Source organism: Apus apus, chromosome 1, assembly GCF_020740795.1.
Source record: "Apus apus isolate bApuApu2 chromosome 1, bApuApu2.pri.cur, whole genome shotgun sequence".
Taxonomy (NCBI): domain Eukaryota; kingdom Metazoa; phylum Chordata; class Aves; order Apodiformes; family Apodidae; genus Apus; species Apus apus.
The window spans coordinates 144,362,070-144,417,088 of NC_067282.1; the positions used below are offsets into that span (position 1 = coordinate 144,362,070).

Below are 55,019 nucleotides of genomic sequence, written 5' to 3' on the forward strand. Positions count from 1 at the left end.
AAAATGAGATTAGCCATTATACTAAATGTGTCTTGGTTCAGCCCTAGTAGGCAACTAAGCACCACACAGCTGCTCACTCAGTCCCCCCTGGTGGGATGGGAGAGAGAATCAGAAGAGCAAAAGTGAGAAAGCTCATGGGTGAGATAAAGACAGCTTAGTGAGCAGAGCAAAAATTGTGCATGCAAGCAAAGCTAAACAGAGAATTCATTCACCACTTTCTGTGGCCATCCCCAGGAGAGCAGGTCTCCATCACACATAGCAGTTACGTGGGAGGACAGACACCATTACTCCAAATGTTCCCCATTCCTTCTTCCTCCCCAGTTTTATATACTGAGCACTATGTCACATGGTGTGGAACACCCATTTGGTCGGTTGGGGTCAGCTTGTTGCACACCCCAGCCTCTGCTGGTGGGGTGAGGAGCAGAAAAGTCCTTGACTCTGTGTAAGCACTGCTCAGCAATAATTAAACTCTCTGCATTATTGATACTGTTTTCAGCACAAATACAAAACATAGCCCCATACTAGCTACTATGAACAAAATTAACACTGTTCCAGCCAATAAAAGCACAATATCCAACCCTTTCTATCATCAAGACCAGCACCTCAGAAAGGCATCTGTAGTCTATTGGATTTTACTAGCAATTGAAGCTCAATCCTCCTTGGGCTCCTTTAAAACACTTGCCCCAAACCCTAAAGCCAGGACAAGGCTTGAGATGCTGTGGGGCTTTAATACCCCAGTAGCAGGAGGTTACCAGGTGCAGCAGGCAGAGTCAGGGCTGCCAAAGAGAATTCATAAAAGGTATGCTTCCCAGATTTAGTTGAATGGGTTGTCTTGTTCAGTAAGGGAAACTTGGGAAGTGTCAACCCAAACTTTCATGGTAACTTAGGAACTGGAAGCATTTGAACTCAGATGGCATGCCAGTAAGTATTACAGTCATCAAAGACAGATGGAAAGAAAGTGAATATCAAATAAGTGTGACCAAGTAAACGAGGTTTCTTAATTCTGTGTGATGTGTGTGGGTTTTTCATTTCCACCAAAGACTAAAAAAATAAATAAACAGGGCTTGGCAGAAAGCATCACCATTGATCTTTCTGCATCAGAAATTAATTGAATATTTAGAGCCAGAGCCCTGCCGAGCCATGACTTCTCCAACTTGTCCCAGAAATCACCCAAAATTCTTCCAGTACAAACCTGGAAGTCTTTCCAATACAAAAGTTTTTGATTGACTGTGAGAGCACTTTTTAAAAATTGTTTCTTTTTGACATTCCTTCTGCAAGAACAGGTAGTAAAATATTCTGATCCTGCAGTCAATCTGGTCATTCATTCAGATTATTTTAATAAACTGAAGAAATTATGTCTAACACCACATAGTATGAGTTTTTTTTTACTTGGGGATTGGTTTTGCTTTGGGCTTTAGTTGTTTTGGGTTGTTTTGGTGTTTTGTTTTTTCATGAAAAGCAGAACAAACAACCTTATGCTAGAAAGAGGACAGCTAATTAAGATATGGACAGATAATCTCATTGTTTTTGAAGGGCTGCTTGGTAAAGTGCAACACCATAATTTGATTATTCCACCAAGTTTAATGAAGTGGGTCAATTAAACCAGTGTCTCTCTGTTTATTATGAAATGTAGTGAAAATCTGGAGTGACTTTGGAAAGCAAAAAAGTGTTGAAAGTTAATTTTAAATAAATATTATCTAACTGTGCGCTAAAAACATTGAAAGAAGATGATGATATTTTTGATAATTTTATTTCTTAAATTCTTACTTGGGAAAAGAGCACCATCTACTGATCATTGCTCTAAAATTCCAGTATGATGATTCATTTACATGGGTTTTACTTATATCCAGTATAATTATCTTAATTCCAGAAGTTCTGGATGACTCTGGAACATGAAAGAAGGCTTATGGATCTTCAGCTGCCAGCTAAGTTAAGATAAACCAGCTAAGATAAACCAGTGAAGTTTTATTGTTTTAGTGACACCTTAGCAGCAGAAAGCATGCTTAAGATCTTCAGAACATATGGTGATGTTAAATAACCTACATTATCACTACAAGGATGGTACATGCTTTCCCAGTATAGTTGCTTGTTACAGAAGACTGCTTCTTGCTGGCACTTTTTAGTGATGTGAAGAACTAATCTAAGCAGGGGAGAGATTGTTTTGTTGTGTTTGTGGGTTTTTTTGTTGTTTTTTTTTTTTAAGTAGGACCTGTTTTTCAGCTGCTCCTATGGGGGAGGGGGGGTGGGATGGGGAGGGAGAGGATAAGGACTGCCTTCCCCAGTCCCAGTAAAGCTTTATGCCAAGTTACAGTATTGTATAACAATACCTTAAAAACCATGCAGCTCTTCTGCACTAAAGAGAATAGTGAGTCCTTCAGTTCAGCTCCAAAAACATTTTTTGAGCTTGCTTTTCTGATAGAGAACCCGCTGTGAGAAAGAACGTCACACCAGGGAGTATTCTCTGGAGAGAGCAACACTCATCCAATGCCATGAACAGTGTCCCCACTTACACCTAGAGGATGCAGCCATACTTAAATCTCAGGTCATTATTGAGGCGTTCTGCCAGACACATTCTAATTATATTCTTTTAACGATATCACATATTTCTTCTTTTTATATCTTTTCTGAAGGCACTGACTTTTCTTCCCAAAAGGTTGCTCAGCCAAGTTCCTTTATTTTCTTTCTCTCATGGGAATAAGTGATTGCGCCCTGGCTAGTAAGAGCTGAATAGTGTTCCAGGAGCAGTGGGGTGGGCTGTGCAGCGGGTGTGGGGAGGATGCCGAGCACCAAGGATGGTCGTCCAGTAGGCCCTAGTGTGGCAGAGACCTGACTGACCAGGCAGCTTGGTTGTGACAGTGACTACGACAGCTGCAGCTTTGCTTTAGACAGAATTAAGGACTGGAGTGCCCGTGCAGCCTCAGACCCAAGGCATGGAGGTCCCCAGTGAGGTTTTTCCCAGCTCTGCCTCACAGCCCCAGGGGTGGCCATAGAGACTGCAGAACCTGCCAGTGCACTCAGGGCCCTAACAGCAGCAAGCATACTTAGCTATAAAGAACAGTTTTTTCTTTGTTCATTTTCCCGCACATTTGATAGGACTTGAATTCTTGAAAAGCTCTAATGCAGTTCTGAAAAGTGATTTCAGAAAATTGGTGTGCTGCTGATTGCTGTCATCTTGTGAGCGACAAGACTATTTTCCCAGTGTCTCACATCTGATGTGATTGTGACAATTGTCTCTAAACCTGAACGTGCAGAGCTGAGGCAGGAACTCCCACAGCTGCATGCACAGCTACAGCTTGAAACTGCAGCTAAATCTCCATGACTGGCACTCACGGCCTCTTCAGGTTTGGCACAGAGAGGAAATCGTTACACATCTATTTCCTGCTCGTAAAATGTGAACTAAGGTCCTTCTCATAATACTACCCTTGTCAGGCCACAACCCAACAGCTAGACATGTCATTGTTCTGTAATTTCTTGCTTAACTCTGCCTTCAGCTTCTTCAATTCCTTATCCCAGGGGCATGTGATTACGGGAATATCTCCAGTTGGCTGGAGGAAGAGTTGTTCAGAGACTATTTCTAGATTTTTGTACCTTCAGGGTGAAAATTTAAAACTATGACTCATTTGTATTCAAGATACTCCATTACTCTGCCTAAGTATAAAACTATCAGTCTTTTGAGTTGAGGTTTTTCTTTCTTTATACACTGGAGCTTTTACTGGACAGGTTTCCACTTTGCCTGGCAGGGTAGACAGTTGTTTCATGATTTTTGGATGCAAGGTTTGATAAGACTGAAAAATCTGTTTCTTCCACTAAGAGAAAGAAGTAGTAAATTGCTGGATATAAACATAAAGCACAGGAAAATCATGGGTTAGGATAATTCAAGTGGGAAATGACCTCAATAGTTCTCTGTTCCAACTTCCACTTCCAAGCAGCAGCTCTGACCTTAGATCAGGTTGCTCAGGGCTTTATGCATTGAGTCTTGAAAACATCTAAGGATAGAGATGGCATAGCCTCTCTGGCTAACTTGCTTCACTGTCTGTCTGACCTCGGGGTGAAACAGTTCAAAGCTTAGAGAGTCCAAGTTAAAATACATTGCCCATATATATATATGCATTGAAGAAATTGAGATAAAAGGATAAAGTAGAGCCATTTACACAGAGAAACGAAAGCCACTGAGGTGTGCAGTCAGATATTAAGCAGGTAAGTTGGGACCGTGTGTAGGCAATGTATATCACTGGGTAATGTAATTGCAAGGTATACAATACATTCATAGATAGAGCTTTTAGATGTCCCTTTGTGGAAATGCAGAATTAAATTGCAATGCTAGGGTAGAATGAATGGCTGAACTGGTCAGAAAATGCACTTTCATGCATCTACAAGAAAAAGAAAAAGGTTGAATTACCTCTCTCATTTTAATCTATTTTCCCATTCAAAGTATTTCTTTGAAATTCACACGGTTGGTTTGGTTTAGGAGAACCATTATTATCACTTTGCACATAAAGAAAATTCAGCTGGTATTCTGGGTTTTCTAGCTATTTCTCAAGTCCCTCTGACTGTCTCCCTTTCTGTAAAGCAATTTGTGGAGTACATCTGATTCCAAGTTATATGTCAAATTCATAGATAGAGCTTGCAGATGTCCTTTTGTAGAAATGCAGAATTAAGTTGCAACACTGGGATGGAATGCTCCTCTAAAGAGGAGTAAGTCTTAGATTTTTAGGTTCTTAGATTGAATTAGGACATCCAACATTTGCCCATGCCATGAGAATAAGGATCAGTTCCTCATTTTACTGGAAAATTAACAAAAAATCTTAATGAATCCAGGCCAGTCTCCTGTGTTGCTGTGGTACCACAGGACTGTGACAGATCCCTCAACTCCAACTTGTAAGTCACACTGCCCTTCAGCCCTGTAGTTCAGAGACCTCCTGTAGGGTGTCTCTTCTGTTTCTCCTGGTGCTCATGTTCCTTCATGCTCTGAAGTTTTCTTATTTCTGGAAAATAGAACTTTTAGGACAAGGGAGAGCTCTGGAGATCACTTTGGGGACCCTTGGGCAGGGTGACATCTGACAGTCTCCCTGTTCTAGCTGTGAGGCTCTGGTAAGGGCCCATTGCTACAAGGGCATCAGAGAGGAGCAAACTTTTGCAGGTTGTCTGAGGGCTGATAGGAAGGGCTAAGCTGCTCTCTCTGCCCCTGATGAATTGTTCTCACAGGGTTGGGCAGAGTCAAGTGTACAGCTAACATAAAGACCTAGAAGACTTTAACACATTCACATGCACTATGAGAAAAAAGAATTGTAAATAAATAAATAAATAGAGTAAATGGATTGACTTTTTTTTTTTTTTTAATGTATTGAACTACACCAACTCTTTCTATTTTTTGGTTTCAGGGATTATCTTCAAATCTCATCATGCTCTGTGTAAAAATTAGACTTTAAAAGGGTCAATATAAATAACGATACAACAACTATCTCTTCTAGTCAGTAACTGCATTTGCAAACTTGGCCTTCAACAGCTATTGAGACTGGGCTATTGACTGCAGAACTCCAGAGGATCTCTGGGAGACAGCACCTAAGCAGAGAGAGAAGGGAGTAGAAGTTACTATTAAAAATATGTATTCAGAAGTTTAAATTAAATTAACAATAAAATGCACCTCCACCAGAAAAGATTTGAGGAGATGCAAACTGAAAAGATATTTCATTTTTGTCAGGCTAGAAATTATAATTGGTATACTTAAGAGGTAGCAAGTTCTGTTAAGTTTTTTATAAGCTGATTGCCCTGCAATTCTGATTTCTCATTTCAGATTGTTCTATACACATTAGGTGTAGAATACATGATGTATCTATTGTGTACTAAAATGGTGCACATTTCCATGGCAAGACAAAAAAAAGTCCTTCATAAGTACAGCTCCTCAAGTATCTATTCAACCAAGCCACAGGTTATATAAAAGACACTTTACTAAGGCAAAGAAGCAAAAAGAAATGGGCAGAACAGCACTCAAAATCTAAGGATTAAACAGAATAAAATGTAAACAGAAATTTTAATACAATAGTCTTCTAGCTCCATCTGGTGTTTATTTCACAGAATTTCTAGCTCAAGGAAAACTGATTTCCACTCCCTTTTTCAGTTATACATGAAGTACTGGTATTAAAAGGACACTTAAATTTATGCATCCTGAGGGATTATATTAAAAAATGTATATTAGCTACTGTGAAGGTAAGAGAATAATATTATTTTTTAATCAGTGTTTATATCTTGTGACTTAAATCATATTCAGATCTGAGAAAGGGCTTCTATGGCAAACATCATTTTCCCTCATGATATCAGTTAGGCTGCTAAAATAGTATTCTTCCCTACCAGTCTTGCTTTGCTTACATCTTCATAATGGCTAAATCATAAGTATTCACATAAAATATTTTATTTTTGTTGCTTTCAGGCCAGATAACATATTTACTGATCATACAGAAAAAGCAACTTGGAAGGAAGACTGTGATCCCTGCATGACTGCTCACTGGGTAAAATATTCATGGAGAAAGTACTCACATAGTCTGGGACATAAGTCACATTTAGTAGCATAGAACCATAGAACAGCCCAGGTTGGAAGGGATCTCAAAAGACCATCTGGTCCTTTTGTGAAAAAGGGAGCCTAGATGAGATTACCTAATTCCTTTTCCAGTCACATCTTGAAGTCTTCTGGTGTTGGGGACTAGCTATCACCTCCCTAGGAAGGTTGTTCAAGTGACTGGTCTCACTGTAAAAAAATTCTTTCTTCTATCAAGATGAAACTTCTCCCAGTGCAACTTTCACCCTCGTCCCTTGCCTTTTGCATGTGGCTCCATGGGAACAGAGAACCTTCGTCCTCTTTGTAGCTACCTATTAAGTGCTGAATATGGTGATGAGGTACCCTTGGAGTCTTCTCTTCTCCAGGGAAAACAGACCTAACTGCCTAGGTCTTTCCTGCTAAAACCACCGAACCCCACCCTCTAACTGCAGCTTGTGAGCCAATTTCCAACTCATCTCACAAACCACTGATCCAGTCTGTATTTTGCCAGCTTGTTCAGGAAGAGGGTGTGGGAAACAGTGTCAAAAGCTTTGCAGAGGTCCAAGTAAACAACATCTATGGCTCTCCCCATGTCAACAGTAAATGTTATTTTGTTGTAGTAGGTGGTCAGGTTTATCAGCCATTAGTTGCCTTTGGTAAATCTGTGCTGCCTTTTCCCAAAGACCAGTTTCATTTGGTTTGTAATAGTTTTTGGGACAACTTGTTCAATTCATTCCCTGAAGTAAGACTAATGGGCCTGTAGTTTCCTAGGGCCTCTTTTGGGTCCTTCTTGCAGGTGGGTATGACATTTGGCCTCTTCCAATCATTAGGGAACTACCCTGACCTTTATGACTTTTCAAATATTATAGGCAGTGGCCTTGCAATAGTGACAGGCACTTTCTCTTTACACCCTGAGGTGGATTCTGTCTGGGCACATAGATTTATGTGGGTATAAAAGTATAAGCTCTTCTGTTAGCATTTCTTATGATATAATGGCATAACATGCTTCTTTTCCTAGAGGGCCAAACATACAGAACTCTCTTGTCCTAATATGTTCATACACCCTTAAACTTATTGTAAAAAACAGGGTAAATTAAATATTATCCTTTGAGAAAGGGATTCTCACGTTCCATAGAGTGTGTATAGACCTGCACATGCATGTCGAAAACAATATTAAATCAACATGAATGCATTTTCAGATATGATTTGACAATCAAAATTAATGTAGAATATCCAGCACTTCCTGACAAACAAGCTTTCTGCATACCTTATGGGCTTGACTATACTTGTAGAGCATCTGAGTTAAAGTAGATAACATTGAGAAAGTCTTCTCAAGCATCAAATGTATTTTTAAAAAAATGTTTCTGTTTCTGAAAGATGAATTCTTCAACGTTACTTATTTTAAGTAGCTTATTCTTCAAGATTCTTTGTTACAAGGGAGAATCTGTTTTCAAAGACATTGTTCATTATACATATGGGTATTACTATTGCTTTTACCACTTGCCTGCACATAATTAGTGTTCAAAATTATCAGACTCGTCTGCAGGTGAGTGAGGAACTCACTGTACTTGCTATTCAGCATTTCATCTTTGGTTTCGATTGAATGCAAGCAGTAGCTCCTGGGATCTCACTGGTGCTCCATGACTTCTATATTCTTTTTTACACTGCAGATATTTCACTTCTGGATTCAGATCTGTATTTTTCCCACAAAAAAAAACCCAAAACAAACAAACAAACAAAACACAAAACAAACAACAAAAAAAACCCCAACACCAAAACCAAACAACCAAACAAAAAAACCCAAACAAACAAACAAAAAACCCCACACCTGCAATTCCTAAAACGTGTTTGTGATTGCAAGGTGGAAGGAGGTAAAGCAGAGCTACTGTCAATCAGCTGTCAGTCTCACAGAGCCCTGGTTTTCCTGGAGCAGTCATCCTAGATCAGTATCACACAAGCTCATTGTACTCCCATTTGGGCTGCTGCTCCTCCCCCTATCCTTATTCTCCACATGCTGTTACCAATCTCTGTGGCAACAGCTGGTAGAATCAAGAGAAGCTACAAAAGGTACCTTAAAGAAGACCCAGACAGCTTTGAGCCCTGGATCTGAGAAGGATTATAACTTGTATCATTCTCTGGCACTACAAGCAGGGAAAGAAAAAAGCAAAGGAAATTAAAACAGGCCACATAACAGGCCATCCCCAATTAGGCAAAACAAAACTAGTGCCATGTAGCACAATGGACTCCTTACATCCCCTGAACATTGCCCAGAAGAGCCTCAGTGATGTTGGAGATGGAGTCTTGTGTGCCTCTTCCTGATTCCTTCTCTTCTTCAACATCGAATATATGCACTCTAACCAAGTTACAGCCAATGCCCAGGCTGGAGTAAGTGCTGCCTGACTATGAGACTCTCCAGTCTGAGGCAAAGGCATACCTGGGGGAGCTAAAAGAAATAAGGGTTTTTCTTATTTTTTCCCCCTCCCAGTTATAAAAGCACAGTAGTTGCATTTACAGTTGTCAGACTGAGTTCTTCCAATAACATATGCCATCCACCCCTTGCAGTCTTTAATTCAAAATGATTCAGTAAATGGAATAGATTTACTTTAAAGGAAAAAATGAATTGGCTGCTCATTAAATGTCACAGACAAAATTCATGGCATGAGGGAAAACAACCATGTACAGTACTGTTGGGTCAAGACTGTCTAAAGAGATGTTGTACTCATTATATTCTAATCATAATAACAACATTTTTAATGCACAGAATAAAAGGAAAAGTGTTACCTCCCTGTGGTGATCCTGTAGAGGCATTATTGTTACTAAGAGCCTTGCTTTCTCTTTCCAATTTCTGATGTGCTCAGGCTGGAGTCTGTAACACTATCTCAATGATCTGAGCCTCCACACATGTAGAAGGCCTCAGCATTAGGAAAATATATTTGCCAGGTGATTTGTTCCTGTTTCCAGAACTAAGCTCACTTCCTAGACTCCTGAGAGCACCATCCCAGAAGCCAAGGAATCCCAAGACTGACTCTTGTGCCACACCCATCCATAACTCTGTGTGCCATTTCCAGATGTCAGCTCTGGCCCAGAGAAGGAAGAAAAAGCAGCTTTGGGGTAGCCTGAAACTCAGGAGAAAGTTATCTCAACTCCAGGTCTTCACTACAGTATCACCAGGACCAAAAAAGAAGTTACTTAGTATCTTTCTGTGCTTCCCTTCTTAAAGTGCACAGAAGATACTTCTGTACCTCACTAAGGCACCTTCCACAGAAAGGCTGAAAGCTACATGTTTTCTATTAGATGGAGCATTTGCGCTTTCTGGGAAAGGAGGCTTAGTTTGAGTTAGCTTGATTTAAGGGCAGAGATGCCTAATAGTTCCACAATAGCCACGGGAGTTTTTCTATTTCTGTTTGCTTGTTTTGTTGTTTTGTTTGGGGTTTGTGTTGCCTTTTTTTTTTTTTTTTTAATCTGAAATGGCATGTGAAAAAGATTTGTAATACATTGCAATAAAGTCTCCAGTCTTACTGACTTTCAGCAGAAGAAATCTCCCCGACTGATATTTACTGCTCAAATCTCGATTAATTAAATGTAGCATTTGTAATAAACTGAATCCAGACACCCAGTGTTTCACAAAGGAAAACTATTCTTCATCTTCTAATTATGCTAAGGGGAAAAAAGAGAGAAAAAAAAAAAAAAAAAGAAAAAAAAAAAAGAGGAACATAGGTTCTTTGAAAGCTCTTGTGGGATCACAGGATGATCCAGGTCAGCTCTGAGGCCAGAGTGGGTTGCTCAGGGTTTTGCTCAGTGTTTAACCCACCTGGGTCTTGAAAACTTCCAAAGGTGGAGACAGAACAACCTCACTGGCTAATCTGGGCCTACTGCGTGCCTGCCTCCCGTAAGCGACAAAACAGTCTGTCCGTAAATCAAACCATCCCCTGATTTAATCTTGCACCTGCTGCGCCCCGTCCTCCCACGGCACACAGCTGTGAACAGCCTGAGCAACACCCCTCACGGGCCCTGGAGGGTGCTGCCGGGTCCCCCACTGAGCAAGCCCTGCTCCCCCAGCCCTGACCGGCTCCAGGACCCTCTGCTGAGCTTTACCCAAGTCTTTTCTACACTGGGGCCCCGAACCCGGTCATGGGTACCCTAGATGGTCTATACAGAGCACTGACTAGGAAAGGAAAAAATGAAGTAAGGAGAACCTTTCAGCCTCTTCCACCACGGGAGGCGGAGATTTTCCAAGCACTGAGGCAGGGGACACCCAATCACACGGGACTTGGTCTGCATCTGAGTGTCTAGTTCCCCTGATCCTTCCTGGAAAACCCCAGCTTTAAAGGACCCGTTCTGCGAACACCCCGGCTCCCGTCTCGCAGCCCGGCACCCCCCCGTGCAGTCCCGGGGCAGCGGCAGGCTCGGTGGCGGGAACCAGACACCTCCCCGTGCAGCGGCAGGGAGACCTTACGACATGGCCCACCGCGCCCTTTGCGCGGTTCCTCATCCCTGCCAGCAGCGCGGAGCAGCCTGCCCGGGCACCTCTCTCCGGGCGGGCGCCAGAGCCGCGGCCGGCCCAGCCCAGGGCGCGGGGCCGCCCAAGGGGCGCGGGCGGGCGGTGCTGGGCGCAGCCTCCCCGCGGCGGGGAGGGCGGGCCGCCCGGCTCCCGGAAGAGGCGCCGCCGCCGCCCGCTTGACTTCCCCGGCAGGCAGGCGGGCAGGCAGGCAGGGGAGCGCCATGCTGCAGTTCTTGGTAAGGTTCCACGGGGCGGCGGCGCCGCCATTTCGCGGCGGGGCGGGGCGGAGCGAGGCGGGCGGCGGCGGCGGGGCCCGTCCCGTCCCGTCCTGTCCTGTCCGCGGCGGCGGGAGGAAACGCGCTGGGTGCGGTCACCGCCCGCGCTCGGGGAGGCCCGAGGGGCTGGCGCGGCGGCCTCTCCCCGCAGCCCCGCGCTGCGCTCCTGGGCTGCTCGGCGGGACTCGCCCCTGCGGCTGAGGAGCTGCTCGGACGGGGCGGCTGCGCCCGGTGTTGGGCTCCTGAGCGGCGCAGCCGCTTCGTGGGGCGTGCGCCTTCGGGCGGTCCCCGCTCTCCGGCAGCTGCAGACCCGCCCTGCCATCCCCTCAGCCGCCTCCCCCTGCTTCACGGCGCGGCAGCCTCCTGTGCTGCCTTAAACCCGCTCTGAAAATAGCGTTCCTGCCTTGGTTTGGCTCCCAAGTCGTGCCCCTGATTTGCCGTGGAGATTCACCGAGGTTTTTTTATGTCCTCCCGATGCTCGAATTTATTTGTATTCGTATATGTGCCTCCCTCCTTTCCTGTCTTTCCAGTCTGCCATTTTGCTCGCCTTTAAAAATTTATCACAGGAAATGGGGATTTTTATATATAGAAGTTAAGGCGAGGGGTCATGTTTCGCTGCCGACTTTCATTAAATCCCCTTAGCAGCAGCAGAATGAGTAGACTAAAAGTTTTTGTACTTTTCTCATTCTAACACGCTTTTCTGTATGTTCCCTTCAACTCTTCTGGGTGTCTGAAGTTAGATGCCTGGCTAATCTTCACCAAATGCTTAATCGATGCTGATATTTTTACTGCCGAGTGTGGCAATAAATTTCCTGACCAAAAAAACCATGCCGGTTTCTGCTGTGGCACAGCATGGAAATGGCCTCGTGTTTTTCATTCTAATGGCGTGAGGGATACGACAGGGTTTGAGTTGTGTTTACACAGGTCCCAGTAAATACAGACATCAAGTGATAGCCTTTCATCTTTTATTGAGGAAGAATAATGTAGCTGGTTAATAAGTTTCATACGAAGTGTGTTGATACAGAGCAAGAAGAGATGGCCTGTTGTAAGTTGGGAGTCTTGTCTTTTTCTATGAAATGAATAAATAAGGCCTATTTCCTATCTCAACTTCAGAATAAAATGTAATAACAAGTATGAAAGCCTCAGTAACTTCTGTTGCTCTCTCTTGTAGTCTCAACACACAGTTACAGTAAATATGCCTAGCCACTCTCAAAGTTTCTGTGGTTATCAACTCCACTGCTTGCTGCTAATGTTTTTTTTGTTACAGTTGTGAAATGAAAACCTCTTACTAATTATGACTTCTTGATTAGTGCCTGAAGGTTGGAAAAAAGCTATGCTTTTTCTGGGTTTCTTCCTTCTTTGGGTATTGATTGGGTATTTACCTCTTGCTCTCCCTTGTTAGGGCTGTAACAGGGAGATAAAGGGATAATCTTGAAAAACATGTATTTTTGCTGTCCAGAGTTAAGCAGAAAATAAACATTTGTTTAAAATGCAACTTGAAACGCTGGGTAGAAATTGGAAGACCCTGAACTCTCATCAGCCCTGTCCTCCTTAGTTAACATGTATTTTTTAATTGGCTGTATATTTTGCTGTCCACATGGTTGAAGTCTAAATAGTGAAATGTTTCCCTCTGCTTGAATTGTAAACTATAAAAAGTAAATGTAACTGGGTGGATTGCTCTTGAATGTGGTGCTAGACTTTTCAATAAAGGAGTACACTTAAAGGGAGTGCTGATGTCAGTACTATCTGTACAGAAATAAGCCTTATCACACAGCAGAATATGATAGTTGGCCCATCTTTGAAAATATTTTAGGGTAAAAGCCTAGAAAACGGCTCATAATCAAGGACTGGGTTTGTGTTTTCAAGTGAGTTCCCAGACAGTGCTATAGACAGGAAATTCTCGTCTGCTGGAATGGTGCTCTGCATTAAGAGGGATCACAAGTCTGATTTACATCAGTGCAATATTTGTTAGTATCTCCCAGAGTACTTATTTTACTGATAATTAAAACTGCAAGAGCAAATTATAACCGGTGCAGTACACAAAAAAAGAATCCTACTTTTTCTTAAATTGTTATAGCTAAGCTCCTAAAAAGTAATAATAAGCAAAGAGTAAGACCAAAAGTCTGTTTAAGAAAATACTGAAGTGGCTTGCAGTCATGGTTCATTTGGCAGTTTTCAACCAATTTTAGTTTTCTGTATCTGGCTTTATTTCACCAGCTATGCTTACAGTGTCTGAATCACTGAAAAGATGAGCTGTACTGTATCCTGCTTTGGGCATGGAAAAGATGTAAAGTCAGTATGTGATGGCAAAGTTGTTACCATGAACAGTGTTTTTGTTAAAATATTTTTACAGCAGCGACCATCAGGAAAACCAATGTTCTTAAATAGAACTGGCCTCAGCTGCTGTATAGAGTGATTTTGTCTACTGACAGTGAATGAAGGCACAGTATTAGTAGTGTCCTCTTCCCAAATAGTCAAATGAGCTTTCATGATATAGAATATACTTACTATGAAATGTAACAATTGAAATAAAACCTGGAATCTTGAGGAGTTGATCAATGAAAATCTCGTCACCTGTTTTTGCAGAGAGGAATTTCTTTCACTTTAGAAATGTCATTATGCTCGACTGGTAGACAGGGCCTGGGCCAGGAACTGTGCTTCTATTTTGCTCTCACTGTCTTTCCAGGGTGCATTTTCACAGACATCCTTCAGAAACCATGAGTTTGCACAACTGCCAAATGAGATTGTGCCCTGCTTCCTACCAGCAGTGCTTTCCTGCATTGGAGAAGCCCCTAGGTCAGAGTGGATTTGGCTGAAAACTAATCTCTTGAGGTCGAAGGGGTCTGGAACGTGCAGTTATTAGTTGTACCAGAAGTAGTTTTACATCAGTTTAAGTTGATGGAGGAGCTCTAGTCTTAAAGCTTTTAAGGTGGGAATGGGATCTTTTGGCAGTCAGAGCCTCTGTTCTGACTCTCAAGCTTGCAAACCTTTTTCTCTACTGTATATTACTGTGTCATGTCTTTGTATATGTGTGTCCTTCTTAAGCACTGAGCATTGTTTTACTGGAGTGTTGCTTTAGGTTCTGCAGGTTTGGGCAAAGAGCTTTGTGATATTAAGTCCCTGCTGCTATCTCCCCCATTTTTGGAGGAGTTACAGTTACTGCCTTTGTGGGTGTGAAAAGAATTTTACAATGATGATCACAGTCTGATCCAAATAGTCTTAGAGATGTGCACTTAAAACACAACTGTGCTGTATTTTGATGAGGTTTTTCTGATGAGGAAGAGGAGTAAAATTGCACATCTCTGGAAGAAAGGTGATAAATTAAGTAGGAGCAGAATTGAAACTATTCAGTCTTCACATGACTTGGAATATTACATTATTATTATTTTTTTTTTTAACCAATATGTTTTAATTGAAAAGATGTTAACTATTCTTTTTCCTCTTTCTTCCTTTTTAGCTTGGTTTTACTCTTGGCAATGTGGTTGGGATGTATCTGGCTCAGAACTATGATGTGAGTATCCTTATATTCTCAGAATAAAAATTATTTTGAAAATATAAGGCTATTTTTCCTCAATCAGTATTTATTTTAAAGGTTTATTTTATTTAAACAGAATGCAGATCATACTGACTTTAGTTACAGAGGAACTGGAATGTAAATGGGATGAAATAATCTCCCTCTGACAACCTCTCTGTTGTAGAGCAATGCTTAGAGCCTTGGGGGTGGGGATCTAGAGCACACTTAAGGTAAACTGGTATCTACATAGAGACAGAAGAAACAGAAGAGGTTTAGCAGCTGCTTATGGATTGTACTGGCACAAAAATACTAGTTTCTGTCTGCTTACAGTGTTCTACACTCAGTACACCTGTTCGTTACTTAAAAATATTTCAGAGCATCTGAAATGTCAGTCTTCTGTACCAATAAAGAAAATAAGCTTTGCCAGCTTTTTTGAAAATTCAGCACCTGCACTTACTTTAATCAGTATATCAACCTGCAGTCTTTCTTTCCTTCTTTACTCACAGTGAGAAAAGAAAGTCAACTTTCCTTCCTTGGTTCTCGGAGTGAGCAGAGGTGTTTTCACTGTGAGAGTTAGAGTAGAAGAAGATTTAGAGCTGACCCTTCAATACAAGCTTTTAATTTCTGCAGAATCAGCAGAATCCCATGTAAGAGCAGTGTCACTTAGCTGTTTACAGGCCAGAAGAGTTAATGAAATGTAATACCATTTCTTTTCCCTTTCTTACGCAATATATATTAGCCTAGTTTTGAAAAAAAGCTGTTGAGGCTCAGATCTCTGATGACATTTACGTTTTGAATTCCTCTCATCTTCAGTATTGAAGTTATCTTGCTTGCAGAATTCTTATGTTTTGCTCCTTGCTTGTTGTCAATCTTTTGTGATTCTTCTTGTTCAGTCACTTCAACAAGAGTACGGAAAAAAGGCTGTTTTTTCTTTCCAATTTGTGTTTTATAGCATTATGAAAATGTAGTCATAAGAGCATATTTGGGTGTATCAATATGTATCGTAAATGTAGTATAGTGTTTTTTTGGGACTAATTGTTATATTATTATTTATAGTATATACTGTTATAAGTATTACCACAAGAGGGGGACTTAAGCTTTTGATTTGCAGGAAATAGTTCCCTGGGAATTTAACACTGACTTGCAGGATGACTAGTAATTTTATTTCTGGTATCAAAGATGATTGGTTTTAAATGACACCTAAGATAGACTTGTCATAATGAGGTCCTAATCCTGCAGCTGTACATACATGTTCTTACTTAAAAGCACATGGAGGATTGTGCTGACAACAGTGGTTTAGCTTAAATGTCAGGAGTGTTACAGTCTGGCCTGGATGATCTATTCCCTGCTATTAAAAGTGGCGCTTTTTAAAATTTTATTATTTTTTTTAACATTGTCATAGTTTACTGTTGGATTGCTTTATCAAAATGTTTCTATTTGCAAGAGAAAGGTGAAGATTTGAAGCTCACAAGCGGTAAATTGAATTTTCATTCAAATATGAAACTGCAAAATGTGGCCAATTTGCAATGCAATAGAATACCCCAGTGGGGAATTCTGGTTTCCTCAAAATGGTCCAGCAGAATATTTATTCATAAATTTCTTGAGAACATATTTGCTGCTCTTGAATATCTTTTTTTCTGTTTGTGACCAGTACAGTACAATCTAACTCCCTCTCCAAAAGTCATTATTAAAGTCTGCGCATCACTGCTTAAATCGGCTTATCCTTGGCAGTTTGTCCTCTTTCAGTGAGGAAGCCAGACTGGTCTTACTAAATGTCCTGTGAAATTATCTTTTTTCTTCCCTCCTGTTCCAGTCGCCACTGGCTGACTTTTAGTTTTTACAATCTAAATATTTCCCAAAACCTTGTGTGAGGTGCTTTCATCTGCTTTGTTTCTAACCTCTGCAACATAGCAGGTGCTGGAAGCAAGTATTTTACAGAAACCAGTTTAAACTTAATGGGATTTCTTGCTGCATTTATGGTATTGTCTTTCCTGCTGAGGCTCATGAAGCTCAGGATTTTTTGTTAATTTGTGTGTTGTTTGGTTTTTTTGTTTGTTTTGTTTTTATCTTGGAAGATTCCTAACATAGCAAAGAAGCTTGAAGAGTTCAAGAAGGATGTGGAAGCTAAGAAGAAACCTCCCAGTGACAAGTCCTAACAGAGCAATGTTACCCAGGTCAACTTGGTGCATACATCAAGGATGCAGTTTACAAAGATCAAGTAGAGGGTTGGCATGGGAGATTCTTCCACTTTTAGTCTCCTAGAAATGGAATGTCCTTCTTTTGAAAGAGCAGCCGTGAACTTTTCCTGGGACTGATTTTCAAGGGTTTCAGAATTTGGATTTGCAGCTGATACGTGACTGGATGAGATTGTTTGTATTTTTTGTTATTGCTTTTCCTAATATTTTATAACCCATTTTTACCTCATCCAACTGGAGTCCTGTTAGTCCTGTTACAATGTGTACCTTACACTTTGTGATACCCTAGTTCTTAGAATATAGCAAAATAAATTAAATGCATCAAGAAGTAATCTTCAGGATTTCTTGTCATTTGTTGTGAGCAGTGGTGTCTGCTTAAGATGCACATCCTTAAGATGCACATCCATTATCAGAGATGGCAAAGTTCATTTGTCAAACTGTGGACTTGGGGGAAAACGGGGAGCTCTTGCTTTTCCTGTTCTGTTTAATGACCACTTTCAGCAGTGTAGAGTTGGCACAAACATGGCTGATTTCAAGAAGTGTAAAAGGTCATTAACTTTAACCTACATTTCAAACTCGGTGTTCCTTCTTTTATTGCCTCTTCTTCTTTTCCTTCTGCTTAGTTGCTTGAGGATGTCTCTAAAGGGATAGGGAGGATGGGAGAGAGAAGAGTTGTCTTCCACCGGACTAATTGGGGTATGCAGAGGTCTGCATTTGTATTATGAATGAAAACTACTCTATGTACTTAGTGGTCCAGTTTGTGTAATCATTCTAAGTATGCTTTTTTACTGCCTCTTGGCGTGGAGCAAGGGCTAGAGCTCAGTATTTCCATCAAATATATCTGGTATACCCATTACTTCTTCATTCCTGTGCATGATCTTCAGACTATTGCCTTTGCATTTGGTTCAGAAGTTAAACATGCATTTTCTTAGGATTAGAACCATTTCTCTTCTGTGCTTCTTATTGTCTGGTGTACTTATCCCATTGCTTCCACTGAAAACCCTGATGTGTGAGAAAAAGCACGACATATTGCAGCACTGTCCTCTTCTGTTTGAATCTAAAGCTAAAGCTGCATTTGAAAGCCATAGTTTTGCAGAAAGTCTTGTAAATTCTGAAGAAAATATTGCAGTAATTTGAATAGATTTCAGTTATTTAATAGATTTTTAAATTAATTTACTTAATTACGGTTTTCCTGTAAGATAGGAGAGTCCTATCAACTCTGTAAGGTGACTTAAATTACTGAGTTCCCTTGACAATCTTTTGTCAAGGACAGATTTTCTCTTTGCTACTAAATACACAGTCACAGTAAATGTACTATGGACTCTCTGCTTTGATCTGCTCTTCTGAAATTGGATTATTCTCCTCCTTTTCATTGCTAATTTTGAGGATAGGTACCAGAAAGATATTCTGCTTGCTTTTGGTAACAATGCTTGGTGATGAACCATTAACAGACAAGTAGAAGGAACAAGCACAAGAGAACTATCTGCTGCACTTCGTCAGGCTCTTTATTAAAGCATGCCTAGAGTGCTTCTCCATCGCTGTTTTAGTTAGCATAAGGAGCAAGGCTTCAAAGTGACTTGTCCTTTTACCATGTTTTCATTCTCATTTTAGGAAAACGGTAGAACAGAGTGGATTCCTTTCAGAAAAGACTAAACCAGAAGATGTCCTTTGATCTCTAATGGGTATTTAGTCTGTGAAGCAGGCCTAGAGACATTCAGAAGGAAAATATCCCAAGCTTTGGTCACTACCTGTTTTGCTCTGTAGACCCAGTGAACTACACAGTGAGATAAACATAGCCTGAAAGATCTTAAGTACAAGGACTCCCCATGTACCTACTGTAATTTTCATCTTCTACCCCAAAGCCTGAATCAGCAAAGATGCATTTACAGATTACCTTACTACTAGCTTCCACTTCCTTTTGCATAGTGTGGTGATGGCAGAGTTCTTCCACAAGGCAGGGCAGTGGAGAAGGGGAAGCAGGAAGGGTTCACGTGTTGCTGCATGGAGAGGCTGAATGAACCATGAGGTTCTCGTGGGAAGATGGTGGCAGTATATTGTCCTAGACCCCTTCCTATAGTAAATACTCAACAAACTCAAACTGGCAGAAATTGTTTTGACCACCTACAGTTAGTTTTCAGAAACATGATGGTAGCAGTATGTATTGAAGGTTCCAGGAATGTGCTCGGTGAAGTGAGTTCACAGCTACAGTACAGCCATGTGTAGCTAGTACTGAAGTACCAGTGTACACTCTGATCTTTGAAAGGATTTTCCATTGCCTTTCGCAGATTGCAGACCAGAATGAAGGAACTTCCACACACAAAAACTTCTCCACAGAGTGAAACAGCACTGCACAGCTGTTCTAATACTTTAATAAATGTGATGAACTTCGTTTCCCCCAGTTTCCCTTTTTTTTTTTCCACCCCATTCCTTCTTTCCTGTTCCTGAGCAGAGTATTGAAAAATACTTGCTCTATCCCAGTCGTGTTTCTTTGCTTGCCATATAAAATTATGTTTAAAATTGGTTTCTTTCTTTCCTCAAACATGCTTTATGTTCTTCCCCTTTCTTTACACAGAGATGCGAGGGGAAATAATATTCAATATCTCTATATTAGTTGTCAAACAGGACTACATCACACTAAAAGTGTAATTTGGAGCTGAAACATTCAACTAAGTGTCCCAACAGATGTTGGATTTTTTTTTCCAATCAGATTATGATGTGAGCCAGCTACAGCTGTAGTGCTGTAGAAACTGTATACCGTCATTAATATTAAAGACAAGACATCTAAAGTGTTTCATACTGTTTGCAACACTTGCTGTGTTTTTTGTGACACATAGTAAGCTGGAGAGCTGTGTAACAATGTAACACACTTCTTGTCAACTTTCCAACTGCTGTTTAACACGTTACCTAACTGATTCAGTCTGAGGCTATTTTAGGTGATACTAAATCTTAACCTTATATTTCAGAGGGTAGAGATTACACATGGATAATGACTGCTTGATGGAGATCTTGCATCTGAGGGCTCAGAGTGACTATGGATGTAGTGGTGTCATAGTAGGTTTCACAGGATGGATGGACCTTCAGGATATCTAGGGGCAATTTTCCCACTTAATGTGGGTACTGTGAATTTCTGCACATTAAAAATGCCTATGTGGATAGCTGGAATCACCAGTCTTTCTTCCTTTGCGAAAAGCTCTTAGGATTATTGCAGTTGTGTCCATTTTCAGGTATTGATTCTTTTGAGATGTCCTAGGAGCTGAAGGCTTGAGGCAAAAGAGGAGGAAAAGAATATGTGAGCTACTAACAGACTTCTAAAATATTTGCTGTGGTTGAAACTGTTAATTTTGTGATGTAAAATGCTACCCTAGGGCTCTTTTAGACCATCTCCCATTTAATACAGTAGAGTTAATACTGAAAATGTACAAAATGCTAGATAGCAAAGCAAATTAGCTTAGTAGGCATCAGAGCTGAAAGGCAGACTGAATTTACCTCACAGAACTTCACTTAACATGAATGCTTAGTGATGTGATTTTATGTTGCAGAACCCTGCCCTTTGTTTAATGATGTGTGCTTCATCCTTTGATCTTCATGTTCCTTGTGTAGGACTTCCTCCAGTATTCTCATGTGACTGAGTAGTCCAGAACTGAACATAGCACTTCAGAAGTATTTCACCATGGCTAATAAGAGGGAAAGAATCACCTCCTCCCTCAACCTGTGGAGGATGCTCTGCCTAATGCAGCTCAGGGTGCTGTTGGCCATCTCTATCTCAAGGGCACATTGCTGACTCAGGTTCAGCTTGTCTACCAGGAACCCCAGCTGCTTTTCTACAAAGTTGTTTTCCAGCTTGTACTGGTGTATGGGATTATTCCTCCAACTTTTCATTTCCCTTTGTTGAACTTCTTAAAATTTGTGTTGGCCCATTTCTCTGGCCTGTCAAGGTCCTTCTGAATGACAGCACAGCCATCTTGTGCATCAACCGCTTCTCCCAGTTTTTTGTTGTCTACAAACTTACCAAAGATGCTGTCTGACCATCAATAAATATTCCAGTTTTCAGTAATTCAATGTTATTCCTGGTATTTTCTCTTGGGATACACCACTAGAGACTAGCCTCCAGGTGGACCTTGTGGTGCTCACCATAACCATTTAAATCTAGCATTTCAGCCAGTTTTCTGTCCACCGTACCATTCACTTCACTAGGCCATGCTTCCTCAGTTTGTGAGGTCGTTGTGGAATGCCACATCAAAAGCTTTGCCAAACAACATACATTGCTCTCCCCTCATCTACCAAGCTAGTAATTTTGTTGTACAAGTGCCAGGCTGGTCAGGCATCATTTCCCATTGATAAATTCTTGCTGATTACTCCCAGTTTTTTGTCCGTCATATGTCTGGAAATAGCTTCCAGGAATATTTGCTCTATCACCTTCCCAAGGATTAACATGTGACTGAGCAGCCTGTAGTTCCCCAAATCCTTTTCTTGAAGCTGAGAGTGACATTTGATTTTGTTCAGTCCTCAGGGGCCTTCCTGGATCACCATAACCTTTCAAAGATAATAGAGAGTGGCCTCCAAATTACATAATCCAGCTCCCTGAGCATTTTCTTAGATTTCCTTTTGCAGCTGGTGTGCCTATGAAGACCATTCTTATCACAAAATTGGGAGCCAAGGGTGATCCCAGTGCAGTCGGTATCCTCACAAGTGGGGCACAGCCCCACAAGTCTGCACACAGCAAGCAGCACCAGTGCCTGGTAGCGGAGCCTTTTGTCAGCCCCAGGCACAGCAAGGGGGTGAACCAAGCCTCGGGTCCATCCCAGGAAGTCTGTTAAGCAAGAGGAGATAGCACCAGAGAGTTTACTGGAGACAAGGCTACAGCGTGGGCTCATCATCCATCCAAGAGACAAGGTCAAAGGCAGACAGAAGTCTGGAGCTCCAGATTTGTGCTGAAGTGGGGCTCATGGGCCCAAGGGAAGAAGGTATGGGTGGGAGTCCCAGTTGAGGCTGACCAAGGTGACTGCATTGGCTTTCCTAACTCCATCTGACTCAGTTAAATCCCTAGTACTTACAGCCACCTTCTGTGAAACAGGAGTTATACTGCAAAGGATTTACTCAAGAACAGGCATAAGTTTAACAAAGCCAGCTCTTTCTCTTTTCATATCATCTACATCAGAAGCTTGTCTTATGAATTAATGTAAAGATACTTGACTCCTGTTAATGTAGAGTATGTATCTTCCCAGTGATTTCTGATGAATACAGTGGTGATATTGCAGGGAGTTGTGATGTCATTCAAAAAACGTATCACTTTTGTGAAGACAGAATTTTTCCACTGTGGTTCTCCTTTGTGGCTTTCTTTTGTCCAGTGGTGCTGGCAGCTGTGTGCACCAACAGCTGTTATGACTCCTCTGTGTGTGTTATCTTGAAGAGATTTGTTATACATGTCAAGCATCTGGAAATGTGTTTTAAAGGGCCCAGACTACTGTTGGCCCAGATTACAGATGGCCCTTAGATTACTGGGGAAATTTAAATGTTGCAAAGGAAGAAATTGAAATTTTAAAAATTAATAAATTTATTTCATAAGCCTAGATTGTATTTGTGTTTGCAAAAGCATGATTGTGAATTGACATTTGTGTGTAAAAATCAATACTCAATGTATGTGATGCAGAATTATTTTGAATATTAGGAAGTGTCGGTGGAAGAGGAGTCTCTGGGGAAACCTTATAGCCGCCTTCCAGCACCTGAAGAGGCTACGGGAAAGCTAAGTAGGGACTTTTGAAAAGGGCATGTAGGGATGGGATGAGGGGAAATGGTTTCAAACTGAAGAGTAGACTTAGATTAGGTTTTAGGAAGGAGTTCTTTACTCGGAGGGTGGTGGGACGCTGGGACAGGTTGCACAGAGAAGTTGTGGATGCCCCCTCCCTTGAAGTGTTCAAAGCCAGGCTGGATAGGACTTCAAACAACCTGGTCTAGTGGGAGATGTCGCTGCCGATGGCAGAGGGTTGGAACTAGATAATCTTTAAGGTCCCTTCCAAAACAAACCATTCTATGATTCTATGATATTAGAGTGCATATGTCATTGGGAAGCTCCACAGAGAAATCTTCTGTACAGCTCTTTTTATTTTTGTCTCAGAGGGACAAGAAAGAGGCACTTAGTTCATTTGTTGCACTTCTCAGTGGTATATGTTAGCCTTTACATATTCCCAAGACAAGGTTATTTTACTCATTTTGTACTGAGATAAAATAGCTCTGGAGGTTATTTTCTTTTTTACCTGAAACATACATTAATCACCATCAAATTTACTTTCTTGAAAAATAAAAATCATGAATTGCCTTAAGAATATATGTTTCCACCAAAGTCGATTCTGGCTTTATTCTTTAATGCATATGGAAAATATCCAAATACCCCATTCCTGTAAATCACTCACTCAGACCATAACTACACAAGTAACTCTCCCACACTTGGAGCCCCGATACTGGAGTGGAACTTACTGTTGGGTTTTGGTATGAAAACAGGGATTCTGCAACTTTTCATCCCACTGATCAGATGCCTTCTCTGTCAACTGCACCTTCAGGTTCAAAGATGCAACCCAAATAGTGAAATACTGATCAATGTATTAAAAATAAATCTAAGGGCCTGTTGTTAATTCTGATAGTAACATTTTCTGCAAATCAGAGAGAGCTGAACAAGTGCAAGTATTAAGCACAGATACCGTGCTTTGATTTTTTCCTGAGAAATATTGCATTACTCTATCAGAATGAAGAATTACTCAGTATAAATCACCTCAGTTTACTTCAGTGAAATTGTTCAAGTTTTATAACACTGTGGAAAAAAAAAATATAAAATATATATATATATGTAGCCTTAATAGAATTCTGATAAAGGTAATATAAAACTGTAAGATAAAATATTATACTGCTGCTAGTTAATGTGATTATACTTTTTGATAGGAATCTTAAATTCTGGGCTGAAAGATAAACTTTTGTTAGTAGGACTTGATGTATGTGCTGAATGTTTAAAGCATCTGGAAATCACTTCCTTTAAAAGCAGGCTTATCTCCCCTCTGAAGAAAAGGCTTTGGCTTTGATTATTGGTAGAGACAAATCTGAAGCTGAGTGACAGTGTAAGATACCAGTGGAAATTTCCCACTTCTTTGTCCAGTTGCCATTTATTTTAATTTAATAACAAGAAGAAGAACAATAATAATAATAATAAGCAGCAGCAGCAGCAGTCAGCACCTATTACTCTGACACTATGAGCCATGGATCTTCCCAGTCCTAAGCTTGTGGTTCATCTGCTGCTATTTTCCTTTCTGATACTCAGATGCTGTCACTAAATGCTTTCTCATGTACTGTTATGTCTTCAGTGAAAAGAAGGCAATAATGCATGTATGTCTAGAGGAAGAATCTGTCTGTGGGGCATGCACTGACTGATCTAATATGGAAAAATGGCTGGTACAGCACACTGCCTTCTTGCAAATGCCTGGTGGGACATGGCAGTAACAAGTGGCAGCAGCTATGAACACCAAAGTATCCTGAGAGCACAGAAACAGAAGGGAAGGCCATGGGGGAAACTCCTTGCCTAAGTCCCCTCCAATTTCTCTGCACTGATCTCATGAGACTCAAACTATGGCAGAAACTCATGGAAATATTTCTGAAGAAATTGCTTGAGAAATGCAGCACAACATCAAGCAATTCCCATTTACCTAGTGCTATTGCTGGACACCTTATTTGATTTGTGAGTAATCCTAGATCTCCCTGAAGCTGGTTGACATGCCAGCTGCTCATCTCTCTTGCAAATTAGAGTATCCAGTATTCATATTCTCTGAGAAAGGTGTGGGATAGCAAGGCCTGATGGGAGCTGGGCTGAGCAATAAGTATTAGGAGGGTGAAGGGTGATTTATTGCTGAGCAGCTAGGCAATTTGAAGATGATGGTGGATGAAGCGTGAAGTGAAAAGGATGAAAAGTATTAGAAGAGGAGTGCACATTAAAAGGTGCAGAGAGGCTGAAGCCTTAGGAAGAGAACAAGCCAGAAAGAGTTTCTTGGCAGGGGGAGAATGGTTGAAAGTAACTTTGGGGACTGTGAGCAAAGAGATGTCCTGCTTGTGCATGGGGACAGGACTCTTGGTGCTGCAGACTCCCACCCACTGAAGTGTTTTTTTTTTTGAGAAAGCTGCTTATGTTTGTGGACAGGCATGGCAGCTTCTCTGTCCTGCTTCACTGGCTGTGGTGCTGGGTGCAGCTTGTTGGGGGACTGCAGCTCATTCCAGTAGGGAGGCTGGGGTGCTTCTGCTTTGAGCAGAAGTGGCTAGCAATAGCCATTTGCTGGGGAGCAGGAAGACACTCAGGGAAGAGTGACAGAGTGGTGTGGAGGATCTGGATCCCAGAGGCAGGCATGACCTTTGTATGCTGGTGTGCAGCAAAGCAGCAATCTCAGGCTAGAACGAACACAGGAATTGGGGAGGTGGAAAGGGTTGGACAAGTGAGGCTGAGAACTTGTTTCATGGATTAGGAGGGTGTGGGGATGCACTCAGCCATTGTTTCACAGAAACTTTATTTTTCAAAACCAAATTTACAGAAACTACTATGAATAACAATTGTTTTCCTAAATGATGCTGCCTCCTGCTTTTAGTACAAGGGCTAAGACATGCTTTTGTGATTTTCTCATTTTGCTCCCCCTCTGCCAACCTGTGACCTCTTACTGTCTCTTTATTTCCGAGACAAGTCTGAGGGATCCCTCTGTTTCGATAGAAGCAGTAAATCAGCACCTCCTGCTGTGTCAACACTACTTCTACTAAGGGCTTGGTGGATTATGAGGTGAATATTTATATTCTTGCAGAGCACCAGAATATGCAGTAGTGAATAATTTATTTTATTGACATTTTATTTTTGCAGAATAAACATTCACACTAACATCTAGAGAGCCTAGATTATAAGTGGCAAACATAAACATTCATTTAAGTATAAATTTAAGAGTGTGATTACATGAGATCTTATCATTCTAATATACAGCTTAAGTGCATTGACATTAAAGAAATTATTAAAAACAGGACACAACACAAGTGAAGGTTTACCAAGTATCACAGGGTCCAAGTAAGGAAAGCAGGGCATTCACTTTGCAGATGATAAAGACATGAGCCATTTGGTTTGGTAGTTATCAGCTCTATATCACAGTTTCCTACATTTGAAGTTCCTGGTCTCTGGGCTGGTAGAGAGCAGGTGGGTGTGATGTTCAAGTGAATGCACACAATGAGGAGATACACCAGCACCACTCCACTTCAGCCCTCTCCCTTCTTACTCATGGAGCAGTACCGAGTGTCATCTTGAATAAGACTGCACTTTCTCTGTCAGGGGAATTGCAACTGCATAACTATCTAAACAACAACCAAAGAGAGAGGAGAACAATGCATCTGTTGGCCTGGTAAGGTTTCGCTGGTCACAGCTTCCCCTGCTGAAAACAACTCTCACTGCAATACAATGATAAGGAAGGAAGCTATTAAGAAAACTTTATTTCTGAAGCTTTTCCTTCCAAAGCAAAGATTGCAAGTACTGCAATATCAGAAGCTTTATACTAGTGCTGTGAAAAAAAACAACATTGTCTTTCCCAGGAGACTTCTTCCTATCTGTTTGGTCATTTCTATTATCCCTTTGAAGTGCTATAGCTGGTAGCTGTATTTCTGTGCACACCATATGGGTTAGATAGGAAAAAATTTCCAACACAGTGATGAGTCACCTCAAAAGAAGAATAATGATTTGCCTTTAAAAGAAGCAGACTTACATAACTCTGGGTTTGGGAATAAGACTCATCCTTCATTCACTTGCTGAGTGAATAGGTAGGGCTGAATACTGACTATACCAGTGTATGTATACTTGCCTTCTGTAATTTTAGTCATATATCCCCTGTTTTACAAGTCCTACATAATTGTTCTAGGACATGGAAAAACCATAGACAGAGAATTTGAAGGAGAGATTTTTTTCAGCCTTATAGTATCATAGGGAAAGCAACAACAGAGCAAAGCTAATCTCTCCTTTTAACTCACACTTATTTTCAGAATTTAAAAGTTTACACAAAAGACCTCCCTGTGAATCATCTTCATGGTTTTGCTACGGATCCTGTTTCCATGTATACACAAGTTTTCTCCTTTCTTTCGTATGTGCAATATAGTTTTAATATTTTGTCCCAACTCACTTTGGTCTTGCACTCTTTTTTTTTTTTGCTTTCATTCTTTTTTCTTTTTCATTGGAGATTATGTTTGGCTGGTGATGTTGCTGACTGATGCCCATTCTGGAAAAGTATTCAGCTGGAAGAGTCTAATTCCCCAAGTGTTGATGGCCACCATGACAACAGCCAGGCCAATCAGGTTTACACCCAGGCCAGCTTTCACCTACAAAAGCAAAATGCATCAGAGCACAATCAATGACAAATTGATCAGAAAGAGATAACATGGGAAAAGGAAAGCAGTGGTGTGTATGTATATGTGTATGTATGCGTGCATGCTGACATATATAGTGTGATAAGTTACGTATACTGATTGCTACAGCCAAAAAAAGTACAATGAATATTATGTATAAAACTATGCTGTGGGAGTTTGAGGAGTGATAGTCAGAGGCTGATGCAGGTCATTGGAGAACTGCTCAGTTTGTCAATTGAACTTCTCAATCAGATCATCAGAATTGGAGGTTATACCACACATTGCAGGGTTGTAACTACATGACTTTATGTGGAACTTGGTGATAAATTTAATGTCTCATTATCTCCTGTGCTTGTCTTAATGGGTCAATACAAAGGATTGTGTACTTCGGTTCTTTGACACCTCTTTAGACCATTGCGTTCATAAAAAATAAAGATGAGAAATGTGATTATCCAGCAGATGTGTGGGTATTCTCAACCTGACAGCTGGATCACGTGACAGAAATGCAGACTGATATGACTTTAAATTATTATTATTATTATTATTATTATTATTATTATTATTATTATTATTATTATTATTATTATTATTATTATTATTATTATTATTATTATATTTGCTGGATGTGTGAACAAGGTGTTGAAGTTGCATGAAGTGTGGGAGGATATATCTGATCTCTTGACTCACCATATCTTTTATCTGGCAGTGCCCATAACTGAAGACAATGGCATTTGGAGGATTACCCACTGGCAGCATCACCGCAAATGAGATACACATGGTGACAGGAATCAGGGTGTATAAAGGGTTGATGAGCAGGGTTTCTGACTGGAAGGAGAGAGGGAGAGAGGGGGTTTTCTGCACCAGTAAAAGCCACTGCTCATAGTTAGGATGAAAGGACCTTCTCTGCTTTACATGAAGAAAACAAGACTGTGTGAATCTCATCTGCCTAGTTTCTAAACAGTGTGAAGTATTTTTTGTTTGGTTTGTAGAGTAGGATAGTGCTATGATTTGGAGCTGGTCGTGCTCCAGGGCTTTATTTTCAGACATTTCACACTGGAGGAAGGTGAAGATTACTACTATTAGGCTGTCTTTGCTCTGTCTTTCCACTTGTTCTCTGTGTTATTTTGTGTTGTGTCTTCTGGATCTTAACACTGACTGCCACTTTATTCTTCATCCAAAAGAAGTTACAACATGTTGGCATTAAGAATTTACTTCATTCTGAAGATAGTGAAACCATTATGTAAAATCCTTCTGAATGCTGGTTCATAAAACTAGATGTTCATGGTCCAAACTCTCCTGGTGGTGTCCTGGTTTTGGTTTTTGATTTAGGATGAGAATAACATTTATAACACACTGATATCGTTGCTGAGCAGTGCTTACAGCAAGTCAAGGACTTTTCAGTTTCTCATACTGCCTTGGCAGTGAGGAGGCTGGGATTGCACAACAAGTTGGGAGGGAAAGCAGCCAGGATAGCTGATCCCAACTGACCAAAGGGTTATTCCACACCATATGATATCATGTTCGGCATATAAATCTGAAGAAAGGAGAAGGAAGGGGAGGGATGCTCAGGGTAATGACATTTGTCTTCCCAAGTAACCATTAAGTGTGATGGAATCCTGCTTTCCTGGTGATGGCTAAACACCTGCCTGCTGATGGGAAGCAATTAATTAATTTCTTGTTTTGCTTTGCTTACATGCACAGTTTTTGCATTATCTATTAAACTGTCTCCATTTCAATCCATGAGTTTTTCTCACTTTTACCTTTTAAGTTCTCTCCTGGGGTGTTAGGAACTGATTCAGTGGCTGTGTGGTGCTTAGTTGCCAGATGGGGTTAAACCACAGCAGGCAGGAAGGCTGTAATGGTGAAATATTCTTTACAATGGTTTAAAGAATGATTCTTCCACTGCAGCCTTTGGTGGTGGTGAGATTTTGCATTTTTTGTTACATTGCTATGGCCTAGTTTTATGTCATAGGGAGAGGGAAGGGAATTCACAAGGCTAAATTTGTTTTGGAGACGGAAGCATCTTCAGGTTACTTCTACAGTCAAAAAAGAGAGACTGCCTTAAGATGGCAGTTCAGACTACTAAAACTAGATTGCTTCTCTAAATTTCTCTTTTGGAGAGTCTCTGCATGGAACAGAGGTAAACTTGAACTCACAAGCCATACAAACATAATTACTTATTTTAATCTGACCATATCTTCATAATATTTCAGAGCTCTTCAAATAATGTACTTTGGGACAATCCCATAAAATAGTTATAACAGGCAAACATGACCTACATTTTGCTTCACGTTACATAAAACAAAAAGAGTTTTCTGTAACTGCTATTCCAATATAGAATGAAATTTGTGGTTTTTTCCACTGCTTTTGTCCCCAGTCTCCTGAATCTTTTTTTCTATCCCTTAAAAACATCTCTGCTTTCTCTGTTGGATGATAGTACACTCACCAGATCACCCTCTTGAACACATTTTAATCTGATATAAAATCCACTTCTACAGTCTTTTCTTGCAAGTAGTGAGTAGGTGACTACTAGCTAATGAACACACATTTAAAATTACATTGATAAAATTATCCCAAGCTATATGTGGACTTCACCTGTCGATTGCATTATCACATTTTCTTGTATGTAGACTCTGAATCCCCCAGTGGAGGACCCATATTTTCACTTTTTCTGAGAGGTATTGAATAACCTTTTGTGGTGCCAAAATACATTTTTATCTGCCCAATTTTATTATTTTTCCTAAAGCAAGGACTGCAGAACAGTAGCTTGGGAACCCAGGCTGGGTGTCAAGTGATCAGAGTGCCAATGTCCTGACACCTTGAAACTTTCCCATGAGTCTGTCAGGAAACAACAGACTGAAAATGTCATTGTTTTTACTCACCATGCTGCATAAAATAGGCAGAAAGATGGTTATGGTTGCTGGATTACTAACAAACTCTGTTACCAGGGACACCAAAATGCAGGCCAGCAGAGTTACAGCCCAGTAGGGAAGGCTGCTCAGGGAGAGCATTTGACGTCCAATCCATGTTGAGAGGCCAGAGGTCTGGAGAAAGGACAGAAGCACGTAAGTGACTGAACACTTAGTATGTTTGTGAAAAACAGACTCTTCTCTTCAGGGCAGTTTCCATAAGAGAACCCCTCCAGCAAATAAATTTTAGATTAATGCTTTCTGCATGTCGTTTTGTTCAGTAAACTGGATTTCACTGCAGTGAATAGATGTCCATAGTAACAGAAAGATACTATTGGCAGTTAATTACATGACAAAGTCTCCAAGGCTGATCCCTTCTTCTTCCACATGTGAACTGGAGTATTGCAAATTGGTGATGAAGGACTGCACAGTCTAGGTAGAATTAATTTTGAGATTAAAATACGTAAATTTAGTTCTCTACTTATAGGAGTCTATAGGCAGCAAGATGTGTATTCATGAATTATACTGTCTAGATCAGTCAGTAGAGCCTAGAGTGTGCTTTGTCCAGGCAGCACCAGGAGCTTAACTCTGTTGCTGGAGGAGGAGCAATCCAGTGGCAGCTGAGATGTTCCCCCTGTCTCTGGTTAGCTGTTGAGAAAGTGTGAGGTCTTCCTCAGATCTTATGTTGTTTCTGCCAGTGTTGGAGGAATATCTAGGTTTTAGAAAGCATCTGAAATGGCAGATGCTTGCACAATTGACTTGAGCCCTAACCATCTTTTTATTAGCTAGATAGCTGTCCATTCAGTGCAGGGAGCAGGGACTGCCTTATGTACAAACTTGAAAGTATCCACATTGTAAATCCATACTGGGGAGCATGCAAAAGGATAAAAGTCCAGGTTAATTTTTATTATTATCATTTATGTATTTATTTTTTTAGGGAGGAGGATAAAATCTTAATCAGTACCTTGCATCCAGCTGCTAAGGCATAACCTCCTCCAACCAACACTACAATCTCCCAGGGCATGGTTTTCTGGAAGTCCTTCCACGTAATGATGGGATCCAGTGTGTTAACGTCTGTTGATTTTTCGCCATCCCCTGTATCAAAATAAAGCAAATATGTGTCCACTATTACATTGGCCTTTTGCAAAGATCTTCACATTTTTCACGCTAGTAGGATTGTTTTAACACCTGTGGGCATTATCTTGAAAACTATATGTGAGAGAGGTGAAGAACATAGCCTGTTTCTTTGGTTAACTTGGCCTCAGAAAGTGCAGCATATTAACACTCCATTGATGTGGATAGTTACAAAACCCTATGTTTATTCTATAGCTTTTTGAGGGACTGTGTACTCTGTTTTGTGTACATGTATGCAAATTATCTGTAGACTATAAAGATGGAGTTACAATGGGATTATTTTCTCAAAGAAGGGCATTTTCTCTCTCCAGTAGGCAATGAAGCTTGAGAAAGTGCATTTATGTCCCTAGGTTTCATCTGAGGACATTATTTTTATAGAGGCCTGAGTATTTTCTTGAAGTAGGAGTTGGAGAACGTAATTTCTTTCTAAATGCTGCATATATGTCAATAGGAAAAATAAACATATCTATGTACATAACTATGTAATCCTTGCATAAAACTCTATGCGGACTCTGATTTCATATATGACTGCTGAAAGGTTCTAACAGCAAACTAATCAATACCTCTGAGTGCCACCCAAGCAGCAATGTGTAATTATTATTGTTATTATTATTATTGTTGTTGTCATAGAATATTTTGCATTGGAAGGGACCTTAAAGATCATCTAATTCCCACCCCCCTGCGTGGGCGGGGACACTTTCCACTAGACCAGCTTGCTCAAAGCCCAAGCCTACAGCCCCCAGTATTCTCAGGTAGTCTTCCATACAAGTACTAACTGTGCCTGACCCTGGTTAGCTTCCAAGATCAGACCAGATCGAGTGTCATCAGGATGGTATGGCTGTCAGGGTGGTATGGCCCTTGGCAAGAAAACTGTGAGAAAAGCATTTCTCAAAGCTGGAACTTTAGTCTGATATTAACTGACCTCTTGTATGTTTACTTGACCAATGTTATCTGCTGTATACATGGTGACTAAATAATTTACTAGCACTTATCTTCAGCCAATTTTGCAAAATTTTGCGTTGTAGTTCTCTATATGGAACTCCATCCCAACTTTCCTAAAACTCAGTCCTAAATTCTGATAACTCTGTAAGTACAGAAAAGATGGTGGCCTCAGATACAAGATCTGTTTGTAATCTGCAGGATGAGACAATATGTATTAACCAGGAGTTTGATGTAGGAAGGGCTGGTATCAGAGAAGAAACTTTATCTTGACTTTCCACGATAAAAATATCTTCTTGAAAAGTTTTACAGAGAGCTGAAAAATATCATTAAAGGCACTGGAAACTGTGTCAGATCTCTTTATTGATGCATCCTTCTCACCTTTTTCCCTTTTTCCAAAACATGGCTTTTTTGCTGGAATGAGGAAAAGGAGAAAACCCAGGAATACAGAGACAGTGGCATCAGTCCGGTAACCTTTCCTAGGAAATGAACAGTAGGATTATCATAAAAATACACACACAAAAGCATTTTGAAACAAGGTACATGGCTCCAAGCAAATTGCTGTAGGTGAAGTTGTATTTCCACATCTGAAATCTTACTGACAACCCACTAGAATAATATGTCTCCTTATCAAGGATACAGATGGGATTTTTTTTCCCCATTTGTTAAACTGACTCCAGTAGCCAACTTCAATCACTGCTCAACAATTTTTAACATTCCAGTGAAAAAAATAAATCCACTTTGGTTTACAAATCTATCAGCTTGGAGGTACAGGAAAAATAGTATGTTTACTAGAAGCAAGAAACAGTAAATACATTCTGGGGAAAGCCAACCCCAAGTGATCTTTTAGAAATGAACTGTAGATTGATTATAAATTAAATGTTTAAAACTCAGTCTGAAAAAGTATTATAAGAAGTGCTGAACTGTGGAGATCCTATAGAAACCCCAGTATTAGAAATTCCTTTTCTGTCAAAATTAGGGTGAAAAATTAAAATAATTGTATGCAGCAGAAAGTAAGTTCAAATCACTTATGCTTGGTATGCATTGTGTGTTACAGTTACTTTTAGAATTATTTGTTTCAACATTATTTAAAAAAAAAAAAAAGCTTCAGCCACCATTCCATGTAATATTTAACCAAAATGGGCATTTTCTTGATAAAATTTATCTTCACAAAAATACATTTTTTGTAAAAAAAAAAAAATACTTACAAAGTTAAATTAAACAAACAAACAAACAACACTTTAAGTTTTAATTTGAACTATAGTTGCAGTCTATTCCAGTGATGAATTCTCTATGAATTCATGGAAATATTTTCACTTCAAAATCTGACCTTCCTATCTTTTTATATTCTGTATATGTATATATTTTACTTTCTCTAATTAATTCATTCTACTTAGTGAGAAAGTATACAGTTTGGTGCCATATGAACAGATGTAATTTAAAAAGCAAGAATAAACATTTCGTTGTTGACCACTTTGTTAAAAGTGGCTGATGATGTTTTATGGACAAAAAATATTGCAGAAAGTGAGAAGATGCATATTCCTCTGTGGTTTTATAGGGAATTCCACTTACTTCTCAAAAAAAGATGACCATCCTGGTACAAAGCCAGGCTCACGAGTAAACCAAAGTAAGGTCATTAGAATGAAGAAAAATCCAGTCACCATCTCAGGATAGCTAGGAAAAAAATACACAAATTTAAAAAACTAGTAATTAGTTTCAAGGTCTATCTGAAAACAGAAAAGCAAATTCCAGAAGTAAGAAAGCACAAACTCATTCCAACAGAAAGGGCAAAGAAAAACCATTCAGAAAATAGAAAGTAAGATTAGTTTAAATTACAGAATTCTGTGTTTGGCTCCCAGCTGAGACACAACTAAAACCCGTAAAATAATAGGCTAAAAATATCAATCTGTATGTGCAATTCACGGGCAAGACCTGAAGAAGAATATTTATAAATGCTTGTTTTGTGTTTTCATTATTATCAGATTAAGTTTGGTAACAAAGCTCATGTTTCTTTTCCACTCTAAACACTTTCTGTTGCATTTTTGGAAAGCATAGAAAGCATAAGAGCAAAATGCAATGTAGATTAGCACAAATATTTTAAGCACATGGGAAAAAGATTACTTAAGTATACTGATTTTAATTTAGAATAGATTTAAATTAAGTCTGGTTTCATATTTTGTTACAGTCTGTACAACAGTCTAGATTCAGATTTGATCATATTCAGCAAAGTGTTCTGTTAAAATTCCAGTTGAACAACACAAAAATGTTTTGGGAAGAATGGACTTTCTGAGGCGTCATTCCTTTTGAAAGATGAAAACCTTACAAAATAGTATTTTCAAGAGACATTTCTTGCCACCATAAACAGAGATTATGGGCAACTGAGAGGTCTGGACATCTCGTAATGTGGGAGTTTCTACAAAGCCTTTGCTAACTGAACTTCTGTCCACCAAAACAAGTATGTGCTTGAATTGGGAAGAAGGGTCCTTTAATAATTTTGTTCAAAGGTAGAGACAAACTCTGACTCAGATGACCTTTGGACCCTGGTAGAAACATTAATCTTTCCTTTAATTTCCTTTTTCTTTAGAAATAAGTAAATGAGTAAATAAATGCATGCCTGTAACAAAGTGTTTGATTTTAGTTCATTTTTGCATTTGTGCTACGTCTGTCCCAGAAAGGAGGAGAAAGACCTGACAGTTTGAAAATAATCTAAAAGAGCCAAAGGCAACATGGAGGGCAATACAAAAGAATGTTCCTGCCTGGAGAGGCAAATTCCTCAGGAAGGCGGGTTCATTTTACCTGACATTTCCCAGTTTCTTATATTCTTCTTGAATTCTTTTCTCTGACATTTCTTCTCGTTTGGTCTTTTTCTTCTTGCTCACAGAACAGGTCTCCTTAAAACTGAGATAGATAACACAGTAAGATTAGACAAGAGCACTGTGTGGGGGAAAAAAAAAAACACCACAACAAAACAAAACAAACAACAACAACAACAATACAACAACAACAAAAAAAACCCCATGCCTGATAGTAATAAGAATGAGGTAAACTGAAAATTCCAGTTACCAGAGGCTGTTGGGACAAGATGTGACTGGGGCAAGGCCTGGCAAATTACTGCATGTAACCTTTGTGTAGTGTAGTTTCCAGCTCTTCCAAGAATTAGTCCTAGAAGAAAGGTCCCTGGGATGCTCAGACTAATACTAACTGCTATCACAGAGCCATCTCAGGCTCTGGCTGGGCTTCCTCAAACAGCTGCTGGTGGCCAGATTTTACTGGTGCCAGAAACTTCCAAAGACTATGGCTAATTTCTATCATCACATGGAACAACTGTGACAGAGGCCAGTTATCAACAGATTTTTCAATGGGTCAATTCCCGTTGGGCTTTCCAGTAAGATCAGGAGTATCCAACACATATGGAGCCCGGTCTAGCTTTTGAGCCCAGGTTTGACTCGAATATTCAGGATTCACAGTAAGTAAAGGGGGAAAGCTATGCTGAGTAAATCAATGCCTTTCACAACCTGTCTGCCTCTACTAATACTAGCTGTTCCTAAGCCAGGCACAATCAGTGTAGCACCAAATTACCTCTGCCACAGAGGTCACACAATCAACCTCATGTTTGATCCTGGTGAAATATGCCTGAACTTTTGGCATGGAGTTACAAGCAAAGCATATTTCATAGCTGAACACGTTTAAATCTGCTACAGATTTGTGTGAAAATCAGGTGAAGTCCTTAGTTTCTTCAAGTTGCCTTAATACTGTAATGAAGTCTGGACACTCCTAATTTAAATTAAGATACTTTCAAGTCCACTTTAACCTTTTCCTTTTCTTTTCTTCCCACAGCATTACTTTGCTGTGCTTTGAGCCACAAGTCTCTGCTTTTTTGCTTCAGGTGTACCCTTTGTCACATAGAGGTGTGTGTGGAGGGCTGAGAAACCTCTGCAGTTAAGCCAGTCTAAAATAGGTAGCAGTAGCAGGGACTTCAGCAACTAAAGTAACATGGGAGCACAATGTTGTTTTATAGTTCCTGCTGTTTTGATACCTTATTTGGTACCCTACTAGAGATCCATGCCATAGCACTGGCCCAGCCATGGACTACCCTCCATGTATTTGGCTATGGCCAGAAATTCATAAGTATTGGCATAGCTCAAGATGCAGGCTGGCCCTGTCTAGTTAAAAAAAAAGTCTTGAACAGGCTTTTCATTTCACTTGTAAATGGGCATCTATGTGACACTTGCTTTTAGCTCACTTTGCACTGTCCTTCACCTGTGAGTATTTATATTTCTTTGCAAACCTTGCTGTTAGACTCCAGTAAAATCCACCTGCAGTAATGCAGCTGCTGGAAAGGAAGAACTATAAGGTTTGTAATGGCCAGTTCTATAGTAATGATTCTACCCTTATCTCTGCTTCACTGGCAAAAAATGTCTGCTGAGTCCATTGTCCTTCCACTTTCACCCAGTCTATTAGAGCCTAAAAAGCAAGTCTTATGTTCCAACTGGGCCAAGTAAGAATAGATTGATGACACTGGGTTTCTTAGGAACATTATAGGAATTCAGTAAACATTTATACACAGGAATTAGGCAGCTGTTTCAACATGTTATAAGTGTTCCTAAGCTTAGGAGGATGTGAAGGCAGTGTATTGTAGTCTAGCTTCTAAAATAATGTGTTCTTTAATGAACTGCAGTGAAAAGGAGTCAGAGATTAAAGAGACTTAGAACCAACCAGTAATTCTCAAAAGGTTGATAATGCTTCAGTCTCTGGTATTATTTAAAACAACATTAATCAGCACGAGGTCTTGGATGCAATGTGGAATTTCAATTATATTTATTACAATAAATAAATAAATAAAATATTGAGGGTCATGTTAGGGCCTGTTTCCTCTCAAGATTAAAAAAAACCAACAAACAACAAACTTCTTCCAGCCTTTAATTTGGAACAGTTCAGGAGACTGACTGAGGACATGGAGCTGTTCACCTCTAAATTACCACTTCAAATCAAGGTCAACAACAAGCAGAAGTCATTATCATTTTGTTCATTGTCTTAGGTGAAATAAATTAGTGATGTCAGTTCAGCTTACTTTTAAGAGTAAACTAAATTAAATTAAGGCCACTTTAATACTGAGTAAGTATCTGCACCACAGTTTAATGCAGATTAACTAATCTGCTCTAAATGCACACATTTAGCCCATTTTCATTGACTTTGCTGAGTGCCTCTGCAAAGAGAATACATGGTACAAATGTACTAGGAGACTGAACTTTTTTCTTATTTTAGGGCTAAGGGATTTACTGGTATCAAAAGGCTGTGAGTCCTTTCCACTTAAAAGAGAAATATATGGATTCTGTTTATCTTTTAATTTTAATTGGTTTTACATTTATTTCATTGACCTGGGGGCAGATCTGAAAAGTTACTTGTTCACTCACAGTTATTTTTCTATTCATTTTTTAACCTGTATTTTTCCAGAAGGACTTTTAGCAAGATTTTTTATCCGCCACGGGATCCTCATGATCATGAGAATCAAAAAACGGGGTGAACGCATTGGAAGAGGTTCCATCAGCAATACCTAGTCACTTCACTCTCAAGCAGCAATAAAGCACACTGCTTTTCTATGCAGTGCAGCTAAGTAATAGGATTTCCTTCAGTACTTGTTCTGGCAACAAGAAGGAAGTTGGGCCTTACTTTTGTCATTTGCAACTGGAAAAATTTTTATGAGACATATTCTGGAGGAGCCAAAGATGCCCTGCTTTCATAATCCATGCATCTTGAACAACCTGCACTCACTTGCAACCCAAGAACAGCCAATGCATCCATAACCAAGTCAGGACCAACATGATGATGGAGATGGGAAAACTGAACAAAAACCAGGTTCCAAAATTCACCACTTCAGCATCTGGGTAGTGGCTGCAAAGGAAAAAAAGATGCACAAGAAGTTAGAACAACAAAAGGACAGGCATCTCCAATATGCATAGATGTCCACACATGTATACCTATGTGTTTATGTATTTGTATTTGTATTTGTTGTTGCATGATAGAAAAAATTATATCAATATGTATTTGCAACAGCTGCTTTACATGTGCATGGTGGAACCAATTGCTAAAGAATGTCAGTCACTGACCACGACTGAGCAACAGATGAGCAGTACAGCCCTTCATGCCTTTAAGATCAGGCGGTCTGGATTGTCCAGACACCTTGAAAAATCCTGAGTTACCAGGAGTTGAATTTTGGCCCTACCTGTGTTTTTTGTTAAAACTCTTTTTAGTGTTGGCAGACTTAAGGATAATTTCACCCATTTTTTTTTTTGTATGTCTTACTGTGGACCACAGAAATAACTACTATATTCTACAGATTTCTCACAAAGCTGTCTGGTATGTGCATTTAATGGAACTGTCACAACACCAAGATCTTTGGAAATTCTGTAAAATCAAAAAACTTGGGTTAAAGATGGCTTCCAAAATTATTTTGCTTTGCTACCACAATTTCAGGGAGAGAGATGAAGGGTAACTTGGCAACAGGGGCAGCAGTAGTAGATCAGAATAAAATTTGAGCTTGGATGCCTGTTTGTGCATGAGAAGTACCACCAGTCTTCTGTCAGAGGTAACATTCACGTCTTTGAGAGCCCTGAGCATATATGATAAATTAAATACTTAGCTGATCAGAGAGCTGCTTCCCATCTTCTCTGAAGCAACAGTGTAAGGCCATATTTCTAGTTTTTTTTATTTTTGCACTATATTTTGAGCTTATTAATATAAGCTCCTCCTTTCAACCATTAACCATTAGTAATAACATCACAGTAGAGGAGGAAACAAAATTGCCTTCAGATAGACTGTCTTACAAGGGTTCCTTGAGGTTTTAAATAAGCCATGGGGAAAGCCACAGAGACAATAATGACATAACCATCATTCTTATGCAACCACGATGTCACTTACTTGTTGAAGTGTTCTAAGAATATGAGGCTAGTGGAGGTCCCTATGATGGTTGTCAGTCCTCCAATCGTTGCTGCGTAGGAGATACTCAGGGAGAGGCATTTACAGACCATGTGGTCATGTCTGGTCTGATATTGATACTTAGTGCTCAGGCCCAATTCTGAGGACTTAGGAGGCAGGACCAGTATCTGAGCCTGTGAGGGGATACATTCACCAAAGAAAGCAGGTAGTCAGAACAGCAGCCCAACTTGCTTTAATGCCGTGGTGATACTGGTCCCAGAGAAAGCGAGTTTGTGTGACGGGGCAGTTTTTTTGTCACAGGGATTAACCGGGATCACAACTCAAAACCTTTCCTGGGACCTGGAATTGCCTGGTCTTTGGCAGAAATGTAGGACACACAGTAATAAGACTTCTGGCTTTGGTTTAGGCCAGCTCCAGTTCTGACTGGAATCTCAGCAGGATAGGAAAAGCTTTTGTGGCCTGCAGGGCTTAGATGCCAGCACTGCAGCAGTAGGAATCCATAATCCTTGGGGTTTATGAGCAGCCACCAGACAAATGCTTGTTGGAGTTTTTGCACTTACAACAGATCAGGATCCCTAATTAGGAAAGAAGTGCTATGAGTCTCAGAAAAAGCATGAAAAATTCTGGGCAATGGGAATATGGAATAATAAGCTGCAGGAAAATATTACTCCAAAAGCAGCTTTCTTAGCCATGGCAGGAAAATCTCCATGTTGGTAAATCAAGTTCCTGTACTGGAAAAAAGCTATAGTACTTCAAGGCACTTCACATGCAACCCAAGGGTGTAATATAAGATCAGGAAAAAGGCAGCAAGTGGTTCAGCTGGACTTGTTTAATTTATTAATTTGGATTTGGGTTTTTGTAGTAAAATCGGTCATGCGTATAGGTTCATCATCATCATGAGAGTACCCTGGCTAAAAGCCCTGTAGGTTAAAAGTGAAGTGAGCATATTTGTTACAAAATAAACACTGAATGTGTACAGGAAGTGGATATAAGAGGAAAATAAGAATCAGGAACAGCATAAAAGCCTTTTTTTTTGGAAACGTACGCTCAGATTCTTTGAACTGTGAGTGCAAACTCATGTGTTGATATTAGCCTCATCTTTCCTGGGCATCAATTTATGCCATTAAGATACTACACAGTAAGTCCAAACAGCAATCACTTTTTGGATCCACTTAAGAGAAATAGAAATACTGGAATGAACTAAGGCAATGGAGGATTTTAAGGGCAAGACAAAATGCAGGTGGATACTAAGACCACCCAACAAACTAGCTGAACAGTTAAATGGTCCATGCCTGCTGCTGGTTTAGTTCTGAGTCAGCTATTGTGTGCCAGGGGTTGTTATTTTTTGAGTTGGGCTGTTTTCCAAGAAGGCTTTGCAAAAACAAAGTGGATAGAACAACCAAATAAGAAGGGAAACTTGTGATCACATTGCTGAATGTAAAGCTAACTTAGTTGTAGTAGCCACTGAGGGAGGGCATCAAAATGGGAGTAAGAAGAAGCACAGGGCCAAGCCACGACTGCTGTAAGATAATGGAGAATTATTCCATGTAACATAGCTTACAAAGAACACATATGAAACAGTGGGAAGCAGGTGATGTTCATGTCTGTCTTTTCCCTCACTTCCTGGGTCTAACATCTCCTTACCTGAGGTATGTGCTGCCCATTGCTCTTAGAATTCCTCTTTCCAATAGGGTTGGCTATCATGTGCACACCATTCATACTCTGTAGGGAGGCAAATGCTTTTGGATTAGCCCTTCTTTTGTTCCTAGGGGCACTTAGATCAGAACTGATGATGCTTTGTAAAGGTCATGGCTAGTGGGCTTTGAAAAAGAAAAAAAACAACCAACCACTAAAATTTCAGCTATAAACTTTACACTGGAAAAACAATAAGATTAAAACCAAACCAAACAAAATCACACTGGAAAAACAATAAGATTAAAACAAAACAAAAACCAAACAACAACAACAACCTGAATTTATTTTAAAGTTAAGTTAAAAGTTAGATTGTTAAAAAATGTAGGTCTTTTCCCTGTGCCATGTAGGACAATGTAACAAATCCCTTATCCTTGCTAAAGGGTATGACTTTGTTATTTTTTCTAGTAACTGAGGTGTCTCAATTGCATAAGCTAACAATACCTCGATAATAAAAGATTAGATCTGCACTTGCTAGAAACAGGATGGAACTGTTAGTTTTTGCTGACTGGATCTCTGGATCTCCAGCAGTAAGTACAATGAATATTACAGAGCTAATGTTCCCCAACTTGATTTGGGCTGACAGGTTAAATACAAAGCAGGACATTTTGCAATATGTACTCTCTGCCGACAACCACTACTTGTTTGAAATAAAGAAAACAGTTGTTTGTTGCAGAGCTGTGTGGATTCTGCTCTAATGATTCCTGCATTAGAAGACAGTGTAGCTCAGAAGATACTACCTATGACAATACCTTTGAGTGCATCAAGGAGCTGAAGTCAGTAGTAGTAGCACTAAAAATAAAGAGAGGAAAATATACTTTAAAAATGCCCATTCACCCTGCTCCCTCAAAAGGCACACATCATGGGTAGGAGGAGCAACATCTGTGGGAGACCTAATTAGTGCCTACTGAATTGGTAAAGGATACTATTTAATTTGTACCTCTTAGATGGCATCTTGACCATATATATAAAAGTTTTCATTATGTTTCACACCTCTGTCTCTAGCTGTGTAGCAATGGGGTTCTTCCTCCGTGAAAGAAAAAAATACATCTTCTAGGGAGTATATACTCCATTCTAGGAATGGACTCCATTCACAGTAGAGTGAATCACTGGGTGATCCAGTGCTATCATTGCCTTCTTCTACTCAAGTTCTTCCTCTGCCAACCTCTCTAGTGCTGTCTCTGAACACCCACCTGTGTCACATTAAAGCCTGCATTGAAATCTGTCCTGTGTGGCATGTGGACCATGCAAACAATCCAGTGATCTTTGATATTAAAACCAGATTTAATTCTAGATGTGCTACTTTTCTTTTCCTGTCAAATTTCAAGCTCTTTCTCAAGTAATACTATTTTAATAATAGTTCTGTAATGGAATATCCCACACATACTCTTCAACGGGGCTTAAAGGGATTAATGGCACAATGCCAGACTGAAAATTTGATTCTTTTACTGCACAGAAAATATAGCTGGGATAAAAAGAGATAACAACAGAGGGAGTATTGGAGAACTCCTTAGTCTCCAGACTAATGAGAAAACTATTTAGATCCTGCAAGTTAACTTAAAGTCATAAATATGTGCTGTTTGAATGAGAAAGTTTGTTTTAAAGTAATTTTTAAGGGTATAACAAGAAGATGTTTCTCTTTTATTTTGAACAACTGTGAACAAAATCAAAAGAGCTCAAGAAGGAACTGTACAATTTATTCTCAAAACTTGTAAAAAGGTTCCTCAGGATTTAGTCTATAACATAGTTTTAGGACAATTATTTTGTATACTCTCCTGAGTATCTTGAAATGGTGGTTAATTTGATAATTTGACAAAGAGCTTAGTGCTTTGCTTGATTTGCCCTTTACACCTTACTAGATTTTACCCAAATTTGAGATCTGGTTGAAACTGTTAGTGTTTCAAACTTCCAAAGAAGTTTGTCTATATTAAAATAAATATTTTACATGGCATTTTTCAGGGGAGGACTGGTATTCCTTGCTGATTGTCACCCTCTCCCCCACTCCACTCTCATCTCTATCTTGAATGCTCTTGTCAGTTCAGGTTTTCCTTAGAAATCCTCTGAAAATGTTTTCTCTGTGGATATGTCTTGTGGACACTCCATACTGTGCTTGGATCCTCTCCATCACTGTTCCTTCAGGGGAACAAAAATAAAAATGTGTGGACATCACTATCTTATAGAACACAAACATAACTTAAAAAAAGATCTTTCAAACCCTAAGAAACATTTCCCCCCTCTCTAAAATGGCTATAGTGTTAATAAATAAATAAATCTTGGGAAGCTTCAGTGATATCCAGACCATTACATGAATCCAATTTCTCATAAAGGCCTTCCTTGTCAGTCATGACTAAAACATTAACTTCTAAGCTTCTGCTTGCCCTTCCTGTCTCTGCTCCTGGGTTCATTTCATTGCAACCTGTGTAGGGCTCAAATCTCCAGTCGTGATGTACAGGGTTCATTCTTACTCCTCATTGATGAAGATAAGCTCCAGTGAAGGTTGACCATGCTTTTCACTGAGACCTGCAATGAAGGAAGAAAAAGTGGCCCCTTGGGGTAAGAACCAAGCTGAGCCACTGGACCACACCACTGAACACGGAGAAGCTAGTGCAATCAAAAACTTGTTCAAACCCTCTCAGGTACTCTGTGACCCTTATACAGTTTTATTGTGTCGTATTGTTCTGATCACAACATAATTTCAGCCTGGAATCTGTGAATTGAAAGAAAAGATTGCTTCTTTTCTTCCCAAATCCTTTATTTCTGGGAAGAAATTTACAAAACGGACCTCAGAGCTCTTACAGTTTTTAAATTTTTTTTGGTGACACCTGCTCTGATTTGGGCAGCCTAGAAGGGCAGAGGTAGAATGGGCAAGCATGGGATTATCACGGAGCAAACTTTTGGCCCTCTTCTACGTTTCCTTGACTTTTTTTTTTCCCAGAAGTTTCCTTCTAAATCTTTAAAATCCTATCGCAAAAGAGTTAGTGACCCACAAACTCCAGTGCATGCCCTAACTCAACATAGTTTCCCAATTCCAGTGCTCCCATCACATCCTGAAACTTAGTTTCATTTTTATAAGAAACATCAGAGTACAAAAAGAAAGAATATGGACGAGTGTCTTTGGCAGTACAAGTCAGATACCTCTGACCTCAATAGAATAATGTGTATCAACAAGTCTGGTCACTGATAAATAAAGGATAAAAGAATGGTAGATACTGACAAATACCTATTGGCTCGTTTTCTTCCATAATGGTGCTGCCTGCAGCACTGATGACCTCATGCTCCTCCTCAGCATTCACTAGCTCCTTGAGCACTGCCTCCACAATTGGCATCACCATGGCTGTGGTGGATGTATTGGAAAGCCACATGGAGAGCACTGTTGTGCAACACATAAAGCAAAGAAGCAACCTGGAGTACAACACAAAGAAACCTTCTTGAGGCTCCACAAATATTAAAGGCCTCCTTGCCTAACTTTTTCATTAGTCAACTGATAACTACACAGTCTTTTTCTTCTTATGGGTGCCAAAACATCAGGCTGTGCATAGATAAAATGCTGCCTTGTCCTGAGAACTGTCATAAGACAATGTCAATGGAAGCTGTTTGCTGCCCCACGTGGAAATCAACATGTCATGTGAAAACCAGCAACTTTCAGCATATCCAGGATTTAGACATCCTTTTGTGTTTGCTAAACAACAGGCAAAGAAGGAACGGAAAGACTAAAATCAATATCATTAAAAAATAGAAAGTAAAGGGAAAACAAAGCAAAGGATTAGGGGGTGGCAGAAGGAGGACGAGAAAACGTTTAATCTTTCACACACTCTGAAAGGAAAAGTGGGGAGGAAGACCCCCAAACCAAGCTAGGTTTTGCCCATGAATGGGAAATCCAGAGCTGTTATTTGTTTTTCCAAGCTTTGTCTGTCAGCCTCAGACTACCCTGAAGTCAAAGGTTCACTCACATGCCTGGCTTTGCTCCAGCCATCATGACCATGCGCAGGGCGATTCGCTTGTGGAGATTCCACTTTTCTACAGAAGCTGCCACACAAATCACACCCATGAGGAGCAAAGTTGTGTTCTTGAAATATTCAGCAGCTACCTGCATTAAGGGCAAGGCAGAAATAGTGAGTTTAAAAAGCAGTAACTAGCCTACACAGAAAGCATGCTGAATGAGAAGTATGGTAGTGTGGATTTTTTCCCCCTAGAGAAAGAATGACAGGGAGCTGGATAAAATGAATAATTTATAAGTAAAATTTTTCTCTCTAATCACTTTAATGTTATATTTGCAAATAACAAGCCTCTATACCCACTTGTTAGTAGGCTTCTCAGCTTTGAAGAGATCAAGAGAAATTTTACTGCTTGGAGCAGGATGTTCACTTCCTGCAGATAGTCATACATAGCTGGGACCAGACTGAAACAGCCGCAGAGAAACCTCTGCAGGCAGCTAATTCTTATGCTTCATCCAGTTTTTCTTCTGGAGATATTGTTGTCTACCATCTTGTTTGTATTTCTTATGTCTTGTTCAAATGTTGGGCAAAATGTGGCATCCTTAGAACCTACAGCTTCAAGAAAAGTCCTTTAGGATGTGCTCTGTGCACACACTAACATAAGGTTGGGACATTGGTGTAACAATCCACAAACACCGTGCCAGAACTTTTCACAATGGAAATCCATCTTCACTATATCAGGAAAAAAGGTAAAGCTTAAAAAAAGAGAACTTTAATTTAAAACGGGATGAGCAAAAGTCATAAATTGGCTCATGAAAAAATTCAGAGACCATGCATCGTACTCCAAAGCAGTGTTCTTGAAAATGTGGTTTGCTAAGGTTCAAGATTATGTTCTGTTAAGTGATTGCAAAAATAACAAGTGAAGCAAACTAAAACACTTGCGCACACACACTGGTGTGAAAGCAAACAAAATGGGAGAAAATAAAAGTTATAAACAAATACTTGGAGTTTAGCTAGATTTTTTCAGTTAATTCTGATGCAATCCTTCCCAAGCTCTTGCTGGAATATTTTTCCAAAACCATGATTTCTTCACTTTAAAACTGTTCCTCTGTGCCTGGTAGGCACCAGCATTTGAAAACAATCCGTAGAAAAACATCAGTAGAACAGCATTTTTCCATTGTCCTCGGTTATACTGATGCTCCTCCATATAAGTGCAAGAATTATGTTAATGATGTTTTGTGAAAGCTGCAGCAAGTTAATTAGGCAATTGTACTTATTTAACAAATCCCCATGGTGACCTAAATAGACTTGGCCATCATAGTTGTGTGCCAGACCTTTTAAATATCACTTTTTTGGCTTTCTTCCACTGGTTTCTTTCTCATTAATTTTCTTTATTTTCCTGCTACCTTGTTAAAAAGAGATCTTGATGTGAATGAAAGGAATCCATCAAGCCAGCAGCACAAAGAATCTGTTGTTTTTCTTTATTCCTTTCACAGTCACTTTGGAGAAACAAATGAATACTAATGTTCATATTAATGCACACATACACATATACAACTCACTAGCTCCTGTTCTTAAGCTTCTGTGAGTTATTTGTAGTTTAAACTGCTACTCAAGAGCTCAGGGTCTCTGTGACAGTCCAGAACAGCAGACAAAATGCTGCAGCATTCTCAGAGCTGTTTAGCATAAAATACAGGGTTTTATTTCTGTTCCTAAAGCAAATAATACATTCTCTGCAGTAGTCCCGCTGTCATTTAATTTGATATTGCATTTAATTTCTGTGAGGCTGCCCTGAAATTTTCCTTCTCTAATGTGCTGCTGAATTTTGTAGTGAAAATCGTAACTATCTTTATGTCAGGAAAAGAAATCCTGAAAATATTTAACTATGTTGGTATGGAAATGTACCCAGCTATATTACACAGTTGTTGTACCTTTGGGAGAAATAAGGCAGGTCATAAAACTCTTGGTTCATGCCTGACTCCATCCATTTATGGGTATGCCCAGTGCCAGATTGTCTTAGAAATCAAATAAATTTATGTTGCTATATATTGTTCTGTGTTCTTATCTGTATTTCTAGTCCTTCTAAATCAAGTGTGATGCCCTCTCACCCCCCAAAAAGTGAGATAAAAAAACAGGAAAAAAGAAGCTGTAGATGAAATAAAGTAAGTACTTGGCATATCATGAAAGAAAATAACATTCACAAAAACCTTAAGTAAGAAAATTCAGAAATTATCAAAGGGGTTTTTTTGTACAGCTTTTGCCTTAGGACTCATGGCCACAAGACAGCACTAAGGTTACAGCTGGGAAAAAGGACTAGACATTCATCTGAGTAGCAAAATTATCTAGTCTTAAACAGTAAATTGTAACTGTATTTAGAATATGCAGCCTCATGCCTTATACATCATCTATAATAAATGTAATTGGAAGCAAACTTCACAGTTCATCCCATAACTGCTGTTTACATGGTTTTGGAGGAGAAAGTTGGGATCTTTTGATGCAATAGGTTTTGGGAATCGTTGGTGAAGCAGTAGCTGACAGAATGGACACGCCTCTTGGCTAATATGGCCATTCCTATTTCTGTCTTCAGTAGAAGAAGAGTCTGGTCAGCCCAAGTTACACATTATAAGATGTGCAACTCTTCTTCCCACACCTCTTATTCTTGCTAGTCCACTAAGATTAATTTTATTCAAATATTTAACTGATTAAATGATTAAAAAGTACACACTGGTCTGACCTCACTGGACTTCATGACTCCAAAAAGTGGGTATAGGAAAGCAGGAACTAAGGCTGCTGCACCAAGAGGCACCACTTCAGAGACCCAGAATACAGCTGTCACAATCAGCACGTAGGCACATGAAGCTTCCTGTAGGGAGAAAGCATAAAGGTTACGTCTTGCTGCCACACCACCTGCTGTGGAAGCCTCCATGAATGGAATAATAGGACTCATCCAGCTGCGGGTACTTGAACTTAACAAGTGCTGCATAAGGAACTCCTAGGGAGCAGGTGTTTGGGCCTAAATATAGGCTACTATTGAAAAGGCCAGTTCTAGAAGATTATGCTAGTGAAAAGTTTTGCAGCTAGGGCAAAACACTGGGATCAACATATCCATCACCAAGATAATTGTTCCAAGTGCATTTATAGATTTATTTTTTTAAACTTCATAATCCAATATTTACCAAATGATCAACCATCACTCCTCGGATTAGGCCTTTGGAGCTGATATTTCTACATGGCTCTATCCAGTGTTGGACAGGAACAGGAAACCATAATTTTCAGGATCTGATGTGAGCGTTCATATATGCTACAGAAGGGATAAAGCCATTTTGTGGCTTCTTTTGGGAAATTTTCTGAAAAATATATTTTCTTAAACAGTGCACAAACCTATATTTTTTGTCAGTTGATTTTATTTTCTCAAGTGATTTCTACAGATGCTTAGGAGAAGACCACAGATCCAAAGGGATTAGAGGCAATGGGTCAATAGAGTTAATGAAACAAATTTGCTGCTCTCTGATGCTCTGGCAGAGAAAGACTCAACAACATCATGCTGAGCACTCAACAGAGACCTGGTATAAGATGGAGAAAGGTGCTGTCTGCTGCATATTTTACAGGAAGACACAGATAGTCCATGGAAATCTTCTGGTGGCATTTTTAGATATGTCTCTATTTATAGGTTCAGTGGAGTTCTCCTTAGGCTCAGTTAATTATACTTAGACACCTGGGGATATTTCCTTCCAATAATTACTGAAATTACCCTCAGGAAAATGTTTTTCCTTTCATTTTCTCAAACATGAAGCCAGCTCCTGTACTGGGGCTGACTGGCAGTTCTATGTAAGACAATAAGTCTGCCCTGATTTGCATCAGCTATAGATCTATTCGTTCTTCGTTATTCATTGGATGTTTCATATAAACTTATCAAGCCATGTTGTTTCACAGCTCAGAATGGCTATTTTTTAGAAAAGTCACTGTTCACAACTATAATTTCATTGCTTTTGCTTCCTGACTTGATTACTCCCAAATTAAACAGCTTTCAAGAAGCCACAAAAGCAGTTCAGGCTGATCCTTGTGCAAATCAACAAGTGTGTATTACACTGCATTTTTATGCAAGCAGTTTTGTGAAGAAGGCGTTAAAGTCTAAAGTCAGACTATGCAGGGATGTGGGTTCAATGGAATGAATAAAAAGCTTGTATTTAAATTCATTTTTATATGTGTCCTTTTTATATTACCTCTAACAAAGAACCACAATCAGCTGTTCCTCTTTTTTGGTACAGCTTACAGTAATAACTGGCAGAACAGAGGCCAGAGGGAAAATTAAGATAGATTACTATGTAACATTTGCTTTACTTGCTTATAAATTGCAGCCGAGCGTCCTCCAAAGCTTGGGTTTAAATTAGCTGCTCTGCCTCTTATTTCAGAAAAGAGTAACATTTATCAGTTTTTATTCAAGTAATCAGGGCCACTAAAATAACTGAAACAAAGATATAAAGAAAAACATTTTTATTGAATCTGATAAACTCCAATTACTTAAGGGGCTATAAAGAATGTCTGTAAGACCACTGGAGAAATTTAGCTCTGGATTGTTCCTTTATGGACGGACTAGTATTCTGAACCACATAGAAATATGCATATTTGTTTCTCATCCTTAACTATTATAGAATAGTTGTTTAGATTTTCAGGTCTCCAGTACTGCTTTCACTAGTCCTCCATGATCATCTCCTTCAACAAAATATTACAGTAAAAGATTATATTGCAGTTTTATCTTCATTTCTACCAAGAAAATATTATAAAAGAGGCTAAAGAAGGTTGATTTTAATGGAGGAGATGGAATGGGTTTCTTTGTTTGGTTGGTTTGGTTTTTGTTGTCATGTGTTTTTGTTTGTTGGAGTTTTTTTGTTTGTTTTGCTTGTTTTTTGGTTTTGGATGTTTGTTGTTTTATTTTATTTTTTAATATTAATGTTTTAGGAAACATGCATTTTATAAAATGGAATTGCTACACTGTTTGAAATTCCAAAGACTGGTGTTCAGCTTATAACAACTTCAAGTGAACACTCAGTAAAAAATAATTTTGACTTAAAGGTGGAAATTGTTTTAAAAGTGAGATGACAGGCATTAGAGATTTTTTTGTAATCTCTCCTGCAAACACAAATTTTTTTTGGATGAGAGCCACAGAGATGATGGATTAGCTCATTACATTAAGCAAACATTAGTCAATTTGCTTCTCAGTCTCCATTATACTTCATGGTTAATATTCCACAAAGACCAGAGCATAGGGTCATTTTTGTGACCCAGACAGAATTTGACACATTTTTTATTTTTAACTCACTATTTTCTGCTAAGAAATTGCTAAATTTGTATGGGGTCTGTATGACATCCAGCAGCTGTCTGAGAAGGAAAACATTTTTTAATGAAAAATAATGTATTATTTTTTAAGCAGCAAGATGTAAGATCCAAGAGGTATTGTTTCACCAACATTTGCAAAATTAATTTCATCCCAGCTTGACTCCAAATTATTTTCTCACTCCAAAAATATACTTCCATTTCTCTGAGCATAGATCATGATTTTCTATTGCTTCTCTGTGTGTAGCAATAAAGAAGACTGATACTGGAAACAGAATAGGAGAAAGGGAAGCTGTATCTCTCAAAACCTATCTGGGATGACCACTAAGTCTTTGTGTTTCCTGTACGCTAGGCCGTTATCAGTTTGCAAAGAAAACCATAAAAAACCACCACATTTTAAAATGGTGTAAAACTGAGTAGCAAGTACTAGGAAAGTGAACTGTGATAATCTCCACAAAAAGCTGAATGAGCTTGTTCAGTATTTTTCTTTATTTTCCAAGTGCTTTAAAACAGCTCATTTCCAAGAGAAACCGTATTAATCTCTACTATTTAATTGAACAGAATTCATGTATTAATTAATGGTTACCAGAGCTATAAGTACTGGACTGAAGTAGTGGCTATATAATTATTTCACTCTTCTCACATCTTGTTATACAGCTGAAAATTACTGTGAAGCCCACCTCAAAGCTTAAAGCAGGAAAAGGAAACCATGTGATGGTTGGAGGGACTACCACCTATCTTCAGTCAGTCCCTTAGGGGAAAAAGAAAAGAGGGGCTGAAAAGAAGCCATGGCTAAATGTTCTACAATATGACTGATCTATAAAATAAGTAAAATACCTGAGAATCTCAGAGTGATCGAAAAGGAGGATAAACTTCATATTGGAGGTTTGCCCACATAGGGATGTGCATTGTATATCTTACATGCAGCCACATGGGTAAGCTGTGCAAAGAAGAGGTAGTCTAGCCTCTGGACTACCATCTTTGAGATTATCACACTAAAACTCCCTCCCTTCAGCTTATGTAAATAAAAGGTGAATGAAAGCAGTCTGTCCATGGCTGTTCAGAGCATGTTCTGTGCTTTAGGGGTCCATTCTGCTGATTTAGCATGTCAAGGTGTTAACATCACCTGATGCTGCAGGTCTCAAAGCTTACGGCAACTCTTGCTGACTTTTGAGGGGCTATGTCCTTGAATTGGTTCAGTGTGGATGCAGGATCAGTAGCTCTAGGAGACCCTGCCCACAGCTGACTGAGTTCACATGGCATGATTTGGGATCACTGGTAGATAAAGATGAAAAACACCACAAACAGGCCAAAATGCTCCCATGTCAGTGATAACAATGAGGGAAATAAGGACAGACTGAAAAAGACCCACAGTTTGTACAGCACACAGTGGGGTTTTTTTCTGTATGTTTCATGACATGAAAGGTACTTTTGCATTGTCCCAAACATGCTGAACAAATTATAGTACTTTCAGAAGGGAAGACAAATTCAAATTAATTTTCTTAGGTTTATTTTTTTAACTAACCATTTCTTGTCACAAAATAATAGAAAAGAAGCTGTAGACATTGTTCTCATAAGCTGTATCTGCAAACAGTTCTGAGTCCTTATGCTCCCTTTGATCTCTTTTGCCACTACACATGTAGTGCTACTTTGACATTTCCAGAGCTGTTTTGATATCATCAAAGAAGCTGCAAGCTGATTCTCTGCAGAAATGCAAATATAAACTACCTGGTAATTCTGTTTTCTGTAAGAAAGCAAGCAAGCTAATAAAATTGTCTGATAAATGAAATTACAAGTAAATCAGCAGGTGGCAAATTTAATCTTAAGGTTTAACAAGTAATCATAGTCAATGGATTGTAATAAATTAAATACTACACTAAAGCACTTGAATGGTGTATTGTGTATTAAGTTTATTTGGTGTAGATATTTTCTTAATAGTATTATAAATATTTGTCCAACCCTGGGTCAGATTCACGGCTCTATTTTAACATCTGAGGTCACTCATGTACACATAAAGTGGATGTAAAACATAACCTGATGGCTTTTCATATCTATTTGCAGTAAAGCAACACCATGAGGTGTAGAGTAACAGCACAGAGGAGTTTGTACTGTAAAATAGTAATTCTTGCAGTAATACTGTCAGTGAACTTCTGTTTCAGTACGCGTATAATGCTATTACAATTCCCTTGCTTATTAAAGAGTTTCCTTATTGCATCCTATGCCTCTGCATCTGGTAGTGAGCAAACATAAATTACACATTTTAGTGCAGTGAATCTCATGTTTCCTAGGAGTGATTCTCAAGAGGCACAGAGCGTGTTGCAGTTACAGTGCCATATGGGCATGTCAGGGAGTACCTGTTCTTATGTCGCCCTTCCAGTGACATTGGGGGAGATTAAACCCTTTTTTTAAAACAAACCTCTGTGCAATGGTAAGTCCTACTGTTCCCCAAAGAAAAGCACAAGTGTCTGTTATTCATTCGTTCTCTCAAGAGAGAAGAGATAGAAAACTATTATAAGAGGACAGCTGAGGTATACACTTAAGTTCAGAGCAGGAAAACTGATTCAAAGTGCAACATACTGTTCAGTGCTGTAGGAGCATTTGCTTTCTATGAATCCTGATTTTATTTTCAAACAAAATACTACACTTTGTTGTTTTTCTTTGAAAACTGCTATACAATTTCTAATCCTTTGCATTTCTGTTTGATACAGTAGTAGTATTCATAAAACCTTCAGTACTAGAAAGGAATAATTAATCTTTAGCAGGTTAGAGGAAGGGATGGAAATTGTTGCAGCATTTGTTTAGATTTATGTCTAGAACTATGGAAGCACCTTCTGCATTGCAGTTGTGGACAAGCTAAATATCACCATCTCTATGAGGTAGGCAAACTGTTATTTTATGACTTAAAACTGCAGAGACATGCCTAGAGAAGAGTTAACCACATGGCCAAGGGTACTCAATAGCTCCAAAACAATGTCAGGAATGCAGCTGCATTCACTTCCATTCCCTATTCTTCATGTTAAGCACAGACTGTTGCTTCCTTTGTATTGTGTATGTCTCTGAGCCACAATTTATTTGCCACTGCCAGAGCTGCAGTTTCAGTAGAGGTTCTTACACCTGCTTTAGAGAAGCCAATGCCATGGTCCTACATGGTCCTACTTGTCTGTCACTGACTCTTAACTCCTATGTCACTTGAATTGATGTCCTATAAACCCACACTAAATTGAAAGTCTCACCATGCATACTTTTTATTAAAAACTAAACACATTAAAAGTATTCCTTCTAAAGACTTCTCCTTAAAGAAAATATGGATATGTTCTTGGATATGTTGGTTCTGTTCCCCCTTCCACACATACATCATTGTACAAAAAGAAGAAATACAATACTGCTTTGTACTGCTTTACTAGTTTAACCTGGTTCTTCAGCTCTGTGGCACGAATCAAGGCAGTTTAAGTTCTTATAGTGATGACTTCTCAGTGACCTTCCCAGTCCTTCAAATTTGAGTCCTTGATTTTTCTAAGAGCTATGCTTATTTAGGTATTTGCCTTTCTTTGTGCGCACCACAGACTTATCTAGCATGACTAGCTACTGCACTACAGGTTTTGTTAGAAAGAAAATTAAAGTGTACTTACACTGCTGGGGTATAAGAGTGGCAGAGGAAGCAGAAGAAGGGGAATGAGAAGAACAAGCAAAAGATTTCTGGATCGGAGAATCTCCTTCATCATAGCCATCCTCTTACTTTCTGCTGGCTTTCTTCTCCTTAGGTTTCTTCTCTTGTTCCTCCAACTTCCACTCCACGTTTTCCTTCACCTGTGCCTGGATTTCTGTGAAAAAGTGTCTCACTGCTTCATTTCCTATCTCCACCCAGTCTCCTAAAATAGCTTTCTTAATTTATTTAGTCTTCAAGATGTTGTTTTGAAAAGATTTTTCAATTAAAAAGACATTCAGTTGTAGGGCCCACCAGCATCTCCAAATTATTGTCATACCAAAATTTGCAGAGGTTTGCAAGATGGAGCATAGTGATCTTTTGAAAATTTTTCTTTTTAATTCTGAATCAGAGGTGTATCTGTGTTACAACCTTATCCTCATGTTTTTGAAAGTTTTTTTCTTCCATTTTTCTAGCACTGCAATTCTTGTTTTCATAAAACAGGTGAGATGTTTTGGGCTGCTTCTTTTCCTCCTGTTTGATGATTTGAATGCCTCAGACAAGTTTCTTTTCTGCTGAGGAATTATTGAAACCAACAATTTATTGTTCAGTGCACCAAAGCAAACTTGAGGTATTATTTAAAAAAAAAAATAATAAAAAATTAAACCAACTGTAGCTCCTCCAAATTTTGTCTCTTTGCTATAGTTTTGGCTTCTACTTTGTATCTACCTTTACCCTACTTTTGCCCTGAGCTTGGAATTCACAGGGCAGCAATTCCAACACAGATTATACTTGGTCTCAAGACAAAAAAACTTCTTAAAAAGCTTCACACAACTCAAATTCACCAATGAGGGCTGTAGAATGTAGTAGTTGCTCCACCCATTATCCAAAACCCAGTCAGAACATTTGAGAAAATCATCAGCGTCCTCCTTCTAACATGCACACAGACAGAAAGACCTTTTTTAAATTGCTGAACAGTTTGTTACTGTTTCAAGGTCACAGTACTGATGATAAATAAATAATCATTGTTTTCTAAACAGTATCTTTTGTCTTTCGTGTTTCTTCCATCCTGATTCATGAATGTC

At 39.4% G+C, this 55,019-nt stretch overlaps 2 protein-coding genes across 3 annotated transcripts; one reads left to right on the plus strand and one right to left on the minus strand.

The window, feature by feature from the left end:
* The first annotated feature begins 11,166 nt into the window (after positions 1-11,166).
* STMP1 (short transmembrane mitochondrial protein 1) lies at positions 11,167-17,349 on the plus strand. The gene is made up of 3 exons (XM_051640917.1): positions 11,167-11,269; positions 14,766-14,819; positions 16,898-17,349. The coding sequence occupies exons 1-3, from the start codon at positions 11,255-11,257 to the stop codon at positions 16,976-16,978; spliced, it is 150 nt and encodes a 49-aa protein (XP_051496877.1). The 5' UTR covers positions 11,167-11,254; the 3' UTR covers positions 16,979-17,349.
* Positions 17,350-25,851: 8,502 nt separating this feature from the next.
* SLC13A4 (solute carrier family 13 member 4) lies at positions 25,852-54,589 on the minus strand. 2 transcript variants are annotated; one of them, XM_051640589.1, is made up of 16 exons: positions 53,921-54,589; positions 47,692-47,820; positions 44,973-45,109; positions 44,243-44,424; positions 43,488-43,542; positions 41,775-41,814; positions 40,975-41,052; positions 39,313-39,503; positions 38,167-38,286; positions 35,191-35,292; positions 33,967-34,068; positions 32,776-32,873; positions 31,286-31,416; positions 30,295-30,456; positions 28,100-28,237; positions 25,852-27,385 (listed from the first exon to the last, which is right to left on the minus strand). In XM_051640589.1, the coding sequence occupies exons 1-16, from the start codon at positions 54,017-54,019 to the stop codon at positions 27,248-27,250; spliced, it is 1,902 nt and encodes a 633-aa protein (XP_051496549.1). In that variant the 5' UTR covers positions 54,020-54,589; the 3' UTR covers positions 25,852-27,247. The 2 variants fall into 2 exon arrangements, with proteins under 2 accessions (XP_051496549.1, XP_051496557.1); XM_051640597.1 differs by lacking the exon at positions 40,975-41,052.
* Positions 54,590-55,019: the final 430 nt, after the last annotated feature.

What these genes read in the sequence shown, in the direction of transcription:
- STMP1 (XM_051640917.1), top strand. An exon ending in ATCTGGCTCAGAACTATGAT is followed by an intron (nt 14,820 to 16,897) that starts GTGAGTATCCTT and finishes TTATCTTGGAAG; the next exon opens with ATTCCTAACATAGCAAAGAA.
- SLC13A4 (XM_051640589.1), bottom strand. Translation starts at nt 54,019, where the DNA reads ATGGCTATGATGAAGGAGATTCTCCGATCCAGAAATCTTTTGCTTGTT. An exon ending in GAGTCATGAAGTCCAGTGAG is followed by an intron (nt 45,110 to 47,691) that starts GTCAGACCAGTG and finishes CCCTTAATGCAG; the next exon opens with GTAGCTGCTGAATATTTCAA. An exon ending in TTCTTAGAACACTTCAACAA is followed by an intron (nt 38,287 to 39,312) that starts GTAAGTGACATC and finishes TTTCCTTTGCAG; the next exon opens with CCACTACCCAGATGCTGAAG.